Consider the following 70075-nt stretch of genomic DNA (forward strand, 5'->3'; position numbering starts at 1 on the left):
TTTATATTTCAATAAGAGCTGCTGACTCAGCCTTAGCTCTTTTATGTAATATGTAATAGATTATCTATTTAAAAGAGTTATGATATAAATAAAAATATGAAAAGAATTAATCCCAAACCTTGTGTTTGAAAGGTCTAGGTTCTTTAAAATCTAAGGTTTAGGTTCCCTTAAAACTTAATTTATCCCGTTACGAACTTAAATTCGTAACATTCTGTTCAATTGGTTTCAGATTTCTTAGTTTACTTTTTCTTTTTGGGTTCTTTTTCCAATATATATAGACAGTGCAGACAGATGTTATCAGTGGGGTGTGGGGGAGGCTGAGGCTGAGGCCTTTGTGCTTCTGTTGCCATGGTACACATTAGTCATACTTTGAATCTGATCTTCTCTTTATTCTTCCTCTTTGATAGGTACAAGGTAGTTGAGAAGGGAGGAAAAAGAAGAAAATCCCATATTCTTGGATTATTGGATAGGTATAAGGTATAAATCTGATCTTCTCTTTATTCTTCCACTTTTTCACTGGGCTAAGAATGTCTGCTTAACAAATATTTGCCAATGACCAATAACCTGGCCTGGAGACAGGCCCATCATCCACTATTTGCATTAATCTGGGCCCAACATCATCTGAAATTCATCAAGGCAGTCTACCATTCTTTGATAACAGTAACTTTTGGTTTCTATACAGACCAAGGCAGATCAACCAAGTACTAGGCAAGAAATGACAAGCAGAAGACTGTATCTGGGTCATTCATAGCTAGTAGCAACGAATGCCAGAAATATTCTTAGCAAGTAGGCAAGAACTAATCCCAAGAATCAGAATAAAGGCTATTCCTCATAATCAATAACGGCTGGGAAGAGTTGGTTTTTGCATAAAGGGGCATGAGATTTGACATATGAGGAGTGTTACACATTCTTCTAAGTGTGGAGCACTTGATATAGCAGAAAAAAATCACCATTGGATGCTATCTAATTGTAATTTTTACTGTCACATTAAGGAGTAAGCACTTAAGAGTACGTGCATTATTTCTCTTAACATGTAATAATGAAAAAATGCTACGCATACTCTTAAATGCACACACCCTGACAGGATGAATCACTATTAAATTTTAAGTTCAATGGTGATTTTTACTGTCAGGAAATGTGTACTTGAGAGTGTGAAAGAAGCGGCGTTGGAATTCCTAACTTCGTATAGACATACTTTAGCAGAGATTACTGCAACACGGATGGAGAATTAAATAAAACTTAATCATTGATGGGAGTTATTGATACACATCACCACAGAGACTCAATCTTGGTCCTGGAAACAGTTTACATGTTTTGAGATTCATATTAATCGAACTAAACTTTCACAGAAATTCTATCACTTGAATTTCATGTTGAGAACCTTACCCAAAGGTTGATATGTTGTAGGTTGCTTGTTGTCAAATCGAGAAGAGTTAAATTCCTTAGGAGCAGATTCCTCCCGGAGTGCAGCTATAGCAGCCTTTCTCCTTTGCTGCTTCTGTCTTGACCTCCTTAGATGATCCTCAACTGCAGCTTTAGCTTTCTCAGCTAGTTCAGCTCTGCTCACAGCCTGCTCTGCACGATTCCTGAACTCCCCAACTTTCACCATTGCAAGTTCTAACTGTTCCTTCAAATTCTCCAATTCATAGTTATTTTCAACCTTGGTTAACTCACCAGCATCTTCCCCTGATGCTACATGAATGTGATCTGCTTTCTCAGCCTTTCTAATTAGGGACTCATATTCTTTCAATGAAATTTTTATATGCCCATCAGCCTCATCTCTCTTCTCTTCATCTTCTGTTTTCTCTAACTCATCCTTAAGAGTTTCAACAACACACGTCAATCGGCCTACCTCTTCCTTTGAACTATTAAGCTCTACTTTTAACTGATTCAGTTCCATTTCTAATGCCTCAAAGTAAACTGATTGATCCAAGTTCTTTCTCTCATTTACGTCGAAATCTATTCGAAGCTGATTCAAACTGTTTACGGCATCTGAAGCCGATTTCTCAGATGAACCAAGTAGTTCATTTGCTTGCTTGAGTTCCAACTGAACCATTTCATTCTGCTTTCTCATATCTTCCAACTGCATTTGTGCTTGAACTGCCGCTGCTGTAGCTAACTCTATCTCAGCATCTTTCTCAGACAATACTGCAACCTTCTCTTTCTCTGCTTCAACAGCAGCAAGTCTTGACTTAACAAAAGCTTCACTCAGCTCTGAGACGCGTCCTAGAAGCTCTTCCGCCCTTTCCTTTTCCATGTCGGCAGCTGTTTCCATCAATTTTGCTTGTGCCATGGCCTTGAGGTTAGAATCTCTGGCAATAGCAACCTCTGATTCCATGCTAAGCAGTTCTTTTTGTGCAGCCTTTAACTCACTCAGAACATGTGCAAGTTGCTCTCGTATATTATTAGTTTCCAGTAGGCAGTAGTTGATCAGCCATCTCCTTCATCTTGGAATCAAGTTCTCGTATTTGAGTTTTGGCCTCTCTACATTCATCAATAAACATATCTCTCTCAATCTCTGTGTTCCTCAGCAGGTTGAAATGTTCATCAGCTCTTTTCTGGTAGTGCTCAAGCTTAAGAAGGGCTTGCTTGCAAGCACCATCCATGGCTTCCAGTTGCACCTTGTAGTTTGCCAAATCCTTAAAAGGTGAAAGAACAAACCAAACAAGAGAAGTCATGACAATTGCACAGGAATAGAATTAATTAGTTCAGGACTCAGTTCTACCAGAAAAAACATGTTCCAATATCTACTAGGGCAATAAGAACATGAGTTTTATGCAGTTCAATTGTATTTCAGAATTATCACTTGTCGCAAAAGTCTAAACTGATGTAACTATTAATTTGACTCGTTGAACTTATGATCAAGTCAGCACCCAATACAATCAAGTATTTATAATTCTGAACATTTAGTTCTTACATTGCTGCTAGTAGGGCTGGATTTCCTCTGATCACCTTTCTCACCAAACAAGGAGAGAGCAACTTGGACTGGTTCAATTGGTTTGGTATCAATCTCACCCATCATATTTAGCAAACCAGTTGTACCCTCGTAAACTCCAAAAAGAGCAATCTGCAATTGATGTAAATCACAATTAGTTAAATCATCATTTATCCCCAAAAAAAATTAAGATAAAAGTATTAATTTAATCATTTAATTTATATTCTAATACTCATTCTCACGTGTAAGCTCAAATTTGCCCAATATATAGACCATTTAATTTAAATCAATACTTATCCTAAAAACTAAAGTATTAAATATATTAAAGAAAGAGAGAGAAAGAGAGCGGAAGCACATAAGAACTATATTGTATTAAGTATGATTGTGATGTATAATTAACATTACAAATACCTCTATTTATAGAGAGGCCATGAGTGATAAGCAAGAAACCTTAACTAATCAAGGTAGGGAATAAACCCTAATAGGAAAAATACTAACATAGAAACATAATAATATAAAATATTCTAACATTATCTAACCAAAGAAGCCATTGCTGCCTTCTAAACAGGAAATAGTAAGATTCATCAAAGGGGCTTCAGGGGCTTCTATTAAAGCAGAAATGAAAAGGGTGTCTTGCTCAGAAAAAAATAAAGATAATTAAAAGGGGTGTCTAGCAATATATAGCTTCTCTACATGAACAAACAGATCAGAAAAATGGTTTCAAATCTTATAAAAGACATAAAATTTAAATAGTAACCCAGTTTTAAAAACTATCAAGATAATTAATACAAAAAATGGCAGTAAAGTAACATAAACTACATAAAATTAATTAAACCTCAGAACCATACCAATTTCTCTTATTTTCCCAGTTTTGGGAAAACGAAGAGAGGAGGAAGCAGAAGAAATTTGATATGCAAAGACGAGGGGCGAAAATGAAGCTAGCTTCTTCACTGTTCTCTGAAACTCTTTCATAATTTATGTTATGGTTTGTTTGTTTTTTGGAGAAATCGAGGTGGTGGGTTTTGTCAGAATCGAAGATTCCAGGGCTTGAAGGTGAAGATCGATGGGGCTATAACTTGAAGTGATCGACAACATTGTAATGCTACTATTTCTGGTTCTTTTGGCTTTCACGGAAACGTTTTGTTTTGTTTGTTCTTTTGTTTCTGTTTTTTTTTTCCCAGCAACGGTTTGTTTTTTGGCGGGCTTTCTGTGAAGATTCTTGTTCCAAAGCGAGTTAGGGTCGTCTTAATAGAAGCAAACGGTCGTCTTAAGCCGCCTCAACAAGTTTTTTTGGTAGTTTAATTAAGAGGGAAATTGTCCTTTGAGGAAAATATATTAACTTTTTTCAATTTTATTTTGCGTAATTGGGGATGTGTGCTCCTTTTAATTAGAGAGGCTATGTGGGAATGGCTCAATATGGTAACATTGGTGTTATGGGTGTGTTGTTTTTGTTTTTTGTTTGTTGCATTGCTAGCCGTTGGTGATTAATGGGTTTTTATGAGTTGTAGATTAATTGCTCATTACTTTGTGTTAAAATGAATGGAAAAATTTATGGGATTGATTTGAATTGAAGATTCGGTGTTTTCATTTCCATTGTATTTGATGTTTTTGCCTTATGTGTCAAATTTCTATTGAAGGCTGTAAAAGAGAGTTTTACACCACATTCTGATATAATGAGCTCTGTAAGACTGTAACTGCCTAATTTTTTTTTTTTTAAAAAAAAAAAGACAATTTCTTACAAACTGGATTGTAAGAAATACCATTTTTATTTTTTTTTTAAATACCAAATAAAGAAGGGCAAAAAATGGATTGGGTTGCTTAAGACATTTTATCCATTTTTTATTTATTAATAAAAAAATAAAATAAAAAAAGCAAAAGTTAGACTTATATTGGGCAAAAAAGTTGGGCCTTTAACATTTTCCAGTAAAAAAAGTGAAATGAGAGAGAAATATTTTGTATTAAAATAATAGATAGGAAAGTTAAAGTGCTAACCAATGCACTACATACTTAATGTTTAGGGAATATATAAAGTATGAGTATATGTTGCATATAAACATGCTTACGAAAAACTGCTGAGAGTGCTCTAACAACAATAAGGGTAGTAAAAAGAAAAAGAAAAAAAACAGATGGTAAGAATACCTTAAAAATTTATGCTGCCAATCATTCTTACTCAACCGACTCAACCTTTGGACTAGATTCAGAAAATTAATAGAGAAAAACTTAATAGTCTAAAGAGTAAAAGAGAGTATTTACTCTCTAACGTGACACTGAAAATCATTATTAATTAAAATAACAAATAAAAATATATATAACATTCAATAGTAATTTTTATTGCCACGTCAAAGAGTAATCTTTGACTACTCGTGGGTATAGTATTTCTCTAAAAACCTTATACAGGAAAACAGTTTCCCATGATTTGGTTGTTATAACTTATAAGAGATGGAGTGTCATTATTGAAGTTTGTTCTTGAGCTGTCCTTGTCTGCCTTGTCTTACAAAATAATTAAACCTCTTCACTGGCTGAATTGTCTTTTAAGCATCAAACAACTCAACATAAATTATTTGGAAGAGTAAAGCTACATTTAATTTTTATCTATATTTACTTCATCATTAAGCCTCTCAACTAATTTTTATTTTTCTTTTAAAAAAATTAATTAAGAGTTAATTAAATGAATTATATTAATATTGTAAGATAATTATAAAATAAAAATATAATTATTAATATTATTCTTATAAAAAATTATTTATTTTTAGTCTTTCTAAACTCTTACATAAAAGCAATCTCACATTGCTTGCCTTTTTTGTGACGAAATAAAAACCATGTTTACTACTTTTTCTATACTACAGTCTACAGCTCTCGCGACTCAGCAAGAAAATACTACAACAACTACGTCGTTTCGTCTGTTCTATTCAAATTTACCTCCTCTTTGTTGCGGATATCTTTTTTTTTGTGTGTGAGAGTGAGATATTGAGAGGGAGAGAGAGAGAGAGAGATTTGTTGAAGAAGCTCGTTGTTGTTGTTGTTCTTCTTCTTCTTTTCTCAGTGTGAGACTGAGAGGAGGGGAGTGAGAAGCGAGGACTGAGGGAGGGAGAGTGTGGGTGACTTGGGAGAGGCAAATGGAGAAAGCTCTGACAAAAGTTGGGAGCTTTTGGATTTCCAAGAAAGCCAAGGAGGAGATCTCCAACATCACTGAAGACCTCTCAGTGCGTTTTCCCTTATCCAGCTCTGTCTTTTAATTCTTCTTTCTTCTGCTGTTTCAACATTCACTCTTGCATTCTTGATTCTTGATTCTTCTCAATTTTTCTCTTCCTTTCTGGTTTGTGACCTTTATTTGCATAATGCTGCTTGATACAACGTACCCACTTGATAATTTTCAAGATCTCGCATACTATTGTCAAGAAATTGAAGAAAAAGAAAGCAAAATTGGACAAGATTTTTCTTAAGGCATGATAAGGATTGAAGAGGGTCGTGGACTCTGTGCCTTTCCTTTAATATTTTTTGGTATTAAGTTGGACTTTGGCTTTCTACTGGTGCTTGTACTTGTAATGGGGGACTACCCATGTGAAGAAAAAAAAATCTTAGTTAATTCTCTTGAATGTATTATTTGATATTGGAAATGTAATAATTTTTGGAAATTGAAAAGCAGTCCAAAACACGGATCTTGAGGTAAAGGGAAAATGGCTTGCCTCATTTTCTTGAATTTCATTCATATCCTCATGCTTCTTTTTTCCATTTTCTTGAGGCTGTCTATTTCTATTTGGTTTTAGCTTATTATTGCTAAAGTTGAAATTTTTATTCCTAAGTGATGCTATTTTTTTATTTTTTTTCTAAAATTTGTCCAAATTGTCTATCAATAACTCGGCTGAAATTAAAGCAAGAGATTACTTTCCACAGTAATTGGATTGATAAATGCGTATCAACTTTGTTTGTGCAGCATGCCTCATGATCTCTGTAATACTTCAGTCCCATATTAGGAATATGAAAAAAATCTCACATAGGATGGGTGATTTATAAAGATAGTCATGGGTGCTAAGTCCCACATTGCCTAGTTACTAGGTGAGACTGCGTTTTATAATGAATTTTAGGGAAGCTCCAAATTGATTAGTCCTTTAAGGACAATAGCGCAGATATGGCTAGCACTTTTTCCTGAGTCGTTACAATCTCAATGTCATGCTTAATTCATCTTCTTGGTTTTGCCACTCTCTCTCTTTTTAGTTGTACATATGATTTTTGGTTGTGAATTCTATCAATGTGGTAACCCGATTAGCTTTGACCCATCTGACCATCCTTTTAAGATTAGTGTAATTGAACATCATAGAGGTGGGGTTGGGCGGAGGGGAGAGCTGGGGATTTTGTTGTAGGAGATGATGCTAAAGTGTAGTCCACATTAATAGTCCTATATATTCTTGGATATGTCTTCTTAATAAAATTAGAGGTTCGAAGGTATAATGGAGTTCTACCATCTTGTGCATGTAATTACATCACAGAACTATATAATAACTTAAAATGTTTATAAAACCATCCAGTCGCAAAACAAAACTCTATATAAAACACATTCCATACTAGGAGGTCTTCATTAATTGATATCTATGATTATATTTTTGGGAGAGAAACGTCTACTTATCATTATCTGGGCTTTTTTTTTTTTTTGAAAAAAAAAAAAAAAAACTTGTAATAATATTAGAATGACATTGTTAAAACTACCGTGAAGTGTATAAACTAGGAGACTAACTTCTGGCCTCTAGAATTCAGTTTTTTTCTTTTATTAATTGAAAAACTTGCTATAGACAGTAAAGAAGGCATTAATTCTTTTGGCATTTTATATATGGAAAAGTAAATCAATACAAACATTGGAGGCTTCTTTCCCCTCTTCCTTGTAATTTGCAGCCAAATCAACATATATGGTGCCATGTGAGAGGTTCAAAATGATTTTATCATCACCATGTGCATTAGAGTTGCTTCCTTGCAGCAATCATATTAACATGTCTTGTGCTTCTTTTAATACATATCTACCAAAGTTTTCAAGTATTTAATCTTGGTATTATGAAATCATTATGCATAAATATTTTCTGCATCATGGTTTGCTTGTATATAAAGTTTTTATAGCCAGTTTCTATAATCATTTTGGTCCATTTTCTGCATCATGATTGAGTTGTACGTAAAGTTTTTATAGCCAATAGTCATCTCTATGCATGTTGGCAAAGTATTGTGTTTGTTTAACAGGACAGTCCTTTTATGAGGCAGATAAACCAGAATATTCTAAAATAATAGGTGAGCTTAAACTGCAGAAATCATTTGGTGGTAGCATCTTCATTGGAGGAATAAAACCTACCATCAGATTCAGCATCTAATTTTAAACATGATCATAATGAAAATGAAAGCAGATGACATTTTTTAGGCTATATGTTTGATAATGTGGTATATACTTGTAGATAACTCGTACTTCAACTTTTTAACTATATGTTTCTTTTTCTTTTTTCTTTTTGGCTTTCATGATTCCAGTCTCTTTCAAATACGGTTGAAGAGAAGGCAAAATGGATATTCAACAAACTAAAAGGTAGGGAGCCTTTTTGGTTTTTTTCTTTTTTTTAACATGAATCAGTTTAAGTAATCGCAATTTGCTAGGCCATAACCATGGTTGCTATTCCTTCTTGATTTTCTTGGGATTCCTTTCATATACAGATTACTATGTATCTTTCAAATAAGTTCTTTGAGTATTAGTTCCTCATAGAATTCATACATTTTTATATTTGGTAAAGATTTAGGATCCGTCTATCTTTAGAAAATGATTTTTTTTTTTTTTTGACATGTCCACACAAGAGGTGGGGAGGAGGGATTCAAATTAGTGACCTCAACTTCATGAGACATGGCCCCCATCTGATTAAGCTACCCCTTGGGGACATCTTTAGAAAATGATTAGGATGTGTATATCTTTATTAAAGGCTGGACTGATATATTTTTTTGTCCTCAAGGGTAGCTCAATCGGCTGGAAACCACGCTTCATAAAGCAGAGGCCGCTAGTTCGAATTCCCCCTCCCTCCTCTTGTGTGGACATGTCAAAAAAAAAAAAAAAAAATGCCCCTTTTTGACAATAGTGGATTTCGAAGGCCCTAAACTTTCTGATTATTTTGCTTTCCTCATCAAGCAAAGTTTGTCTCTCAGCTTTCCCTCTAATCCTCAATTCCTCATGTTCTTTTTGTGCGTATGCTCCTAAAACTCATAAGTTGAGTGCACTTACATCAGAGCAGCTTTGGAGCAACTTATTTGTAGGTGGCTCACACACACACACACAACAACATATTGACTCGTGCAGGGCAGAGTTCCATCATTAAATGAAGTCTCCTTAGGGTCTCTCAAATGAACATCATTCAATGTGTAAATAGTATTACTGAATTCCTCTAGACATAAAAACAGTAATTTGGAGATCTCCACTTTTATGAGGGAATTTGATTTTTTGCATTTTTCCCACTAGTTATCATTCTTCTTCTTTGCAAACCCTTTAGAACGCTTGTCCCTCAACCTCTTTCACTAAATTCAGTAAAATACTGTCACAAAAACTAGGATTTTAGTGGTAGTTGGAATGCTCTCTCTTAGCTTTGAGCAGGTGCTTGTTTCTAGTCTGGATAATGTTTTTGAACTCTTCTGCCTTACAGCTGGATTGGTTGCTGTTTGGCTCATTATGTGTCATTTGACTCCCGATTCATAAGTATTAGTGTGATAACCATAATGAAATGATGCATAGATACTTGGTGTTTACTGTCTGCTCCACAACTATTTCATGTATCTTGGTTGGTCTTTCTCACAAAGCACATATTTGTGGCTATCAAGGCTCAGCAAATTTGGCAACAATTCCCGTAATCGACTATATCTTTTTGATGCCATATTTTATTAAAGATATCTACATCACAAGCATGTGTTCTCAGAAATTCATGAAGCTTAACCACTTACAGGTAAGCCATTGAAAGAGTTGCCAGATCTCCTCCGAGAGTACAACCTTCCTCCGGGGCTCTTCCCCCGGAACATAACATGTTATGAATTTGATCAATCAAAGTCCAAGCTCATAGTGTATTTGCCCTCTCCCTGTGAGGTGGGCTTCAAGGATTCATCTGTTGTAAGGTACGCTACTCGCGTTAAAGGGACATTATCAAGGGGAAAGCTCACTGGAATTGAAGGAATGAAAACAAAGGTTCTGATGTGGGTGAAGGTCACCAGTGTGGCTGTCGAAAGCTACAAATCTGACAAAGTGTGGTTCACTGCCGGCGTAAAGAAATCAAGGTCCAAAGATGCCTATGAAATGCCTAGCAATGCCATTAAAGTAGAAGAATTTTGAGGTTGTTACTGTAAACTTTTGTACCAGAATTATGCTGTGCATGAACTCATTCATTATCATTGTTACTCGTATAAAAATGTTGCATATGTTGATAGCTTGAGAAAAATGAAGCTTAATAAGTGGCCAGTTCTTTGGAGTTCTTTTGGTAGTTGGTTTTGGGACATCATCATTTCTTATGTATGTTGTCTGCTGCACATTTGTACCAAAGGAATCGATTGAGTTGAACTTGTTCATGGTCAGCTTACATTTGTATTGTTGTATACGCTCTTAAAACATGCAACCTTCCCCAAACCATTTCATGATTAAAATTAAATTTTTCAAATCTAATTGTGTATATGTTACCTTATGATAAATATGATATAACAATCATTTAAAAGTTCTAGATGCCGTGACATTATATCTTCTCAGGGACGTTGGGTTGGCTTAAAACATTGGCAGTTAAGTCTAATATTTTTCACGTAAAAAAGAGTAATTCTATACATCATTCTACATTCTCCCCATCTTACGTGGCGTGGTCCCGGATTACCCAAAAATCATTCTTCATGCACCACCAAATGTTGTTGGACACACCACAAAAGATTGATGGATTAAAAATCCAATATTCAGAGCATAATAAATTACTCAAATAAAAACATCTATAATTTTCCCTATGGACCAACCCAACATCTCAGTGAGCCGCCTATCTCCTCCGCGGGTGACACAATCACAGCCCAAGCCCGTGAAAATATCATAGCGTCCAGCAAACGCTAAGCTCGCTTTATCATCCAAAAAAACCCGACCGCCCACCACATCATCAGAAATCTAACGGTTCCAAGCCAATCCGGGCCCACCATGACGAAACCCTAGAACACCCATATTCACACTCTATATATATAAATTACCTTTGTTCGTCGTCTCCTCCCCGCCTCCGGTGCTCGTCGGTCCGAACCCAAATCGAATCAGTGAGTTGAGAGAGAAAGCGAGAGCGAGTCAGTAGCGAAGCCAGCTATGTCGGACAGTGAGGAGCACCACTTCGAGTCCAAGGCCGACGCCGGAGCCTCCAAGACCTACCCCCAGCAGGCTGGTACCATCCGTAAGAACGGCTACATCGTCATCAAGAACCGCCCTTGCAAGGTCTGTTTGCTTCCTCGGAAAACTCAATTTTCGCCGGAAAAATTTTCAGGCTTCGGAATTAGATTCAAAGATTACCCTTTTGCTTTCAAACAAAATTGTGTTCTCTTAGGTTGATTTGTGGGTAATAGCTGACTCCGCGCAATTTCTTATTTTGGTTCCTATTTTGATTTCGTAGCTTCATATTGATTTTAATCTGGATCTAATTGTCTGATTTGTCCTCTTCTTTTTTCTAGTTGTTCCACTGTTTACTTGTCTATTTGTCTTTTTATGTTTTGACAGTGTTATGTTTGGTTTCTAGTTAGATTTTATGTGGTTTCTGAATCTCCTTTTTGTCATTGTCACTTTATCCATGTTTTAGTGGAGTTCTGCTGTGTTAGAGCTTGTGAGCTGGTGAATGCTCTGGTACACAAGTTTGAGAGTAAAATCGGATGGACTGGTTTCAAATCATGATCTTATTTATTATATATGATTCTTCTGTTACCGAAATCCATTATTTTTTTCTTGAGCTTAGAATATCTGTGGTGTTCAGTACTCGCTCTGTATATGAAAATTTGGCTGTATGATCTTCTTGGTATACTTTTATTGGATCCCTTTTCCAGGAATTGAGGCTTGATATCCTAAGTGTTTTTTTGTGACAGGTGGTTGAAGTTTCCACCTCCAAGACCGGCAAGCACGGTCATGCTAAGTGCCACTTTGTTGGAATTGATATTTTTACTGGCAAGAAACTCGAAGATATTGTGCCCTCTTCTCACAATTGTGATGTATGTAGTAATTTTATTTGTAGTATTATCTCAATTTGATGACCTTTTTTTTCCTAACAAGTTAAGTTCTCTGTATTAAAAGATGTTTGTGTCTGTGTTTGTTTGTTATACAGGTTCCTCATGTCAATCGTACTGACTATCAGCTGATTGATATATCTGAGGATGGATTTGTATGTACAAGTTCTCATTTTTCTTTCATTATTCCTTTGGTTAACTCTATTTTTCACCTGAAATTTGGTTTCTTACTACTTTAAATTCCTTTCAGGTGAGTTTGCTGACTGAAAATGGGAACACCAAGGATGATCTGAGGCTCCCAACCGATGATAGTTTGCTGACCCAGGTTGGTTGAACCTGCATTTCCTTTCCTGAGATGGGTTCTCTTTTTGTTAAATTGCCTTTCTGGAAACATGGTAAATGTAGGGGCATCTATCTTTACTATCATGTATTAAATTGCCCCTGGAAGATGAACATTTGATTATGATTCTACTTTTTCTTATGTTCTGTATGATTGATTATAACTTAGTACATTATTGATGGGTGTGTGTGCACAGATCAAGGATGGGTTTGGCGATGGCAAGGACCTGGTTGTGACTGTGATGTCCGCAATGGGAGAGGAGCAGATTTGCGCTCTCAAGGACATTGGCCCCAAGTAGTTTATTTATATAAATTATTGAAGGACTGTTGTTGCAAATTTTAGCTGGAGATTTTTGTGGGCCTTTATAGCTTGCTTTTCTTAAGACTTGTGGGTATACTGGGTTGGTTGATGTGGATCTGGAACAAAGTTCTATTACCTTTTACTCTTCTGTTATGTTTGATTTAAGGACTTGTGTTCATTATCTACTTTTCCTTGCTTTATTTCTTGATCCATGGGGAATATGAAAGAAAAATTGTAATGGGAAGTGCTTGCCTGCAGAAAAGAGTATAAGAGGCCCCTTGAAATGTGTTGTTGATGTGCTCTTTTCTTAAATTTCCCCGATTTGTGGGATTTGAGAAAATGGGCTTAGAGAAAAAAATTGATATCCTCCCAGGTCTCTTTACCTTTCAGTGTTATAAATTCTTGTTCTGTTCTCCTTCACCTCACCCCCAGCAAAGTCTCAACTATTCTCTCTCTCTTTGGGTTGGGATTTGCCAACTCAATTTATGTGATTAAAACAAGTAAACATAATAATTTCAATTTAGTTTTGGACAAATTATATTTTAATCAAACTAATTGTTACTTAAGTGGCTTAAGCCTAAATAAGTGAATCAATTTTGTTGTTTATAGTCCAACAGCATTAAGCTCTTTTCAATGAATGAATCTTGTGGTTTACAGCCCAAAACTAAAAGCATTAAGCTCTTTCCAATTTCACAGTTCAATGGCAAAAGTCCTCTCATCCATCCTGCAAATAACATGACATAGAAGCAGCTCTATTACTCTTTATCTTAAAATATATTTTTATAAAACATTTTCAATAAAGAGAATCCTATTGGTGTCGTTCCACTGAAAATTTATATGTCAATAATTTTACATCTTTTAAGCGAATCAAAAAATAAATAAATAATTCAAAGGAAAATCAATAATTTTTTCAAGTTAAAATAATATTTTATAAATAGACGCGTAACATTTTTATAAGTTGAATTAAAGGAATACGGATGAAAACTTTCCAGAGAAAAGAACATAAACACCCATGCTTGCCACTGCGACTTCGTAAAGGGCAGTTGATTGTAAAGAACAGAGTTGTCGAGTCGGACGGTTAGGAAGTTGGTGACCTTTTGCTATCTCACTCCCTTACTGTCTCTCTGTCGCTCTCTCTGCAACCAAATCGGAGAGAGTGTGAGAGAGGGTGAGAGCTGAGATGAGTTCTTCTTCTTCTTCTTCGCCTCATCGTTCTCGCGGTGGCAATAGCAGTAGTGCTGAGGAGAGACCGAGGTTCTTTGACTCAAAGGCGAAGGGCAAGTGCTGGGCAAACGCAGAGACGGTACCGGGAAGACACCCAGAGAGGTGGCGCAAGGACGCCGCCGGCAACATTGTCTGCAAGCGCTTCTGCAACTGCCAGGGCTGCCTCTGCTTCGAGTACGACCACATCGTCCCCTTCTCCAAAGGTCCGCATCCCTCTTTGTGCCCCTTGCATTTGTTTCTGGATTGTTCTTTTACTTCCTAGTTCTATTAGTCCTTTTGAATTTTGCTGGGAAACTTGGCTTTTGGCTTCCCCTTGCCAAATTGAGCTGCTTGAGTCAAGTTTCAAATTGGGTTTGCATTTGTGGGTTTTTCTTTTTGAAGTGGAGTAACATCAACTCGGTTGATTGGGTTTTATCATTTATGGGGTTTTTCTTTGTTGTAATGTTGAGAATTGAGGTTGGGTTCTATTCTGGGATTTTAGTTGTCCTCTCATTCGTCTCAATGCACTTCTTGGTTGCCGATGAATGGTGGGAAATAAAAATGTGCCTTACTGGCGTGTTAATTTTTGGAAAAAGATAGCACCATAACATTCATAGAGTTGTTTTCTATTTCGTTTTGTCAATTTTTCTGGGCCATTAAGCAGAAGGCAGATTTTTTATGTTATCTCTATTTAAAACTGAGTGGTTTGTGAACTGGGGTTGTGTTGCAGGTGGTGAATCCACGGCTGAGAATTGTCAGATACTTCAAACAAGGGTGAACAGATATAAATCTGACAAAGACAATGTGGATCAAACTCAATTGAAAGGTTACTCTTGTGATGTCAAGTTTACTGGTACGTTTGCACATTGCAGCACTCTCTTTTCTTCTTCTTCACTTACTTATAACTAATCAGTAGGTATGCGGTTATTGGATTCTAAACAACTTCTAACAAATGATTGTGTTGTCTTGGCCATATGGTCTTATTTGTAGCTCTCCATGGTGAGGCAAATGTTGTTTTATTTTTGAATTAATAGAAAAGCTACAGTTTATGTTCAAAGAGTCATCATCATAGTAGGTTTTGGTTGCTGTTTGTTGAGGTTAAAGATTGCATTATTTGGACCGTGCTGGGGAGATGATGAATATTCTTGTGGTCATCATTTTACTAGAAGGGTTTTTTTTTTTTTGTCTATTTCAATTATTTGTAAATTTTTTGGCAGCAATTAAAGGTATGAAGAATCTAATTCAAGTACAGAATTTTCTAGTTCATGGCTAATAACTTTGAGTTTCAGCCTTAAGTTTATCATTACCTTTTTCAAATGGCCTGTTGAGTGATTTATCCCTTTGGTGTTCCTGAAGATGGTTGTAGTGAGACAGTATCTGATTATTATCTATTCCATCAGTGTTATTGGGCGTCTTTGGATTTTAGATTGCATTCTGGTTAAATACTGAAATCTCTGTCTTGTTATATATTAGGTAAATGTGTTCATAAGAAGTTGAATTATTTTTATTTGTTTCAGTTTCTCTGTAATTAACATGCTTCAGATGTGTATATATTTAAGAACTAGTTTTAAAAGTACCCCGTGTGATTGATCTAAGCATTAGTTTTATGGCCAAGATTGCGTTGATGCCTTATACATTTACTCAGATATTTGTTTCTGAACTGAAAGACTTCCAATTATTTGCTGTTGGTTTTAGATTGGAAAATGGGGGTTGCAATTTACCATTATCGTTGCTGAAAGCTGCAATTCTAATGTCTCACCATTGGAATCATAGGTTATGGAACATTATGAGATATGTGATTGCGCACTGTGTTTGTTGTCTCTAAGACTAAGAGTTTTAACAAGATATGGATGTTAGTTGCAGGGTGTGGGGAAATATCTTTGTGTTGCAGCCATGCATTAGGTGTTTTTTGGACTTAAAAACTGTTTACGGGATTTTCTTTTGATTGATAAAAGTAGTATAGTTTATAGGGTGTAATGTTGACAAGTTTAATTTTGATCTCCTTATCCCATTCTGAAAGGCATTGTGATTGTTTGTGCGAGCTTGAGTAAACTTGTCCATAAGCTAGGATTGGCATTGAGACCATGAAACATTGGATTCAGGGATGGCAATAAAATAGACATGAGACACTGGGATGTTAATACGAAACTCTTTTTGGGTAACATTTAACAACAATAATCGTTGATTAAAAAAAAAAAAAAGAAAGGTTATTGAAAAATCCACTTGTTCTCAGTAAGAACCCTCCATTTAGCTACCAATCTACTGTTTACTGATTGACTCCTTGTGGAAAAGTAGTGTGTTTCCCCTCCTCAAGTAGAGCAGACTTTCGGTGCACTGCATGATATTTAGTGCCCAAGGCAAGCCTGCGCAATCTCCCCACCCTTTTCTGCTGGAAAAGGCTGGCTTCAACTTATATCTGCACTTAGAATGATCACTTTATTACATAGTGGGTATATATCATTTCCCTTTGTAGCTTATGCATCAGTTGGTGTTTTCATCTAAATGCCACAGATTTCTCCAACTTACAGATAAGGAGCTTGATATAGTTGAAATGGCTGTTTACGGCGATGTGATCCGACCAGGAAACCAATGCCGTTGCAGAACTGTTGCTGAAATGCTTGGCCAATACAAATCAAAGAACCACATGGCTGCCTGCAAGTTGCCCTATAACGATGAATCTTTATAGCAAACATCAACAAAATCAGGTGATGGGACTCTAAAAAATAATGTACAAGGGGTTTATCTGCTGGATATTGCTTTCACAACCCCTACACAGATCACATGACATAGACATATTGTTGATTAAAACTGGACCTTTTGTGCCATATGGCCCATTGACTGAGCATTCACAATTAGATTCCTGCAGAAGGGAGTGTGTCTGCTGTCCTTTGATTCCCTGCATTACCTTTTTCTTTTTTATGCTACATTACCCCTATTCAAGAATATTAGGAAAGACGTTTACAAAAAAAAAAAAGAATATTAGGAAAGATAGAACAAAAAGTTCTCATTCAATTCAAAGGAGTTGGGGTCTCCTTTGTTACTATTCATCACCATTTCTCAAAAAAATCAATATCAAAACATTCTAACTTTTTCACTTTTTATATCATATCATACACTTTTTATTATTATTCAAATAAAAAAATCATGAGAAAACAAAACTTTTTCACTTTTTCATACCACTTTTTCATTTTTTTTATACCAAACATTCTTACTTTTTTTTTTTTTTTTTTTCACATCAACTACAGTGTCTAAGCCAACTCATTTACCAAACACCCTCTTAACATAGACCAATTAATGTATTGGTGAAAAACAGTGATTTGATTCAAATTGATAGAATGAAAAGATGTAGAAGAAATAAGAATGCCTAAAATAACATTTGTGAAGTAGTGAAGAAAGATTTATTAAAGGTGGAGGTATTTTGGGTAGGTTAGGATGGCAGAAAAATAATGTATTTGGTTCTTGATTAGTTGGTGAGAATTCTTAAAATCAACCCACATTCAATTGGGGTTAAGGTTGGTTTATATGAATTTTTAATTGACAAATTTAAGCAATATGTTAATTTTGATCAAAAACCAGTAGATTCTGTTGACCACTCCACAATTGGTGTTGTTAATGATTAACAAAGCATCTTCTTTAGATTGAACAACCTCACCATGGAAGACATTCTGTAGAACTCACACAGCGTCAAAAAAAAGAAGGTGAAATAGGCTAAATAAATGACTCAGTCCAATAGCGTTGGTTGTTGGATGCAATAAGGGGTCTTTGTTGCCGCAATGGAAAGAATTGCATTGAAAGGAGTGTGTGAAACCACCATAGGCGGCGGTCCGGCGGATACACACACACTAGGGAGAAAACAAGAAATGGGTGGTTGATTAATGGGGTCAGCCGCCTGTACTCCAAAGGCCACCCAAGTCCAAAGAATCCACCACTAGAATACAAGTTTAAAAGAGTAATTAAGAAAGTAGGTTTAGAATTTAGATAATAAAAAAATTAAAAAGGTAGGTTGATGAATCATTATAAAATTGCCCATTTTTTATTAATATATTTGGTAGCACATTTTAATATATATATATATTTTAATCATATCCTTTATTTATAACTTATATTTTAATATTTATTTATAGTAATTATATCCCAAGCTGGCAAACACAATCGTAGTGAGAAGTCAGAATCATATTCCATCAAGTACATTGACTAAAGCCACAATGATATGTTTAAAGCCTCCTTTTTTGGTGGAGTGGGTGGCTCGTGGCTCATCATTTTTATAAGCACTATGAATAGACAAAAGATTTTATTTATTTATTTTATTATTTATTTATTTATTTATTTTGTAAGTAATAGACAAAAGATTTTAGTCGTGTTGGATATTGAAGAATCTCTATGCAATGTGCACTTTAATCAATCTATTTGTTTCTTCATATTCCAATCATATTTTTGCATCACCCATGTTGATAACTATCAAAATTTATGTGTGCAACCAACTATCACAATACATATGAATTATATGCATAGGCTTTGTTTGTGATGCAAGACAAAAGAATTTGGGAGAAGAAGAAAAGAAGAAACGATGGAAAAGAAAACGGGTCAAGTTACATAATTCAAAGAGATATTAAATTTGGTAGAGTCTCGCCGTCACTGATAGGAAAGAAGAGGAGGAGGAGTCACATATCAAAGAAAAAAAATAATTGTTTATTCATCAATTTTAATTTGTCTTCATAGGAGTATAATAGTTCACTTTAAATAAACTTGATGACTAAACCATAATCATAATATGACCTAATTAATGACTAAATTATAACCCTAATTTGATTGACTTTGGGCCAAACCTCTTATTGAATTACAAAATAACAAACAAAATAGGACTAAAACAAAATTACATGACCCAATAAACTTGTCTTGTCCCGCATTGGTTTGTTTGAATTTTTATTTTTACTTTTTCTTTTTTAGTTCTCAAAGACAAATACGCTCGGTTTGCCATTCGTTTTAAAAAATGAAGTGGTTTGAAACTGTAGTAGATTTGATTGATGTAAAAAATAAAGTAAGAATGTTTTATTTTGTATGAAAAAAAAAAAATTGTTTTATAGTGATTTTTTTATTTAAATAGTAATAAAAAATGATTGATGTGATGTAAAAAGTAAAAATGTTAATAATTGATTTTAAGAGGAATATTATAAAACCTTTTTTTTTTTTTGCCATTGGCAAATAGAGCCATACATTAATACACAACTCAAAACACAAAATTCTTAGACCACATTTCTGCCACGTTGGAACATTTTTTCAAAACAAAAAACAAGAAGTACCCCAAAACACATTAACCAACATGTATACGTAATGTCCATTAAGAATTTTGATTTTTTTTTATAAAAAAAAAAAAAAAAAAAAAAAAAAAAAACCTCAAAATGCAATAACAAATATATAATGTCAATAAAAAGACATTTAATTCATAGAATAATATTATAAATCAGTTATCTTATAACATTGATATAATTGTAAGATAAAAATGTAAGTATGCAGTGTTTTTCTTTCTTACTTTGTACCTGGGCATGGGCCATCCAAGATTGATGAGGATGGGAGAGATTTATAAATGGGACAGGTTTTCCCAACAGTAGTGTTGATGAAAGGAACATGAATGGTTTCACCAACTAAACAAAAACATATTAAACAAATCTAGTAAATACTTATAATTAATTGTTCTCGTTGGACAAATGATTGGATGGTGACACCACTTCACCAACCTTTGACCTGCCCCACCCTCTCCTCACAAATGAACATCAAACATGATGCATGATGCTCTGTTACTAGTGTTACTGTTACTGTTACTGATTTTATTTTTTTCAGCTTTGGTACATATATAAATATCTTCTGCTACTATTTTCGTAAACAAAAAGATTTCTTCCCGACAGCAACAGGAGGAAAACTCGCGTCTGCAGTTACTTTGACCCCCAAGTACGGCCACCGCATAAATTAATATCTGCAAGTACTGCAGACAACCGTATTTAATTATCATTATCGTCTTCTACTTTAATATTGTATTTTTAAAAATATATAAGACCCATTATTGGAGCAATTATAGAACATATTGTAAAATGATCAATTATCTGAAAATTTTAAGTGATAAAAAAAATTATGAATTTAATTATTTAAATTGATATATCGACACTCATCACTTGTGAGGCCAAACACCTAACCTAAAATATTATTTTAATTAATTAAATAAGTGATAACTTATCATATAGCTTTAAAAGCTAATAAAAATTAATAAATAAATAAACATTTTAACACATATATCACGACAAAAATTTATCCAAAATAAAGCAAGAGAATTTTGTTGTTTTATTTTTATTTTTGTTGGTGCATGAGTGCGGCAATTGAGTGGTATTGTTAAGATCATGGGAGGCAGCAATCATGGCTGAAGATTAGTAGCACTGGTGCTGCCACGCTTCACATGCAATATTATTCATTAAAGCACCTTTACGTTATAGTTATATATATATATATATATATATATGTCTACGGAGTAGTTCAATTGGTTGTAAACCACGCTTAATGAAGAGGAGGTTATTAGTTTGAATTTCCCTTCTCTTTTCCTTGTGTGGACATGTAAAAAAACAACTTATGTTATATACCAAATTAATCTACCCAAAAGTTTATGTTATATACCAAATCCACCCAAAAGCTCAACAACTATAAATAAATATTGCATATTTGCAAGCATAATGTTGGTGGTGTTATTTCCTCTTGACATTTGTAAGCGGTGTTTTACACGTTTTCTTCTCATTCTTTTTTCATCATTTTACTTTTTAAAACTACTATTAGATCTGTGAGATCATGTGAAATTCTACCGATCTAATAGTAATTTTAATAAGTGACAAAATAAAATAAGAATCGGGAGGAAAAAAAAAAACAAAGTAATAATATTTATGCCTTTTCAGATCATTTTGACTCGGAAGACTGCAGCCGGGATACCTTAAAACCGCAATTTTCGTAGCAGCCGCCCCATTTTATAGGAACCAACCCTAAAATCTGCTTCTTTTCCCTTTTCCTTTTCCTTTCTTCCCTTCTTTAGAGGTTTTCCTTTACATTTTCTTCATCTTTTTTAGGGGGGAGGGGGGAGGTGTCTTTGAACTAACAGGAATCTCTTGTTGTCGGATCTCAACTTCTTCTTTTTTTGGTAGGGGGGGGGGGGAGTACGTTAGAGGGGCTTCTCTGCCCCTGCAGTCCTGCCCCATTCTCGATCCCTTAAATTGTGTTAATTTTGGTTCAAAATATAAAATTAATAAAAACTAAAACGATAATTTTTTTTTTATTTTTTTTTTTTAAATGATGGGATGGTTCAGCCACAAAAAATGAAAAAGGAGAAGGGTGGCCAAACCACCTTCAACAAACTGTGTGGGTGTTTCGGCTGCCATCTAAAAATTAAAATGGGTGCTTCGACCACCTCTATGTTCTCAGTTCAATTTTTGTTTTATGTTTTTAATAACTATAACAAAAAGGGAATTACGTTATTTTAAGGGTCAAAGTGGAGGTATTTTGAAATGAATTTAGTCAAATTGGTAACATGCAATGCACATGACCTTTTTTTTCCATCCATTTTAACATCTAACGCTAAAGGAATGACTTTTTTGTCACAAATTTGTAATTTGGTTATCTTAGCGTCATACTTGACAATTGGGGCCAACTTAAAACACACACAATAACCACGAAAAAGACTCGCTTATCAAATATTGAATAGAAAATTGTACATAAAAAATACTCACAAGCCTCGATACACCTTAATCTCATTATCATACAAAAGAAATTATTTCCCTATAAAAAATAAAAAAAAAAGACCCACTTTTCTTGTGCTGAAAATAAATGACAGCTAATAATCTGTCTCTTTCTTTTCTTTTTTCTTTTTTTTTTTCTTAATCACTATTATTATAAAAAGACTAAAAGCAAGATTGTATTTTCCGATTGTATAAAAGTCCAAGCCGTGCTTTATTATTCCTAATACTATTCTTCGATTGGAGGAAAAGTCTCCAAAACCCCCACTAACAATTAATGGGCCCACCGACTTCATGATCATTCATGTCTGACTTCAACCGCATCCACGATTCAGACCGAACTTGTGCAACCTCTTTTCATATTTATGAATGTGCATGCATGCATGTATGCACCATGATGGAAGTCATGGATCATGGATGATGGACCACGTACACATTTGGAGAAAGGTAATGAATTTAAATAAATAAATCAAGTGACCATGATTTCATCGTTTATTGAGAGAAATAAAAGGTATTAAAAAAAAAAGAGAGGATAAAAGTAGCCATAATTACACGATTTATGAATATTTACTCATAATTACACGATTTATGAGTAAATATTAAAGTCTCAATTTTTGCTTTATATAGCATTCCTTCCATTAATAGTTGTTGAGTAAGAGTGCACTGTAATTTCGTACACCAAAAGTATAATTTTAAATTAAATTATCAAAAACTCATTATTTGGAAGTAGATTTTTAAATAGAGAGCCTCTACTATGCAGATAGTGCATAAACAAGCCATTTTGCATCCTTCAATAAGTATGAGACATATCATCATTTCAAGAAAAATGCAACAAATTAAAATGAGAACAAAAACAACCAATCTAAAAAGGAACCAAACAAATCCGGCAAGACCAGCCATTTTCGGTGAGACTAGCCGGCCAGACCCACGCCTTGGGTCTCGCTGGCCGTGACCCGATTCTCGTCGGGGTCACCATCTCCGACACCATTTCATGTGAAACCCAGCCTCAAAATTAGATTATAATGCCTCAAAACTCGTTTTTTTTATTTAAAACTAAAACCTAGAGATAAATATTAACCCTTTAGAGATTTTATCACCCTAAAGGAATCCGCCGAAGAGAACTGTCGCCTGGAGAAAGGAGACTCGTGGGCCTAGCCGGCGTGACCTAGAGAAGAAGAGGATAAGAGAAATAATGAAGAAGAGGCTACTGCAAATTTTCGGTGAAGAACCAGAGAAGAAGAGAAATAAGAGAAAATCAAGTGTATTAGCATGTAGAGTTTTTTTTGTGCATTTTTTTTTTTTTACTTTATATGATGTGTCTTTATGCTATTGGGTACTGCAAAACCCTCTTTTTATGCATGAAAGGTTTATCCTTTTAAATATTTTGATTTGAATACATAGAAAAATTGTAGTTTTCAAATCGCAAATAAGTGGGTACGTTTTTAAAAATACACGATTTTAAAAACCAAACTATTAACCGCGTTTTTAAAAATCACACGTTTTGAAATCCCTATTTTTAGATTGTACATTTAGAGATCTTAGACCCAAACAAACTCCAAGTACAACTTGATTTTGTGTTATGGTCGCTTAATTAAGCTTCTACAACATTTTAGAGTCAAAACTCAGACAAAAGCAAGCCAACATGGCAATATCAGTTATTAGCTTAACTTGTGTTTTTTTTTTTTTTCCTCACGTATAGGTATTTTGATATGATTGCAATCCGGATTGTAACCATTATAGAGTTATTACAAGAGTTTAAATAATCTAATAATAATAAATACTATACCTTATCTTACTCCTATTTTATTGGGCTGCCACAACTGCTCATTATAGCCTCAACAAATTTATTAATTAAAATGGCTAAAAAATTATATTTTTTATTTTATTTTAACTATCCACTTTACAATAAATCTAAGCAGTGGGTGGAGTAGACTGGATATGAAAATATTATCGTCAAAATAAGTATAATGAAAGGAAGGTCAAGGCTTAGTCTAATACAAGACGAAGACGAGGATAAAAGAGAAAGATGAGGTCGGTAGCTCAAATAAAGCAATACTTGAGAGCATCACTTTCTTATTCAGAATTCGTCCGAAAAAAAATAAATAAATAATGTAGGATGACAAAAAACCAAATCACATTTTATGGATAAACTCCGAAAAAAGTGACGTTCTCAAGCATTACTCGGCTCAAATAATCATCTTTAGCTGTAATTGATGCTGAGTTGAAGACATATCGATATGCTAAGTTGAAGACATATTGATAGAAGAGGTGGTCGTTTGGTGAAGCTGTTGGGAGGGTTTATTTTATTTTTTGTCTTTCAAAAGTTTGTGATGGTCTCCGTCCTCGTTTAAAAAATAATGTCACATCAATATAGTAAAATAAAGATAAAATAAAAATGTAACATTTAACATTATTGGTGATAATAAGTTGTTTAGTATTGCTGGATTTTATGTTGGCCAAGACTGACAAAAGTCTGAAGTGAGTGCGGAAGCACGACTTGTCTATGAACGGGGAGCGTATTTTGCTGGCTTTTCTTTTACTTCCTGAATGTTGTCGAGCCGAGCTTGGAGTTGGGTTATTATTGACCATCTCTTTCTCAATATTCAATTTCTGTTGATGCTTTTCATACACATTCGTAATTGCCATTCAATATGGCCAACGAGCGACAGCTGTCCTTTTCTTTTGTTTTTCTGAAAGTCGGCAACTGCTTTCTTATTTGGTCTTCATATATATATATATATATATATATATATATATAGCATAAAATCTATTACATTTTTAGACCTATTTTTTTTTTTTTAGTAAAGATTACAAGTAATTCTAGGTGGTTTATTTGCATTTTACTAAAAATGATGTGACTATTAAAATCACCCTTTAATCAAAATTCAATTTTAATCAAAAGATGATTTTAATAGTCATATCATTCTTAATAGGATACAAGTAAACAACTTAAAATTACTCAAAGATTATTGCTCTTGCTTATCCCTAAGCGGAGAAAGTTGTATTAACTCCCCCATCATCAACATTTAAGCTCTGCCAAGCATAATAATAAATTCCCTTTCCAAAAAATAAATTAATAAATTCCCTAAACCCAGAAGTATGAAAATGTGGCCGATCTCAAGGTCTACAAAGAGGATTAGGATCTCCGGCAATAGCACGCAACGTGGAGGAGACGAGTGGAAGTCATGGTCTCTATAAAGTTTTTTTTTTTTAATATTTTTTTATTTCAGTTTTTTTAAGAACTCTAGAAGGAATGAGCTGATCGTCCTTCTCAACGTTTTTTCTCAATCATTTTTGTTTTGTTGTTTTTTCTTCCAAGTACTTTATTGTTAGATGGAGTTAGTCTTCAAACTTTATTTATTTTTAATGACAATTAGAAACGCTATGTTTACCAAATTTTTTTCTTTAAAAGTTGGTTCTCAAATCATATATCATCATTGCATTAAATTATGATACATTTTTTAAAATAATAAATCTTGTGGGATAATGACAGATCACTTAATAATTAACTTTTAAAGATAAAATTTGATAAATATAACATTTTTCTCAATCTTTGAAGTTTTGAATCCTTTCAAGTATTTGACTTTTGTATACATAGAGTGATTGTGTAGGATTAAGGTCCACAATGATTAGCTGTCCAAATTATTAAAACACTTAATGTAAGGGCTTAGATAGGTAATTGAGCTTGGATAGGTAATTGAACGGTCTAAAATAAAAAAAAATTTATACATACTCTCTCACATCGGTAACTAATTGTCGTGGGTTTGAATCCGACTATATAAAAAGTTTGTAGGATAATATAAGTGAGGTGACATATGCTTTATTTCAAGCATTACTTTGTCATGCAAAAGAGTACAATGTCAGAATGACACATGTTAGCCTGTTTATTTATTTATATATATATATATATTGTTTGTTTTTTAGCAAACTATTATATAAAGAAAAAAAAAATTATTACATAATTACATTTTAATCCCACCATCTAAAAACAACTTTGGGCATAGAGATGCTTGTACCCATTATTTCACGTGGACCCTACTGAACTCAATATGTGTGGGGCCATAAAAGTAAAGACCAAATGTCATAACTCTTCAGAAATGGGAATTAACAACAAAGCTAGAGAGGGGAGGAGGAAGAACGGTGGTGTTTGGAAAGGGAAAAGTGAGTCACGACTTTTCCTTTTCTTTTCTTTAATCAATCAATTGCCTCTCCTATCTGCTTCCCTCTCTCTCTCTCTCTCTCAAACTTTGGCCTTGTCTTTTCCCTTTCCACAAATCCCTATTCCCACGTCAATCCAAAACTGAATTTTGAAATCCCAATTTAATTCTTTATTATTTGCCAAACACCCCTTTGTCAACAACCACCCAACCAAAACACAATCCTCCTCCTCCTCCTCTTCTTTTTCTTCTTCTGGCCCACTAAAATTTCAAACACAAATATATATTTATTAAATAAAATAAAATATTACAGAATTCGTAGAAAACCTGTGTCCGTTTTGACGTACGTCCCCTGCGGACGTTCAAAGTACGACAGAACCTCCTCACGGCAACGGATACAAACAAAAGCACTGAGAAGTCGCAAGCCAAGATGTTTTTTTTTTTTTTTAATGGAAAAAAAAAAAACAGACACCCAAATCAAATGGCTCGTCAAACAAAACTCCGTTGATTCCGCCAAATCTGTTGTGTGAAAAAGCCGCATAGAAACCCACTGTCTGCCATCTCCCGCAATTGTCGCGCAACTGAAGAAAGCAGAGCTACAACATTCGAAGACTAAGAAAATGTGAAAAGACAAGAACCAAAAGCACTAAGATTTTGTTAGTGAGTTTGGTGTGTGTGGTATAAAAACTAAACCCCATTTTGCTTCAATCTTCTATTACTCTCCTGCAACTTTTTTTTTTTTTTTCTCTATCCTAACTAACTAACTCGTTCCAGGAAGTTCGACCGGATTTTACGGGTCGACCCGTTCCAGGTGCCAATTTTGGTTACTATGTGGTGGCGGCGGTGGTGGTGGTGGTAGTGGGCAGGGATGGGTTGCGTGAGCTCCAAGCAGGCGGTGTCGGTGACGCCTGCACTGGACCACTCTGGGGCGTTCAGGGACAGCGGAGTCGGCTCGGGTCGGAGTCGGCTCGGGTCGAGCGAGAAGGAGAAGGGCGGCAAGAAGAAGAATGCTGCTGAGCTGGTTGCGATGGCAGGGGCGCTGAGTGGGGGGAGCGAGTTGGGCGAGTCGGGGAGGGCGAGTTCGAACGGGAACGAATCGTCTTACAGCTTCAGATTGGGGAATTTGAACAAGTACGTGGAGGGCGAGCAGGTGGCCGCCGGCTGGCCGGCTTGGCTCAGCGCCGTCGCCGGCGAAGCCATTCAGGGCTGGGTTCCTCTCCGACCCGATGCCTTCGAAAAACTAGAAAAGGTTGCTATTTATTGTTAATTTAATATTATTGACCATATTTATCAAAGTTTATTTATTATTTAAATATCTTTTGGTTACAATGCAAGTGATATTGGATTTGTGAGTGTGATTACTTTGTAATGCAAAGGCTTTTGAAGGAAACTGTTAATTTTTTTTATTTTTAGCATGTTTCTCTTATTTAATAGTCTTTGTTTGTGTTTCTTCTTTCTTTATTTAATCTTAGTTTTTACTTGCTCATTTTATTTTTCTCTCCTATAAAAATTTTCAGTTTTTACAATATGGGGAATGATCCTTTCCTTTCTGTTCAGTAACAAGCTTAGCCCGATTCGCATATTTGTCATCTATGGATATTTAGGGGAAAATTTTGAATCTTCCACTTGTTTGAAAGTTGAAGTGAATGCCATGCATGGGAAGCAATTCATAATAACCCACAAATTTCCAACTTCTTTGGAGCTCATGGGATGATTTATGTTCTGTTTCTGATCAAAATTACAATGGTTTTAATGCTAATATTGTGCTGCTTTGACTGCTGCAAAGCTTTCTGGAATAATGGTTTTAGCTGTACTTCTGTGTGGCTTTTACAGTTTTAAGTAAAATCTTGTTTGACGTAGTACCATTCTGTGAAAAGTATCTCATCTTTTAGAACAAGGCACCTTAGGTTCTTGCTCTTTTATCTGTTAGGGATAAAGTTTTTTCAAGTCATGGAATTGCTTTCCAAAAGTGAAGAATTGTTTCTGTTTCCTGTTTCTGAGTACTATCTAATAGTAGATTGTCTAAATCTGTGTCAAGAGTCTACTGCTTGCTATGTTGTGTCTTTGTGATTGACAATATTCAATTTCAACTGTTTGATTAGATTGGACAGGGTACGTATAGCAGCGTGTTCCGAGCACGTGACATGGAAACCGGGAGGTTAGTTGCTCTGAAGAAGGTGCGGTTTGATAATTTTGAGCCTGAGAGTGTTAGGTTTATGGCTCGAGAGATTATGATTCTACGCCGGCTTGACCATCCTAACATCATAAAACTGGAGGGCTTAATTACTTCCCGATTATCATGTAGCATATACCTTGTATTCGAGTACATGGAACATGATATTACTGGACTCTTATCTTGCCCAGACATCAAGTTCAGTGAGTCACAGGTTTGCCTCGACTCCCAACTGTCACTGAATTTTGATTCTGACATATAAATTGAGTCAAGTGGTCAGTAGAATGAAGTAATAAGCTTTAGTATTTTAGTTAATCTTATTTGCTAAAATGATGGAATGAATTTGACATATATGCCTAGAACAAAAAGAAGTGAATTCATTTTAATGCTTTGCGAAATCAGAGCAAGAAAAATGGTGTAAGAACAAATAAATGGAATAATTTAATATCTGTATACTTGCATGTTGAAAGAAATGAGGTTGATTTTGTTTTGTAGATTAAGTGCTACATGAAGCAGTTGTTATCTGGACTTGAACACTGTCACTCAAGGGGTGTAATGCATCGGGACATTAAAGGATCAAATCTTTTGGTAAATAACGAAGGAATTTTGAAGGTGGCTGATTTTGGATTGGCAAATTTCTATAGTTCTGGGAATAGGCAACCTCTAACCAGTCGAGTTGTCACTTTGTGGTACCGTCCTCCGGAGCTTCTGCTGGGATCGACTGATTATGGAGCATCTGTGGATCTGTGGAGTGTTGGCTGTGTATTTGCAGAACTAATCCTTGGAAAACCTATCCTTCAAGGGAGAACGGAGGTAATCAGCTTACTACTTAAGTACATTGTTTTCCATTTTTAAAAATGCTAGTTTTTTAACCTTTGACCAATGAAGTAGTTTAATGAAAGCCGTAAAGATACGATCAAGAAAATAATAGTTTCAGTAGAAATTACTTGTATTAATGGAACCATAAATGGGATTATTGATTTCTCCAAGATATGGCGATCACAAACAGGGCAAAGATTAAAGAAGAGAGAGGAAAACAAATCCAAGGGTGTGGATGGGACTGGAGACAACTTCCAAGGGTAAAGTCTTCCAATGGTTAGAAATATTATTGGAACTGGTGCTTTTAAGCATCTCTTTAAAATAAATAAAAAATAAATAAAATAAAAAAATAAAAAAGAAGAAGAAGAAGAAGAAGACAAGTAACTTGAATAAGGCAGTTTGTTTAACCTTTGGAGTAAATCTTTTAAAACTCATCCCTCTAGTCTTGTAGTTCTTGCTTCTTTGAGGAAATTCTTTAGGGGTTAATATACGAAATTACAAAAGTTAGATGTACTTTAAGGCTAATGAAGGCACCTCTTATTATATAAACTTAACTAGAAGATTCTTTTTGAGAATGCTACTAGATACATCCGCTGTTGTGGTGCTTATTTGCTAGTTTCCTGCTTTTCTGTTGGCATTGGAGTTGTTCAATTGGTCTGCTCCTAGCAATGTATATGGTCTATTCTCCTAGGTGAGAGAATGTCTGTATAAACCTGTCTATGCTATTCCCACTGCATTATCACCCTGGAACGATGTTAATTTTCATGCAAAATAAACCTTTCTCTTTTGATTTACCATGATATAAAAATAATTTTTCTTCCTACTTTGCAAATATAAGAAGCCTTTTAACACTCCATAAACTAACCAAAATAGGCAGAGATATCCAGAATGACATCTAATCCTTTTTTTCCCAGAAGTGGACCTCAATAATGACTATGTATATCGGTATATACGTACATGTGAATGAGGATGATTAGGTCATTAAAGAAGGTTAATTTTAGGGAATTACTCAATCTTTCAAAAAGGCCTTTGTTTTGGTGACATTTTTATCCAATTACCATTACAAGTATCACCCATTAGGCAGCTATCTGCAATTATTAATCGTGTATCATAAATACATATAAAAAGGTAACTACAGAAACTTCCCTTTTAAGTTTTAGTTGTCTACTGAATTATGGTTGAGGTATAAACATGGACATTTGGGATGATTACACTGCTTTTTCCATGTGATGTGTCCATATTATGTCAGAATAAAGGCTACTTTTTTTTTTTTGAAGTGAAAAAAAAAAAGAAAAAAAGTAGCCTTTATTCTGACATAATATGGACACATCACATGGAAAAAGCTGTGTAATCATCCCAAATGAAGGCTACTTAGATGGTATCGAAGTGTTTTTCTCTTTTCCTTTTTTGCAGATTTGACTGATGTACCTTGCTGCACCATACAACCCTTTCACCAAGCCGAGGGGCAATATGAAAATGCATATGTAGACTGATAAAATTATGTTATATGTATAAATGAAGCTGTACAACTATGATTGTTCACAAATTTACTTTTGAAGTTTCCTATTTAAGTTCATATAGGTATGCTTTACTTCTGCAGGTTGAACAATTACACAAAATTTTCAAACTTTGTGGATCCCCACCTGATGAATACTGGAAAAGAAGCAAACTTCCTCATGCAACTCTATTCAAGCCACAGCAACCTTATGATGGCTGTCTTCGGGAGACTTTTAAAAATTTACCAAAAACCACCATAAGCCTGCTAGAAACGCTTCTTTCCGTAGATCCCTACAAGCGAGGGACAGCCTCTTCTGCTCTTGCATCTGAGGTAGTTAGACAAAATAATGTGATTATTTTGTCTCATTTGAATTATTGATGTGCTAGTTGGAAAGAATGTATAGATTTACTTGGCATGCATGGCAATTAAGTTACCCTATACATTATATAGTCATCAAGTCAAGACTGACTAGCAATTCTAGTTCATCAACAAGTTTTGAGTATTCTGTATTTTCTTTTTCTCTAACAAAGTATTTTATCATTCCTGTATGTATTGGCCCCACTTTCATTGTGCAAAGCCAAAGAAATGCAGCATGCATACCAAACTAATCTTAAGCATTTGTTTACATCATTTAGGATCCTTCTAATGATATATTGTTTCCATACTATATTCAGTATTTCACAACAAAGCCCTATGCATGTGATCCATCAAGCTTGCCGACGTACCCACCTAGCAAAGAGATTGATGCAAAAATTCGCGAGGAGGCAAAGAGGTGAGGATTCTCATTTATATTATATTGTTGAAACTTTTACATGCTTGTATTGAAAAATAAAGAACAGAAAAATAACTGGTCTGGAAGTCCTTTCATGAAAAAGGAGCTGTTTGAGCTCAGTTGTCAATTATGGCCAGTGTAAGAAGGGAAGGTGGTAAACTAAAGTAAGCATGTTAAATTCGATCTGGAATGACTTGATTAATGTATGGAGTCTAATAGCTTATGGTATATGAACGTCCAATGAAGATTGACTGAGTGCTCTTTACCTATCCAAAAGACCGAGAAGACGGAGTTAGTCCTTTGTTTCTTTAGATATAATTTGAATGCACATTTGGTTAGTATGATGTAATCACCAGGAAATAAAAATAAGTTCAATTATTGAAATCCTAAAAGGTGTTTGTAGGAAGAAATGAAATCATTTAGTTACTTCAAATTAATAATCAGATTCTACTGTATAACATAAAGGACCTGTTCCATTCCCTAGGACATTTAATTGCCGCACGGATTTGCCTTCTTTGATTGGGGTTTGGAAAATTTGTAGTTATGTAAAGAAATTTCAGTTTTGTCAGTAAAATGTTTTTTCTCTGCAATTTTCAGCATCATATGTGGTACTTATGTTATGTCGTCTCTCCAAACTACAATAACATTCACTAAATTTTTCAGGAAAAAGATTGGTGGAAGAGCTCGTGGATCTGAAATAACAAGAAAGGCTGCAAGAAAACCCCATGGATTCTGTAAACTGGCACCAGCAGAGGTCTCTCTCTCTCTCTCTCTCTAAGTTTGCATTCACATGTAGAATGTAGATATAGATCTCTGGTCTAGTTATGAAGTGGAGTTGCTTCTCACTGATATACTTGTCCTTATGGTGCAGGAAATGGCAAACCAAAGACAAGATTCTCATAGGATTAATGGTAACCATGGAGATATTCTTAAAGAAGTAAATTCTGCCGTAGATGTGGTGGCACGAAAGCCATCAACTGATAAACTTGAAGAAGCTTCCCATGTAAAGAATGCATCTCAAGGCGACATTCCTTTTCCTGGCCCCTTACAAGTTTCTACATCAAGTGGTTTTGCATGGGCAAAAAGGAGGAAAGACGAGGCATCCACAAGATCGCACACTAGGTCTATTTCAAGAGGACACATTTTCAGTGTTGTAGAACCTACTACGGCATTGCATTCAAGGAACAATGTTGACTCCAAAAGGCATGAAAACAGGGATGTTATATATGGAGTCCGCACCAATTCAAGAGGCCATGATTCATATGAGGTTGCGAAGCTTGCAATGCAGAATAATTGGTGCAAGTTTGAGCGTCCAGACTCATTTGATGCTTCTGATGAGTACCACTCTCAGGAACTATCGATGGCACAGTATCAACGAGACGAAATGGCTGCTAAAAGAAGAAATCTGGTAAGTTTGTAATTTGTAGAACAAGATGTGGTATGAACTTATTTAAGTTTCAACACATATTTTCCTTTTACTTTTCTGGTAAGTTTCAAAACAATTTTCCATTTTAACTTTTGTTTACAAAAACAAAAAGAAGTATCATTTGTAATGTAAAAGAAACAATCTGGTAAAAGAGGGTAAATGGCAGCTGAAATAGAAGCAATTTGCCATGTTTGTAACTTTCAGAACCATATTCTCCATTTTAACTTCTGTTAATAAAAAAAGAAGAAAAGAAGCATCAGTTATATTGTAAAACCAGATGTAACTTTTACATCAGTTGTATTGTTAAATGGTATTGTTTTCTTTGTCTTAGCTGGAGGTCGTATTCAAGAAGATAGATTTATACCTTCAACTTTTACTTAAATCTTAATGGATACATTGATTTCCCAATACATCTCTGCATGCCCTTAATTGTGAGAATTATTCATTCTTTATCTCTTTTGTTGATTAACATCAATCTTGTGCGGGCTACCAGGATCAAGGGGATGCGGTTGAATTTTCCGGACCCTTATTGTCTCAATCACACAAAGTTGATGAACTTTTAGAGAAGCATGAGCGCCAAATCCGCCGGATAGTGCGAAAATCATGGTTTCAAAGAGGTATACTCTCTATTTCTTTTCTTGTTCCTTTTTGTTTTGTGTGCGCGCGGACGCAGTGGAGTATTTCTGGCTAAAGTGTGATTTTTGAACTGCAGGGAGAAAGCATGGGAAGTAAATTAACAGATATGCTTTGTTTTGGGTGATTTGAGAAGGGAATCAACCTCCAAATATGAAATGTGATTATAACCAAACTCCGATCATGGATGAATCTCTCCGAACCACACTGCTGTATCCGATGAACACGCCATTCAATCGTCGAGAAAATAAAATCTTCAACACAACTCGTTGCCATTGAAGCCAGGAGCTACAGCCAGTAACAGCCTGATGAAACTATGTTATAAACACCAAGATATCGGAAGATTAAAAGCAACGAAGGGTTGGAATGAGTGGATTGTTCTCTTCATTCACTCAATAATAGTTTAGCTTCTCTTTGTTCTTTTATTTCTTTCATAAATTTTAGTCTCTTTGTTTTCAGATATGATGAAAACCATCCGGCTATGTATAGACAAGTGGTGATAGATTTGAGAAAGAGTCTTGTACATGTCAACTGTTCGTTAGGTTCAAGCTAGCAGGCTTACCTTTATTTCTCATGCTTTGCCATTACTTATCTTCTAATTGTTTGAAGCCTTTCTGCAGCAATGGCAAAGCATGAGCTGCAAAACTATAAAACTTTTGCTATCTTTTCACACAATGTTTGAGACTAATTTGTGGTATCCACTCCATCTAAATTAGTATTAAGATTAACAAGCTAATGGTTCGGTTGAGTGCACTAATTTGTAATCCCATCTCACATTTGTTAATTTTTGGGGAAACTTTATAAAGGACCCTTAAATTACCATGCGGTTTGAAAATACTCTTTTTAAATTTCAAAACCTCTCAATTTCACCTTCTGAACTTTCAATTTGATGCAATGCATTCCTTCCGTCAGTTTTTTGACATTAAAAGTGATGAAATGGCCTTTATACCTCTGAAATTTTTATAAAATTTTAAATTAAAAATTAAAAAAATAAAGGTATTAAAAAAAAAAACTTTATGAAAGAAAATTCAATGGTAGCTTGGTCTTTTTAATCGTTTCCGTTAGGGGTTAACGTAAAAAATTGACGGAGGGGGTAGATTGCATCAAATTGAAAGTTCGAGAGGGTGAAATTGATAGGTTTTGAAATTTGAAGAGTCTTCTTAAAATGTGTGATAGTTCAGAGTCTTTTATGAAATTTCTTCTTATTTTTATATCAATTTAAATGGTGACATACAAATGAGAAAAAAATAATAATAAATATAAAAAATCTTGAACCAAACATGTAGACTGTAGTGCCCACCAAAAATTGAGGTGGGCTTTAGTATCCACCAACTCAATCGCCCATAACACCCAAAATCGAAAATTCAAAGAAAAAAAACAAACATCCAGGGTTGTTGGATCCAAACGAGCCCAAAAGTCACAGTCATTCATCTTAAATATTATGTTAAATTACCACTTATCTTAAAAATTTAAGCTTATAAAAAGAAAAATTAATCATTGAATCAATGATTTAACGTTGAAGGAGAGGCGAGTTGGGTTTGTCGGCCCAAGAGGCATTTTCACATCCCTTTGGGATAGGCTGTTTGTCTTAATTCTCATGGTTGTAAGGAAACTTACTCTAGGAGCACATCAAAATCTCTTGACTAATTTTTTGCTTGGAATCTCTCAAGTGTCGTGTCTAGAGAGATTTGTAGGTTCTTTATGTGCTCTAGGAGAGAGGTCGTTCCCTTTGTTTAGTGGTCCATCTAAGGTAAAGTTGGTGCTATATGCGATGCACCTAGTTTTAGTCTAATTTTATTTTTGGAGTCAAAATAATATTTCTGTAATTTAATATTCTAGGACATGAGTTTAATTTTGGGGTTTATTATGTTATTGGGTATTTTTCTAATTTCTTAGTTAGGGTTACTAATCAAAACCAAAAGAGCCCAAGTACTATGAGGTTAATTTAGAGATTATATGCATTTACAAATAAATATTATGGTTTCTTTATTTAATGAATTATGTGTTTATTTGAATTTGATTGTGTAATACAATTCTTTACAAGTTGTGATATTAAGGGACTTTACTTGTAATACTTTGGTTTATTCAAACTTTTCCAAATATTAATAAATAATTATGATATATGCCATGGTAGATTGCAGCATTTGTCGTGGTCTATTTGTATTTCTGAACAAGTTTCTAGACAACAAGTTAAGGTTTTTTTTATTGATATTGATGATAGTAACGATATTGACCATGACCTTATTATAAGACTTTAGCTTTTGATTATGACGAAATGATGGTAGAAATAGATTGATTTTATATCACCCTTCGATTCAAATGAGCAAAAGCAATGTTTACTTGCATAATATGGATCGATTTCAAACGTTCATGATCTAGATGCTCATTATATAGAAAGAGTTAAACACCAAGTATTATGGGAATCAAAGAAAACAAAACATAATCAATCGACATCAATGGTTAGCAAGCAAGCATCAATGAATGAGAACAGGCACAAGAGTACTATCAGGGATGATGATACATTGGATTAATTCAGAAAAAAGGCATATTAATTTGTGGAATGGGATGATGGGCAATTATGCAAGGGTGATTTTGTAAATTGAATCATTGGAAGGCTGGCTCCATGAATGTGATGATACAGTGGAAAAGGAGACAATATTGGGCCATTATGTCACTACCAGAGAAAAAAAATTATGTCCATTTTGGTTCCTAATGCTCTCATTTCCTTCATCTTTTTATTTTATTTTTTTGATTTTTCTTATTGTCTTCTCTTCATTATTGGAAATCAATTGGTATTTGGTAAACAGCCTATTCAAGGGCTAATTTTCAGTCAAAATTGATCCCACTAATTGAGATTTTATGAACCCAATTGTCAAAGACATCAGGATAACCTTCCATAGGGGAGGGTGGGAAGAAAGGTCTTTTTGTTTTTGGTTTTTGGTTTTTGCTCCAAATGCCGAATTTAATCTAAAAGAATGAATCCTACCTCCCCATTTCACTCGATCTTGAAAGGATAGGCCTTTGAATTTTTAGTACGTTATAAATGTTATTTTACGTCTTGGGTGTGTTTGACATTGTAATTTTATGAACAAAAAGTGCAATTTTAAAGAGAAAATAAATTGTTTGAAATTGCGTTTAAAAAAAAATAAAAAAAAATTGCGATTTGAAAATGTAAAATCACAGGTAAAGAGGTGCTTTTTTGAAAATGCACAATTTTAAATGCTAAACTACGATTTTAAATGTCAAACACTTAATTACGTTTTTAAAAATCACGTTTTCAAATCGCACATTTTAAAATTCATATTTTTAAATCGTACCTTATAAAATTGCAATCCCAAATAGACTTTTTACGCGTTTGTCATTACAATTTCGTAAAAAAAAAAAAAGGAAAGATTTCAAATCAAATTACATAAAATATATTGTTTGGAATTGTGATTTGAAAAATGTAAAAAATCTGTGATTTTTGAAATGCATAATTTTAAACCCTAAAAAAAAAACTTCAATTTTAAATGTCAAGCTATAATTTTGCCCAACACTTAATTGCATTTTAAAAATTACGCTTTCAAATTATGCATTTTAAACTCTCTATTTTTAAATTGCATATATATATATATATATGTTCGAATAAGAGGAGAGAGAAAAATTTAAACTAAAGATTTATGTTTCATGAAACGTAGTCTCTGGCCAATTAAACTACCACTTAAAAGGTAAATGCTAAAGACCCAACTTTTTTGCTCAACTTTTTTGCCCAACATAAGTCCAAATTTTGCCTTTTTTTTTTTTGAAAAAAAAAAACAAAATGAAAAATAAAAAGAAATGTCTGAAGCAACCCTATCTATTTTTGGCCTTTCTTTTATTTGGTATTTTTTTTTTCAAATGAAAAATGGTATTTTTTTTCTTCATAATAATGACATTTTCTTAAAAAAAAAATGACATTATTATGAAGAAAAAAAATACCATTTTTCATTTTTTTTTAAAATACCAAATAAAATAAAGACAAAAAATAGATAGGGTTGCTTCAGATATTTTTTTATTTTTTATTTTAAAATAAGGTAAAAGTTGGCCCAAAATTGAACAAAATAATTGAGTCTCTATCATCCTTCCACTTAAAAAACATTAAATTATACATTTTAAAATCAAGATATGAATCCTCTCCTGTCCATAAGGAATATGGAGGAATGAAACCCTTATTATTGTTATCATTTATTGTAAATTTGAATGGAAGCCTTATTATTGTTATAATTTATTGTGAATTTGAATGCCATAATAATTACTCCAACAAACGCATAATGCTATGCTTACAGCGGCGGAAATATATCACATTGGAATCACAAAGATCTCCTCATCATCTGCCCCTACGGTTTTAGCAGTACTGCACATGGCACGCAAGGAATGGCTTCAATCATCTCGTGGACCCCGCACTACATGATGATCATCTGACCGTCTATCTCTCTGACTTTCTCCTTACGTGTTAATCAAATCTCATGCCGTGGTGGTCTATCACCCCCAATGCATGTGGCTCTGATTTCTTCATCTGTAATTTATTATGGGGTTCCTTAATCGTACGGTCACAGTCAGAGAGTCAGAGGGGTTTTTACTTCTTTTGGTGGCGTTCTTGTCCCCTAGTACAAGATACGTGTGATACACGTGATATCAAATATTATTTAATTTTCTCTTTACATTTCGGGTAATGCGGCATCATTTTTAAAAAAAAATTAATTTAATAAATAATTAAATTGCGATTTTAAATGACAATTATTATTTTTTTTATTTTTAATGAATGATTATAATGTTATTCACCATATTAATTTAAGTAATAATTTAGATTATTTTACTTCAAGAACCTTTTCAACCATATTAATTCGTAATTTTTCGTCGAATTATCCGTGAGTACCGAGCATCTGGATTGCAAACTTGCAGGGAAAGGGGTGATAATACGAGTACGACGTCAACAGAGACAAAAACAAAGTTGGTTTTTTTTTTTTTTTTTTTTAATGAAAAGATTGTTGTTAATGACACTAAAATAAAAATGAGAAATCATTCGAGTTAATATTATTTTTTTCATCTCATCTTATAAATTAAATAGATTAACTATTAGATTTGTAAGGTTTACATAAGTCGACAAATCTAATATATTTTTTTGATATGTCCATGCAAGGGAAAGAGGATGGGAGATTCGAACTAATGACCTCCGCTTTATGAGGATTGATGCGTGGTTCACAGTCGATTGAGCTACCATTTGGAGACCACAAATCTAATAATTAATTTGTAAAATGAGATAGAAAAAATATGAAAAAAATATTGACATAAATCATTTTTCAATAAAAATAGTTAATCGTGATGTGAATTATTTTTGTTTTCTTTATATATATATTTGTTAATTACAAAAAACAAAATTGTAAAACAAGTATATTTTTAGATGTTATCTTTAGCAAAATCTTTGAGTTCTATGGAATGTACGCTTTGTGCCGTCAGTGCAATTAGGCCGGATGAGCTTGTAAGTCGGGAGGACACACAGTAGGATACACAAATAGTTATTCAAGAACACTTAAAGACCCGTTAAAGAGAAGCATTTGGAAATAGAAAGTCTTCAATTTTGTTGTCTTGTTCTTAACAAATATTTTGAATGATGTCTAGACTGTTTAGATCCACTTTTTCTATGAGCTCTAAATCTAGTTTACCTTCTTTACCTGATATAGTTTGAAGAAGAACCTAAAACTTCTTTTAACATATTGATGTCTTTAGCATGGGGTTTTTTTAAAGAATATATATATATATATATATATATATATGTATATATATATTGATTTTCTGATAATTTTTATTTGTAAGTAAAACTTGTCACATTACTATTAGTGATGATGTAGCATATTAATAGATTTTGTCTAGATATGGTAGGGGTTCAACTAAGCTCTATCTAGGACTTAACTTTTGTAGACATATATGTGACTTTGTATTACGTAAGTAAAAGTTGAGCCTTAGATGTAGCTCACTGAGCCTCTATCATATCTCCTTTTTTTAATAGTAGAGACCATTTTTTGGGGTAACTCTAAAGAGTGATTAATTATTTTTTAAAACCTATAGAACTATTTGTCAAAACCTAACAATACAAGGACCAAAAGTACATTTATTGGTTGCCATTTCTTAGTTTGTTTGGTTTATTTGGAAGTCAGACTAGATTTAAGTTTATGGGGTTTTTTTTACTCTCGATGGTTTTATCTATCATAGCAGGCCACGGCTTTAAAAGACTGCATTCTCAAGTGATTTCCTTCTAGGCTTTGAGATGCTTGTAATCTATTTTGATTGGGTTATTTAGTTGTACTTTTATTTTTGTTTTGCTTTTCCCAGTATTACACAAGAAAAAAAAAAAAAAAAAAAGTGCGTAAAATCTAGTGAAAATCAAAAGGGTATTGCAATGATAATCTATTTATAATTAAGTGGACGGGTAAGAATTTTGAGTGGTGCCCTAAAATGATCCAAAATATAAAAGCAAAAGGGACACCTCCTAGGCTCCTACAGGCTACACGGATACAATTGACTTGAGTTGAGGGCCCGGCATGTTTGAGGAAATTCCCGTGCACCGTGGACCACCGAACAGAGGTGCTCTCAACCACCGGATAAGAGAAGATCGAGCCAAACCTTCCCTTACAACACTAGCCACAACCTGATTGGATAGCGCCAACACTAGTCCATGGTCCTCTGGAGTCTGGACAGCAGATAACTAGGCAGATGTTTGACCAACTGAGGAGGCCACGTGGGCCACAACTTAAAAGGCTAAAAGCATCCGATAGCAAACGACAAAAAAGAAAAACATCATGTCATCATCTGATGAAATGTGGTGGTACCTACGCAGCAAATTACCGAGAGAGACGGAGACAAATCAATGAATCATATCCCCATGCTACGCTGCGTTTTGGCGTGTTCCTCCTCCCTAGGCCTGAATTATTGGACATTGGGGTAAGAAAACAAGTAATATTAAGGAATGCCACGTGTATATATATAATTTTTTTTTTTCATATTTATAAGTGATTTTTAAAATTACCATTCAATTAAAATCCAATAAAAATTTATCTTACATCCAATGGTAGTTTTAAAAGTCATCTATGGTTATGAGTGTGAAAAAATTGTGTAGATAAATGGGAGTAAGTGTAGCATTATTTATAAATATTAATTAAATAATAAATAAATATTTTGTACAAGAAAAATATTTGAGAAAACTTCACAAAACCTCCTTAACTTTTTACACATTTTGAGATTATCCTTGTAATGTTCAAAAAAAACTTTTAATTTTTTTGTAATGTTCTTATTTCTATTATGATTTTTTTGATAAATCTTGTCAAAATATTCATTCATCGGTCAAGATTTAACAGAATTTGCAAAAATACATATGCTTGAATCTTTGTAATTTTTTTTAATATAAAAAAAATTGGGTATTTTAGAATTTTGACAAGGATAATTTTTAAATATTAGAGAATAATTTCAAAAATATGAAATTATTTTAGAATTGAAAAATCCTAACAGATAGAGACATTGCAAAAAATTAAAAAATTTTAAATATTATAGAATAATTTCAAAACTCGTGAAAATTTATGATAATTTTGTAACGTTTCCCCAAAATATTTTGTTATCATTATTAAAATTAACGGGGTTTTGAATGGAATTATGGGATTGTATTTGATTGTCATTTTTGTTTAACAATTCGAGAAAAAGGGGTTGACAATAAATGTAATTCTCTCTCTCTCTCTCTCTCTCTATATATATATATATATATTTTAAAAAAACATTTAAATCATTACCATCTTCTAGCACTTGTGAATTCTGATTCATAAATCAACCACTTACTTCTTATTTTTTATTTTTTGGTAGAGTGGGGAATAAGTCTAGCAAAGTACAATACTATTAATGATCGAACCTGTAATAGATTTTAGCATGAAAGCTAGACACATCAGTACCTTTCAGCTCAATCAATAAGGAAAATATATATATATATATATATATATATATATATATATATATATATATATATATAAAATTCATCTTGAATACTAAGCATGAGAATGCATACACGATAAATTTCAATAAAAGTTGGAAACATAAATTAAACTTTGAAAGGGCACCAGTAAGCAGCGGCTTAAGTTATCATTTATCCCAAAAGTTTTAATTGATAGGAATAAAGTAAACTTAATCTCTTAATCATTATTTTAACGTATGCCATTAAAACATTATTTCTTTATAAAATACAAGTTTCATACTTATTCTCACATTTTTTGTTACAAAAACAAGCTATAGGAAAGCAACATAAAAGGTGTTGCATGTGAATTTTGTTTTTAAATTTTTCCTAAATTTAAGGAAATGAAGAGGTAATGGCCTATAGGGATGGTGCCCATGAAACTATGAATTTTTGTTTGAGCCTTGAGAGACGGTTGAAGAGCTAGTGATTTCATGGACTCCTTAGGCCTCAACCAACTACTTCTTTTTCAATATGTTCTTCGGGCCTGTTTGAGATTGTGTTTGAGGGGCTTAAAAGTGCTTTTAATACTCAAAAAGTCTGTTTAAAGAAAAAAGTATTTGTTTGGTAGAAAAATTAAAAGCGCTTTTAATGGTAAAAAATGTCTAAAAATGGCTAAAACGCATTTTTGACAAAAGCTTAAAAATAAAGCTTTTGTCCAAAAGTCATTTTTAACTTAAAAATTATATTTTTAAAACGTAATCTCAAACAAACTCTTAGAGATCTAAACATGTTCTTAGAGAACAACAATTCGGAACGGTTGGCTTTTTGCTTCAACGGAAATGGGTTTTTCACTCGGTTGCATGATTGTTGTTAGAGTCATTTTGGTTTCATAGACATAAGTTAGAACGTGTGAGTGAGAGGAGCACATTTGCTTTGAGAAAACTAAAAAAAAAAAAACAAACCAAAACCATATAGGGTTTTTAACCTCCCCTAAGTGCTAGTGCTAATTGGGAAAGACAATAGAAACAAATCATTTTCAGTCCTTTTAAACTATAAAGAATTCAATTAGTTATATTTGAGAAGTATTTTTTTCTTTTCACTTTTTAAAATGACAAAAAATACAGCTTATTTGAACTGGAGATGATCCTAATTCAAGAGAATAAGAGCATTAACACTTGGCTCAATAAATATGCTTTAAGAGATGAAAAGAAAAACAATTATGCTCTTCATTTTAATTTTTTTTTTTTTTTTAATCACATTTTTTTTAATTTAGCTACCTATTTTTTCAAAACGCTTGCATCCGACTCTTTATTTTAGTTATCGACCTCCACTATTCTATTTATATATTATTTCTCAACAATTTATTTATTATTTATTGAGAATAAATAGAATATTAAAGGTTAAAAAATGCCTTCTCTTTACGTTTGGTGAGTAAATAGTGCTCACAACTCACCAAATGTTTTTATAAATTATTGAGTTGGATGCAGCTGTTTTCATTCCCATTTTAGCGTTCTAGCTAGGAGCATAACTGTCCCACCCTTGGAGATCAATAATTCTCCCAAAATTTAAAATTTGTCTTTAAATCTTATACTTTATTTAAAAATAATAATAGTAATAATAATATAAACCCTTTAAAATATTTCGTTAACCCCCTAAAAAGTTTTTTTTTTTTTTTTTCAATTTTGCCCCCGCCTTAATTTGTGGTTCCCCTCCAATTCCAGTTAGCAACAATAACATTTGTCTAGCCAGATGAGAATACTCTAAAAGGTTGCATCATGTGGACATAAGATTTAAAGTGACCTTATTATGGATTTTACGCATTCGGTTGATAATTTTTAATACAACTTGCAAACTTGATACGAACTCAACACGAAATTAGTGAGTTATGGTTGATGAGTTTGATCCGTTTATGATATGCAAACTTGATACGAATTTATCACAAAATTAGCGGGTTGGGTTGATGGGTTTGTGGCGTCCAACATCATTGGGGTATGGGGAGGGATGTATTTATATGTATATTCATACCCTTTTTAACATAACACGTTTTAAAGTCGTGAGGACCATAAACCTATCAGAACTCCGCAGTTAAACATGCTTATATGAGAATAATACCATAATGGGTGACTTCCGAGAAAATTTGATTCGAATGCGTCAAAATCGAACAATATTGTGTCATTAGGATGGAGCATTACAGGTCTACCCCTTTTAATTAAACAAGTCGAGTTATGATTCACTTAACCCCCTAAACTTGCATAACTTTTTGCAATTACCCAAAAGTTCAAAACTCTCAATTTAATGTATTGAACTTCTAATTTTTTACAATGTCACTTATTCGTTAAGTTTTTTTCTGTTAAATCCTATCAAAATTTTCAAAATACCAATAATTTTTTATTAAATAAAATAAAAAAATTACAAAAATTATTGTGTGGGTGTTTTTGCAAATTTCGGTTTTTTGATAATTTTTACATCCCTTGTTAGGATTTAATAGAAAAACAAGAATGTGATGACATTGCAAAAAAATTAAAGTTCAATATACTTAATTAAGAATTTTTAAACCTTAAAATTAATTACAAAAATAATAAAAATTCAAGAGAGTGGAATGAAGTTTCTGGTTCCTAAAAAGTAAGATTATTTGGCAGTCTCATTCCTGTCCTTTTATCTTCACAAAAGAAAAGAAACGCCCATTAATGTTACTATTAAACTCACTAGTCACTAGCGTTCTCCTCTTTCCCTCGTGTGTGTGTATATATATATATATATATTTTTTAAATTTTTTTTTTTTTTGTTTTACCATATATATATATATATATATACATTGGAAATAAGTTATATTTTGGACCATATCAATCACACAGAAACAGTGTCGAAGGTAATTTAATCAGCTAAAAACTACGTTTTATGAAGGGTTAATGATTGCTTTGAATCATCCTTCCATTTTACTTCCACATGCGAATATGTCAAAAACAAATAAAAATACAAGCCTGAAGCCAAATTCTCGAATGCTCATACCTTTTACTTTTCAATTGATGCATTTTCTAATCAGATTGGTAGATGCATTGAATATATATATATATATATATATATATATATAGCTCAAATAATTTGAGCTGATTTACACGTTAAAGCAAATTAAAGAAATCCCTTCAGGTAGGATTAAGATCATTTACCCCATCAATCGATGTCAATAAACACAAATGGCGAATGAATGGAAAATTCATAAACAAAAAGACAAACCGATTAGTCTACTAATTTCTTGACCAAAATCCAAAATCAAAGCTTACGTGGAAAAGAGAGGAACAACAAAATAAAAAAAAAAGGAAAAAGACACATACGAAACCCCAACGAGGCACAAATGATGAAATTCACAGCGACACATCTTCTTCTTTGCCTCGTGTTTTTAACTTTATTATTATTTTTTTGTTTTTAAAATACGGGAGAAGCTGCCACGGCCCACGACCCCTGCAAATCGATCGGAAGCCAAAAGCTTACTAATTTCGTTGTTGTTTGCAGGAGAATGAGGGTCTGGTAGAGTCTTCCCCTTCTCAGTCCACTACGCTTCTTTCTCTCTCTTTCTTCCATGTGACAAAATGCTGAATTCCACGGGATTTTCACATTTCCCTAATCATCCATAACCTCCCACCTGCATTTCCCACGTACTGTTACTTCCCACTCTCTTTCCAAAGCCCTGGAATTCAATTCCCAATTCTCGCTTACTATTGGATTCTGCTAGGACTTCATTTTTTATTTTTTATTTTTTATTTTTTTCTATCTGGATTTGACCCTTTGTGGCTGTTTTGGATTTGGGGTTAATTGGAGGGTTGAATTCCGTGCAGTTTGGGCTTGATTGAATTGGGAAATTCCGAGATCTGGTGGGTTTTGTGTTGGGATCGAATTTTTATCTGGTTGGTTCGGTGGTGATTCGAATTATCGGTTTGGATCCGATCGGGGGAGAAACAGCGCCATCCGATGGCGCTGTTCAGAAGGTTCTTTTACCGGAAGCCGCCGGATCGGCTTCTCGAGATCTCCGAGAGGGTCTATGGTACCGTTTTACCCCCTCAATTCTTCTCCATTCCGCAATTTTCTTTTCCTTGTTTTCAGCTTCTGAATGCCCTAGCAATTGCGTAATTCCCGAGCTTTCAGCTTCGCGAAGCTGTGGAATTGCTCATTTGTTTTTGGTGATTCTTTGTGGCAACTTAGGTTTTGCGAGTTCCATTGTGGGAGTTGCATGGCATTTTGAGACGGTGCATTGTGAAAAATTTGTGGAATTGTGGTTTTTTTTGGGCTCTCTTTTGAAATTTGTTTTGGGGTGTTTTTTTTTTTCCCCTTTAGTTTTCTCTACGTGGTTAAGCAAATGTTGGGCAAGTAGCTTCCTGCTTGTTGAAATTTGTTCTAATTTTCTTTGATACATGGTGTTCATGTTGCCTGTGCATCTACTGGTGCCTAGAGGAGGAACCTGACAGCAATTCATACTTACGAGGAATGAAAATGTATATAGCGAAGAAGTAAACCTGAAAAAGGTGAATAGACGAATGAGCCTAGGAGAGCAAAGCACCCTTTAGTAAGGAGCTGAAAATTATCAATTGGTTTGTTGTATAGCGGCACTGTGGACTCTTAGGTCTGAGAAATGTGGATACTTCTGCTATATGTGATACTGCCTTTTGAGAAACTGACATGCCGTTGCTTTCGTTTTTCTTTTATCAATTTCAAACAGTGGATCTCGTTTTAGTTCGGTAAGAGCAGGAATTTGCTGGGCAAATTTGAATGCTTATTTTCTGGCATGATTTGAATCTTCTGGAGATTTTCTTTGAGAAATGATTTTTTTTTTTTGGCTATTTGTAGCTGCTTGTACTTCTTAAAAGAGAAGCTTTCTGAACACAAATGTTTGAGCAGTCTTTATCCCATTATATTCTATCTTTACTAGATGATTTTATCCCTTTTGAACTTTGATGGTTCCTGTCAGTTTAGTTTAAAATTCTGAAGTCTCTTCTCTGGTACTTATTTTACGTTTGATGACCATATACAATTATGGGTGTTGATTGTCCCCTTTCCGTTTTCTTCTTTTCTAGTGTTTGATTGTTGCTTCTCCACGGACGTTTTGGAAGAAGATGAGTATAAAGTTTACATGGGTGGCATTGTAGCCCAGCTACAAGATCACTTTCCTGAAGCTTCTTTCATGGTATTTAACTTTAGAGAAGGTGAGAGGCGAAGCCAAATTTCAGATATATTGACTCAGTATGACATGACAGTCATGGATTACCCTCGGCAATTTGAGGGGTGTCCTCTGCTGTCGCTGGAGATGATCCACCACTTCCTTCGATCGAGTGAAAGCTGGTTGTCACTGGAAGGGCAACAAAATGTGCTGTTGATGCACTGTGAAAGAGGAGGATGGCCTGTGCTTGCATTCATGCTAGCAGGTCTTCTGTTATACCGGAAACAGTACACTGGGGAGCAGAAGACTCTTGATATGGTCTACAAGCAAGCTCCTAAGGAACTTCTTCATCTTCTGTCTCCTTTAAACCCACAGCCTTCTCAGCTGAGATATCTTCAGTATATCTCTAGAAGAAATTTGGGCTCTGATTGGCCTCCATCAGATACACCTTTATTTATGGATTGTCTGATACTTAGAGTTCTTCCACTTTTTGATGGGGGAAAAGGTTGCAGGCCCGTTATACGTGTTTATGGTCAGGACCCTAAAACGCCAGCTAATAGAAGTTCTAAGCTTCTGTTTTCGACGTCAAAGGTGAAAAAACATGTGCGCAACTACCTACAGGTAATTTCTAAGTCACAATATTGAAACTGAAAGTTCATTTTACCAAATATAGAAATGTTCTTATGAACTTCGACAGCAGGCAGAGTGTTTGCTGGTGAAAATTGATATTCATTGCCGTGTTCAAGGGGATGTTGTTCTTGAGTGCATCCATTTGAATGAAGATCTTGTGCGTGAGGAGATGATGTTTAGAGTTATGTTCCACACAGCATTTGTGCGGTCAAGTATTCTGCTGTTTAGCCGTGATGAAATTGATGTTCTATGGGATGCCAAGGATCAATTCCCCAAGGACTTTAGAGCAGAGGTAAGTTATTGTTATTTCTCTGTGAATGTCCTTTTCTGAAGCTGTAGGAGTTGAATGCATTCTTATATGTGTATCAGGTACTTTTTTCGGATGCTGATGCTGTTGTGCCTACTCTTACTACAGTCGTAGCGAGTGAAGATGGAAATGAGACAGAAAGTGCTTCACCTGAGGAGTTTTTTGAGGTGGAAGAGATCTTTAGCAATGTAATCGACGCGCAAGAAGCAAAAGGGGATTATGATAATCATGTGGGTCAGGACAATACACGGGATGATATTGTTCAGAAAGAAGTCTGGAAAGAGGAGTTGGATCCTCACACATTTCAAGACTGTGCATCAGATGAAGGAACACCCAAACAGGATGTAAAGGTGGATTCTAATATTGATGCAGTTAAGGACATTGCTGTTGATGATGTGAAGTATAAGCTGGATGAGAGGGTCCATTCTGATCTCCATTTGGTGAAAGACATTGCTGTTGATGACGGTGTCAATTTACATTCCACGGTAGCTGCTGCTGATATGCAGATAAATCTTGAAACCAAGGAAGTGGTTGAAGATGTATCTGGAAAATTGGAAGAGATGGAAGACAACAATGTTACACAGAAGAACTTGGATTCCAAGGTCCTTAGACAAAAATCTGATAAATTACTGCCTTCTGTCCCTAGGAAGCTGGCTGCAGTGAATACAAAACCAACTGCAGATACAGTTGTTGTCAAACAAAAGATTAAGCAGCAAGAACTTCAAGGAGCTCATGTAAAACTAGCGAAGCCAAATGCAGTATCTAGGTGGATCCCTTCTAACAAGGGCTCTTATACTAATTCAATGCATGTATCATATCCACCATCAAGAATTAACATTGCACCAGCTGCTCCTGGCAGTAATGCTTCGAAGGATTCTAATGGAGGTTCCAAATCAAAGACCTCTTCTATTACTGCTACCCCTGCCTCTGTGGTTTCGACTGATGTGATCAATGATTTGACAAGTTGTAAGGTGGATCCTGTGAAGCCTTCAGACTCTGGACAAGAGACACTTGCTTCCTGCCCACCATCATTAGTTCCACCAATTGAAGAGGCAGATTCTTCCTCACCGACTCAAACACCACATCTTAGCCCACGGCAAGTAGTGCCCCATCCACCACCGCCTCCGCCTCCGCCTCCGCCTCCGCCTCCATTTCCACTGCAGTCAAATAACTATTCATTGTCTACTTTGCTGCCCAGGTCTTCTTTATCACCTTCCCAACCTTTGCAGGTAGGTGCAACACCTCCCCCCCCTCCACCTCCGCCACAACTTTCTTCACTACTAGGTAATGTTGTGTCCAAAACTTCTCCCGCATCTCCACCTCCTCCACCCCCTCCTCCTCCCCCTCTTCCCCCATCGAGTAGACAAAACAGTGCTACCATGTTGCCTCCTCCACCTCCTCCATCCCCTTGGAAGTCTGGGTATGCATCAGTCGTCTCTCCAGCGGTCACAAGTTCACCACCTCCACCTCCTCCCCCTCCCCCTCCCCCTCCCCCTCCCCCTCCTTTTGTGAGTGCATCAACTGCATTGAAACTTGGAGTACTTGCCACCCCTCCCCCTCCTCCTCCTCCTCCTCCCATGCGTGGAGTTCCATCTCCTCCTCCACCTCCACCACCTCCACCTACTTTACATGGAGGTCTGCCACCACCACTGTCTCCATTATATGGAGCCTCATCTCCCAATCTGCCACCAATGCATGGAGCCCTGCCTCCCCCGCCTCCCCCACCTCCTCCAACACGTGGAGCTCCACCACCTCCGCCACCACCTCCAATGCGTGAAGCAGTGCCTCCACCTCCTTCAATGTCTAGAGTGCCGCCTCCACCGCCTCCTCCAATGCGTGGAGCACCACCGCCACCGCCGCCGCCGCCTCCTCCAATGCATGGAGCACCACTGCCGCCGCCTCCTCCAATGCGTGGAGCACCAGCACCACCGCCACCTCCTCCAATGCCTGGAGCACCACCACCACCGCCCCCTCCTCCTATGCGTGGAGCACCACCTCCTCCACCACCTCCTACAGGTCGAGGCCCACCTCCCCCACCTCCCCCATTGCGTGGAGCACCACCGCCTCCACCTCCTCTAGGAGCTCGTGCGCCTGGCCCTCCAGCTCCACCTAGACCCCCAGGTGGTGCACCTCCTCCTCCTCCACCATTAGGTGCCAAAGGACCAAATGCTGCAGCTGATGCGAGAGGGATAGGGAGAGGGCGTGGGATTCCACGTCCTACAGGAATGGGGGCGAGTGCTACAGCTCCTCGAAGATCCTCCTTGAAGCCTTTGCATTGGAGCAAGGTAACCAGGGCTTTGCAAGGAAGTTTGTGGGAAGAATTGCAAAGATATGGAGAGACTCAAATGTAATCTAACTTCTTTTACTGATCTTTATTACCAATTACATAACTGATGTGTTCTTTTTTCGTAAATATTATATCTTCAATTTCAAAGATCATATTTTTGCCTTTTTGTATATGTTTCAGTATTCTTCCTTTCACGATCAGTGATATTTGCGCCCTTTTATCTTAGTGCGCCAGGGTTTGACGTGTCAGAGTTAGAGAGCCTTTTCTCTGCAACTGTTCCAAAACCTGCTGATGCAGGAGGTAAATCTGGGGGACGACGCAAGTCTGTTGGATCCAAGACTGACAAAGTCCACCTGGTAATCTAATATAACTTCAATGATGTCATAGAAATATAGTTGCTGGAAATAAAAAAAGTTTGTGAGTTGATTCTACTGAATACCTTTATATGATCTTCAAATCGACTTAAAAAGTTCTAGTCCAATGTGATTTCTGACTGATTCTTGATCCAAGCTAATTTTCGGCTATCAGATAATTGCATCATTAAATAGCTTGTAATCCAAGAAGAGGAAAAACTAATATCAATTATGGTTTTTGGCGTAAGGAAATTAACGAATAGCCGCTTCTTTTTTGCTTTCAAATTGTGAGAAAAGAGCTACAGTTTTAAACTTAATTTTTTGCTGAAGTACACCATTCTTCGTAGCAAGAACTTTTGATCTTTTTGTTGTTGTTAGGGAAATACCCATCACACTTCCCATTTGGGATTTAAACTATGACTTTGCCCATGACCCCTTGTTTATTAGGAGCTGGGGCTGAGGGAGATGCCATCTGGTCCAAGGACCATTGGTTTGATCTTTCATCAAATTTTTATCAGATACTAAATGTAAATTGCTCCCTGATAAAGAGTTTGTGTCTGTTGGTATGCATGCACATATGACCCAAAGGAAGAGAGTGTGTATTGTAAGCCACAACCCCTTTATAGAAAAATAATGTTTGTGTCTTACTTTTCTTATGCTTGAGAAATAGAATTAAATGGTGGAATTTCAATTTCAACTCTTATAATTTTTTTTTTTTAAAATGAAAACGAAAAAAAGGCCTACACTGGATGGTGGCAATGGCTATACTCGTTGGATAGAAAGATATGCCTGAAGTCCTTCCACTTGGTGGTAGAATTTTTACTAGTAAAAACTTATTGGGTTTATCTGGGCAATGCTTGCTGGCTGTTGATGGTTAAAGATGACTTTAATCTGAGACACGTTTGCAAATGATGGTCTGATATCATATCTCTTGTGTCTTAATAAATTTGTGTATTATGCATTGTAGATTGACCTGAGGAGAGCCAACAATACTGAAATCATGCTCACAAAAGTTAAGATGCCGCTTCCTGATATGATGGTATGCTATATAGCCCATGTTCTTGTAGAAGTTTGATTCCTTTCTTGATTTGTGGAAGAAGGCATGATTTTCTCTATTAGATGGATACAAGGCGTTTGATGTGAAACGATTTTTTGCTTACAAAACATGCATGGGGAACAAATTTGTAAGAGTTAATGCAGTTTATTCTTGCTTGTCTGTTATACATGCTTTGTGGGCAGTAGGGTTTAGTATCCAGGTAAGTGAATACCTTTGTTTTAATTTCTTAATACCAGAGCATATTTTGTAAGTTCTTATGCTTGTACTGAAGGCAGAAGACTAAGTTTGTGATGGTATAAGAGCCCATATTGGATAGAATATAGCTATAAATTTTTGTAATGGTTTTAATGCAAGATGTGGACTTGGCCACCAAAGGACACAATAAAATTTGGGTTGGTAGTTGTACACCAAGGCCTTTGGGAAAACATATAGGTGGCTGTTATGTGATCCTTGCATATCCTAGTAGTCTCAATTTGATCCTGATGGTTCCATCTCTATGAGGTGGGTTAGAGGATGGACCAGGGGCATGGCATAGTTAGCTCAGGCTGACGTACATCATTATGGTGGATGATAAGTGAAACTTGGAGCTGGTAATAGATCTTCTGTACTGTTATCCCTTCAGTGTCATTGCGGTACAAGTAATGTGGTTGGAACTGTGACTTTTTTGTTGTTTTTCTTTTATTCTTTTTATGGTTGAATAGGGGCTGGTAATATGCTTAATGAACACCATTCCAATAGGTATGAGTTACAAATCTATTTATATATATATTGTCAGGCTGCCGTTCTTGCAATGGATGCGTCAGTATTAGATGTTGATCAGGTGGAGAATCTTATAAAGTTTTGTCCTACAAAAGAGGAGATGGAACTTCTCAAGGTGATGCTTTCACATAAATTGTGATTCCCTTTTATGTTTCGAGCAATTGTTGAATCCTTTTCACATTGAAGAGATTTTGTGCTATGTTTATGTGCTTAGAGTAAATAATTTCGCACCATTTTTTTAAAATCATGCTTCTGTTTGTTTGATTTTGATCTTTTCTGTTTTGTTCATTTAGGGCTACACTGGTGACATGGAGAACCTGGGAAAGTGTGAACAGGTCTGGAATAGTTTCTGTGTTGACCAGATTATGTTATTTGTTATTGGTTACTGAATCACAATCTTGAGCATTTTGCAATTAGTTGTGCTTTTATAAGTGCTATCCTTTTGTTGATCTTTGAATTATTGTGTACCTATGGCATTCTACTAGTCGTGTAACTAGTCTGAAAGTTGATCTGGCCTTGTCTTACTTGATAGTAAAATTAATTGAATACTCTCTATTGCTCTCTCTCCCCTTTGGACGATAATTTAGTAGTTAACACTCATCTCTTCACTAAATCAGCGAGAAAATGCTCAGCGAGGGTTGCGGTCTCACAATGGAAGTTCTAGTTGGTCTTCTCTCTCTCTATGTGGGAATTTGTAGTAATTAAATAGAATGACTAGTGGCCTATGTCAATTATGCTGTGTATTCTAATTTCTTTAAATCAGAAGTTTATGTATAAAACCTCGATTTTTTATGGTAAGAAAAAAAATCAGTGTAGCCTCCATATACTATTATTCTTATCCTTCCTTCCCAAAATAGATGGGGTGCTTTCCTTTTTGGGCTGTCACAAAATACATGGGATTAGTACTTGTCCAGTTGTCCATTTCACTTCCCATATTATCCTTAAATTTGAACCTAACCTCAAGGGGTAGATCAATTGGCTGGTGACAAGCGAAGACCACTAGTTTGAATCTCCCATTCGTCCTCCCATTGGGACGAATTAGTAATATATGTAAAAAAAAAAATCCTTAAATTGAACCCATCTAAGGAAATTTTAGGAAAATTGTTATGTTTATTTTGTTTCATTAAAATGTGTGCCATTTGTGATCATCTCATCTATTTTAGAACAGAGGTAGCGTAACTTTTTTAAAACGTTTTCCAAGTTTGTTTGTTTTTCTTATATGGCGATCATTTAATTGTACAAGACATCACTTTCTCTTATATGATTTGCTTTTCTGTTGGATGCATGGTTGGGACATATTGTAAAAGCTTATATATTATATGTTTTTTTTATTTATTTATTTTTTTCTTATAATGTTGTAGTACTTTTTGGAGCTCATGAAAGTGCCTCGTGTGGAGTCAAAATTAAGAGTATTCTCTTTCAAGATTCAGTTCAGTTCTCAGGTTTGGTCGTATCTGCAATGTTTGATTTCAATAAATTTTTTAACATCAAAAAGTTGTCTTTTTTGCCTTATTTGTCTTATTGTTGAACTCTTATGTAGATTTCAGAATTTAAAAAGAGTTTGAACACTGTGAACTCTGCATGCGAAGAGGTATGCCACTAATGATTGCAAATCCTTCTGTTGCAGTTTCTATACTAATAGTTGAGCTTAGGTACTCTGTTGTTGGTTTATTAGGTCCGGAAATCTGTCAAACTGAAGGAAGTTATGAAGCTTATTCTTTTGATAGGGAATACATTGAACCAAGGAACTGCTAGGGGTAAGGATCTTCATTGTTATATAGTTCTTGTTATCATTTGTTTGTTCCTGGTATATTCGATGGTTCATTCTATTTTGCTTAAGGATGTTTATACATAACTCCATTATGAATAATTAGCAAATGTGTTTACCAACAACTGCAGTTTCTTATAAACAATTATGAAGAGAGAAGTTGTTTATAAATGCTCATAGATTATTATTTATCTAATGCTCTCTGCTGTTGGCACGGCTGAGTCTAATTTATAAATAGGTTATTAGTATTAGCCATGGTTTGTTATTTGGAGAGTGCAAATAATTTTATGTGGGTTTAAAGCATCATGAAGACAGTATATTTACAAATATTATATCTGTTGTATGCTATTATTTTTTGTGTACCATTTGATGACTTATAGACTGGACTTTTGTAAACTTGTGTTCTGATTTAAGATTCAAATAACCATCGACTTTAGAAAGAAGAGTGGAGATTTTTTTTGAAAAGTTAGTGATAATTTATTTGTTTCTAGTCTTATATTTTACACATGGCTAGTTAGCATGAAGTTTGAAAGCTTCTTGGAATTTAGTGATACCTAGTTAAGTGTTAAATGAACTTTTCTATGGTAGTCTTTGTGCAACTTCCATTGCAAGAGGCACATGCTTCATGCACCGAATGTGTGACACTTTTGAAATTGAAGTTGAAAAAAAAATTGACTTGTTTATGAATATGTAGTTAGGGGGTGTTTTGTTATAGTTTCTGTGATTCTACATGATTTGTACCATATTCTTTAGGTCCTCTGCAGACTTTGCATCGGTGGCATGTCTTATTAACCCTCAATGTGTATGGGAGATTTTAGAGCTGATTTGATGTTAACTTTTTTCTGTTGTTACCTTTATGTCTAATTTTAATTATCAAATGATCCCAAATCATACAGGTTCTGCAATTGGATTCAAGTTAGACAGTCTTCTAAAGCTCACTGATACACGTGCTTCTAACAGTAAGATGACACTCATGCATTATCTTTGTAAGGTATGGTTTCTAAAGTTTTGTTGTTTGCTATGCGTATCAATATCATTTTTTGTGGCTTACCCAAAGAGTGCTTATTCTGAATTTAGGGTTGCAACCTGGTTCAGGTTGGGTTGGTTTAAGCAAGCTGACCTAATCTAATTGATTTTGTCAGACATCAATCTAGAACCGTACCAAGAACTAAAATGAATTGAGTTATTTCAGTTTGAGTTGGGTCAGTCTTAAATGTATATTCATTGAGCTTTCAGGCTGATAATAATAAATGATAAAACAAAAAGCATGAGAAAGTTTTAGGTAGCTTATACTATTGTTCTACTGGTATTTGCGTAAGGATGATTGCTAGCCAGATTTGTGTTTTGCTCACCAAATTTTCCTGCACTTAAGTTCTTTACTGCTGGATACCTTTTTCTGTTTTATTTATTAATGGCAACTATGCTTTTATACTAAATCTTAAATTTGGTTTTCTTGCTGCTCAGATTTTGGCTGATAATTCACCCACACTTCTTGATTTTCACCTGGAGTTTGTTAGCCTGGAAGCTGCAACTAAGGTGAACATCTCTTTCTTGATGCTGATCTTAAGTATCATTATTGGATGATGTTTATATATATTTTCTTTCTTTCTTCTTGCAGATACAATTAAAGTCTTTAGCAGAAGAAATGCAAGCTATAATCAAGGGACTAGAGAAGGTCAGGCAGGAGCTGGCTGCATCTGAAAATGATGGCCCTGTATCTGAAGTTTTCCGTAAGGTGTATAGTCTTTTTTGTCAACTATTTTATTCTTCATAGTTACTGTTTCTTGATACACTTTATTTTGCCACATTCTAAATTTAGATTAACAATTTGGTTATCTATTCGTTTTAGTTATATTTTTGACTGTTTGCATTTGTCGGCTTGACATAATTTTTCACATCAGCTACCTGGTCTCAATTATGACTTTGACTTACCTTATTTACTTGTCAAAAGAAAAAAAATGTTGGCTTAATTTTTTTTGGTAAAAAGAACCTTTTTTTCTTCTTCTTTGCTTTTGATTTCTAAAGAAGTTCTTGAATTTTAATTCCTCATACTACACTTTAAAAGTGCGGAATACATATGAAGGAAATTTATTCATGGCATAAAGTTGGGTAATTAAGAGACAAATTGAGGAATGTTGAATTTTAGTTGTATTGCAGGCTATTAGAAATATCAAGTCACTATTAGATTTATGGGACTGTTCTTAATATGGTAAAATTTGACTCTTATGTGGTTCCCTTTTTGGTTAAGCTCTTTTAGGAAGGTTACTTGCAGTGCCAATTGACTGCAGTCTCTATGTCCCTGGATATTCATGTTTGTGTACTAAGAATTTAGGAAATTACAAAAGTTTCAGAGAAACTTATATAGCGAGAATTGTTGTTAAATTAATTACAATATCATTTATTACTCTTTGATTCTATAAGTGCTATTTTACATATGATTTAATCAACACAGACACAATTCATACATGCTTGCAGCCACTTTGAACATACGTAGCCTCTTCATTTCAGTGTTCCTTATCACGGGCCAAAAGGCCATCCATCTATATGAACTACACCCTTCTCCAAGAATGTCACTTTGCTTCTTTTTTCTTTTTTCTTTTTTTTGCTAGGTATGGTGTCTGCATTTGGGCTGATTTTTCAGAGTGGCCGTGTCTCAATTATATTATTGTGTTTGCAGTGAATAGATATGCTTATTTTCCTGTGTATTCTCTGCCTACTGAATTTATTTACAGATCAAAAATAGATTAGGTTATCAAAGACACTCTTGTGATTGAATACATTTATTTTGTCTGGCATTTAATGCACATAGTTTTAGATATAGATGTGTTATAATATTTGGGGGATATTGGTCTTTATTATGAAACATTTAACGATGCGGTATTTTATTGCCCCTTAGAAAGTCCTTCCAATGACATCATGACCTGCAAAGAGATTAATTGTTGATTTTCCATTTTCCACGGAATATGCACCAACTTTTTTCGCTGAATTTCTCATGTTTCTGTATACTTCCCTAACAATTTCTGTATTTTATTCTAGACATTGAAAGAATTCATTGGCGTTGCTGAGACAGAGGTGGCATCTGTAACAAATCTATACTCTGTGGTGGTATGTTAATATGATATCAACTATTTTTTTTATGATGATATCAACAACTTTGACACATTTTCTAATGAAGTGAAGTCGTGTCTTCTATTATCGTTCTTTGGTGAACAGGGTAGAAATGCAGATGCACTTGCACTGTATTTCGGTGAGGATCCTGCCCGTTGCCCATTTGAGCAGGGTAAGTTATGGATATAACATCTACATATTTATTGATTATAAAAAGTATGGGCAAGTCTTACCTTTTGTTAAGAAGTTTCGAATAAGTCTAATCGATGTGCATGTGATCAATTAGTCCTATTGGTACTTATTGGTCTTTTTCTAATAGAAAAAGTTGAATGATCCATACTTATCTCCTACTGACTTGATGTCTAATTTTTGGCTAGATAGGGTTTGGATGCTGCCTTCAATGGAATTAAATGATTGTATGGCTTGGATGTCCCTTGGAAATTTACATCTTTCTTGAATTTTTTTCTGTTGTACTACATGCACTCATGTTCGGGGCCATTAGGCAGTATCTGAAAGTTGAGGCCATAATGCATCCTCTAGAAATGCCATTTTTGTAAAGAAGATTTCTCATGGAAACGAGGGAAAGATATAGAAAAAGTGTTTAAAGACTAGAAAAAGATGTAAGAACAACGATTTAATTGAAATTGCTCAAAGAAACTTTAGTAGTCACAGTGAAAAAGTAAGGAAGAAGACATAGGAGAGGACAATGAGATGGAATCAAGTTTCATCATCCTCCAATTATTGTAGTCTAGTTTGTGTTTTTACATACAGAGATCTTTTTATTTTATTTTTTATTCTTTCTATTTTTCTTGTATTCCTACTGTTCTTTCTCTTCTAAGAAAAGAAGGGGGGAATGGGTGTTTCTAAGAGAAAGGGGGAGCTTTCCATAAATACATACATATGACATACATCGGTAATATATACACATATAAAAATGAAGTTCAAATTATACATGGTGGAAAAATATCAACGTAATGGAAACATCAACGTAATGGAAACTCAATTTGTTATGTGTCATATTTTGGTACAAGTTAATCTTGACCCATCATTCAGAGAATTAAAATAAATGTGGTGCCTCATTATTTGTTAGTTTTATGTGGTAATGCTTAAACTGATGCTGCATTAATATATGCAGTCACGGCGACTCTCCTAAACTTTGTAAGGTTGTTTCGGAAAGCACATGAAGAGAACTGCAAACAGACCGAATTGGAGAAGAAGAAAGCCGAGAAGGAGGCCGATATGGAGAAGGCGAAGGGCATTAATCTTACACGGAAGGCGGCAAGATAAGAGAAGATTGAGCATCCCTGCGTAGGAAATTGAGCTTCTGCCACACAGCTGAGCTCTGCCCCAATGTTGCTGACTAGATGATGGCCAAGGACACAGCTTTTTTGGACTGTCAGAGGCCTAGCTTCAGTATTGATGCAACAGTAAGCCTTCCATTGTGCTTTAAATGAGGAGGCTCAAGTGTTCCTCGAGGCCTGCAGACCTTCAACTCTGCAAAAGTCTTAGCTGAACATATGCATTGATTGGATGATTTTCAACCAGATGGTCATGGTTCACTAATCAATCACATTAGATATCTCGCTGACAGACCAAATTTTGACAAACATTGGGCGGCTGCTATCAGCGACAGAGAAGCAGAGGTACGGTACTCCATATAGGGCAACTGCTATGGAGGTGGTTGGATTTGGCCCCTCCAGCACCATTTTGAGAAGGATTTCTGTAATCTTGGGTCAGTTTTTCGTTACTGAATTGGTTTCCACTTTCACACCATTCATTTGGCATAATTTTTTTTGGCGCCAGAGCAGATGCCTTGGGGATTGTAAAGCACATAGTCCAACTGTACCATGAAACCTTGTACAAAGCTCTAACCTTTCCTTTAGAAGTCATTCTTTCTCATGTAACATAAAAGTTAGTCATTTTTATGTTCCTTGTAGTAGAGATTTTGATAGGAACCCGTCACGAAAGGTGTTGTATAGGTGTCAGGTTGAGAAAGAGATACTAGAAGACGGGGGGCTTTCTCTTTAGTGTAATTGTAACATAAACAAAATATAGGCTGTTGAGTAGAAATTTGGTTGTTTCTTCATTTGATTATTTACCAAATTATACACATTCAAGAAATGTCAAAAAGGGTTTCGGTTCTTCTCTCTTACTCTGCTTGCTTGCTTGCTTGTGTTGGTACCAGATTGAAGTTGCAAATTGAATGTCAATCTGTTTGTACTAATGTACTGTCTTCTGTAAATTCAATCTGGTAAAAAGTACCTTGTGACTTGTGAGGTGAAAGTGCAGGAGGCAACTGGTTATGTAAAAAGTACGATCTTTTTCTCGGTGATGAACAAAAAATGATGAGAGAGAACTCTGTGCCCCCTTTCATTCTCGCACTCTGTTTCTTTAATGTTGGGTTTTAGTTACTCAGCAAATTAGACAACTTTGAGTTAAAGTCGATGACGTTTGGGTTAAAAGGAATTTGGAACAATCTGGACCCTTCATGAAATTTACAGAAGATGTGTCATAGTTTAAAACTACAGCACTGAAGCCGGATTTGTTGCAGCCTTGGGGCTTATTTGGGTGTGCGTTTGAGGGGCTTAAAAGTGCGTTTAACACTCAAAAAGTTTGTTTGAAGAAAAAAGTACCCGTTTGATAAAATAATTGAAAGTGTTTTTTAAGAGTACAAGCAGCTTAAAAATAATTAAAATACACTTTTAACAAAAACCTAAAAATAAAGCTATTGTTAAAAAACACTTTTTGACTTAAAAATTTTATTTATCAAGCGTAACCACAAAAACATGCTCTTAATGAAGGGAGGCTTGCTTCTGAGTTGCTACATTGCTTCTAGTGGCTTTTCTGCTTGGCTCTTGCACACGCACCCACACACCAAAAGGGATAGTTTGCTTATAGATGGCTCATGAAATTATCTTTACTTGATCTACAAAAAAGTCGTACAGAATATATAGTTCTCGCTCACTTTTTGGTGCATTTTACTTTATTTCCCCAATTCCCTATTTTACCCTATTTTTAGGAGTGGCAATTCATGTTTATGAGTTGGGTTCGAGTTTGGGTGGTATTGTGCCATGAGCATAAGATTATATAAATAAATTCTAATCTAACCCATTTAATATATATATATATATATATATATATATATATATATATAGGAGAGTTTTAAGCAGGAGAGGCTAATATCATGACATGTGGCACTCCATTTATTTGACACGTGATTATTTTAAATGAAATTGTGTGCAAGTGTGTAAATCAAAACACACGTGACCCGTTTTCACATCACTTCAAACTGCTCTCTCTCTCTTTCTCTATTCTGCTGTTCTTTACAATTGTTTCGTAGCTTGCTAATTTTGTATTGGGTTCATAGGTCGTGTAAAAAATTGCTAGCTCTAAATGTCATGTGTGGCTTCCGAGTTGTGTTGAGACATGTCTATAGAACTATATAGGTCAATCCTAACCTGATCAATTTAATTAACAGATAGACTTCTCAACCTTCACTTACTAATTTCATGTTGGGTGCACGGATCATGTAAAAAATTGTTAGTCCTGCCCAGTATTTCATCACATAACCCACATATAGCAGATTAAGAATGCCTTTTGTATCATTCACACTGTAAAGGCTGCCAATGTACATGGTAAAATGGGACGAAAGAAACCATAACAGAAAACTGAAATTTGAGAATATGAGAAAAAAGAAAATTCCATCTTTCTATTTGCATCTTGTTGAGGTCACCCCTGCACCCGCAATGTGGGTCTTTATGTCCTATACTTTTGCCTGATTTCTCCTCAAGCAACAGAAAAATCGATTCTGTGAAATTTATCAAACGAGCCAACTATCCCATTTGTTTTCTCAATGTAATCTATGCATGTTCTTGAGCAGTCCTTAATCGGACATAGACATCACTGTCTTCTTCCCCTGCAAATTCAATCCTGTAAGAGTACCTTCCTTCCTGCTCTATCCAATATCCTGTCTTGCAGCTTTTGAAGAATATGCAAATCACAACCGTATCAAGAACAATGAAAATCGAATACAAGTAAGCAATGAAGATCCCCTCCAAAGCCATGGATGCTCCTAGCTTTCCAGCAAAATGATAAGCTCTCACAACCCGGAATTGGAACAAGGCTTCAATGGAGGCCAGAGCCATATTGACCGGCAATGCCAGCAACAGCGCGGTCGACGTTCTTCCTCGTATAAGAGCGCAAGCCTTGAGGATCGCCATGTATCCACCGCAGCGTTCCATGCCAGACAAAACCATTGCCAGGCTGCATACTATGAGGGCATTGGCCAGAATTATGGAGTAGAGCACAGCCCCTGCAGCCGACAGGAAGAGGAGGCAGTTGGGAGAAGAGAAGCCAAATCCTTCCAGACAATTGAAGGCAAAGAAGAGAAGAGAGAAGACGGTGGCATTCGCGGAGAGGATCAAGAAAGAGTTGCATAAGTAGGTGAGAAAGAGTGGCTTGTAAAGGGTTAGTAAAGAAGAAAACAAGGAAGGTGGCAATGGCAAAGTTGGTTTGTTTTGTTTGAGGGCTTGAATTATAGCTGCTTTTGTGATGAGGAGGAAGGAGAGGGTGAAAGGAAGTGTAAGGATGGAGGAAAAGATTGTCTGGGAAAGCTTCTGGCTAAGAATGGTGAAGAACTCTGAAGAGGGTGGGAAGCCTGCGGCGTCAAAGAGATTTCGTAGGCGGCTGTAAATGGTTAACAGAAGAGATGAAGAGGAGGGGACACAGGCTTGTGAGAACAGAACTGAAACAGAGAAGGGGAAGGCCAGGAGTGCAGCCGTTGAGGTGAAGTAGTTGTACCTTTGAAGGAATGTGTAGATTGAAGTTCTGATAATCTTGCCTGTTTTTGCCATTGGAAGCTTTTGGGTTTCTTCCATTGAGAGAGGGAGAGGGAAAGGGAGAGGAAATGGGTGTTTCAGCAATGGTGGGTGTTGATGTATATTAGAGTAGAGTTCAAGGCATTGGTTTTTCCTCCTCTTTTTCAAAGTTTTATTAATGCCTTTTTTCTCTCTCTCACAAGGGTAGGTTAGAGGTTTTTAGGGGGTTGATGCTTTGAATGAATGGATTGGCCAACAACTAAAAGCTAACAAAAACAGCATGAAAAGAGTTGTTTGGGCATTGTTTTTACCAAGGCCCTGTTTGGACTTATTGTGGTGGGGGGGTGTAGGTTTAGTCTTTGTGATCATCAAATCCCTACTTAATTAGGTAGCTTAAAAAGGACATGGAAAGAGAGCAACTTTTTTGTTGATGAAAATATATTATTTACTGCAGAAGACCTTTGCTTGTGGTGGCTTGCCTTTAACTCCTATCTTGCTGATGCAAACTGTTCTTCTACACATTATTTTTCTTGCCATTGCTTGCATTGTCCTCTTCCAAGTGGGTATATTTTATATTCTCAATCATGAAAAATAATACATCTTTCATGTGCTTTCTATGTCCCTTAAGATAGAAGCATGATATTAAAATAATTCACCAAAAGAATTTGAGTTATCAATTTAATTAGTTAGCGGTTGACTTATCAATCATACACTTTTAAATTATTTTATCAATGATATACTGTTACGTCAATTTATAAAGAAATTATAGAAAGAAAAAAAAATACCCTAAATATTTTTTTTCTCATCAATTTGTTTGGCATTTGCTGTCTTGTAATGTTTCACGTGGCAAGGGACCCTAAGTCTTGGCTTGCAAGGGAATTTATAATAATAACTATGAAAGAAAATGAACAAAGAAAGGATCTTAAATAGGAATTGGGTAGACCCAAGCTGATTGACTTCTCCCTATATCAATAGTTATGATCAGCAAGAACCCTAATTGGAGGCCATAAATCCGAAAACCCTGGCCCCACCTCTTAAATTTAGCACATCACCCGTTTGATCATGATTGATGCTCGTATATCCTACAAGAGTAATGGTATTTAGTAAAAAGTAAATTGTTACGTCATCTAATTGTATGACAGTTATATAAAATTACTCATCTTACAATCCTCGAGTAATTCTAAATACTCATCTCTTATCATACTTCCGTTCAATACTATGGGTACGGGATAAAAAATGAGTACGTAGCGTTACTTGTAATCCTCTGACTAGGTCGAGCCAACTGCCAAGCCAAGTCAAATTAGAAGGGAGTAGGGTTGGTTAGGGTGAGACTTGGGTTGAGTCCCTGGGCCAAGGAGGTAGAAAGATGATGAGATTATCAAGCAGTTGGTGCGCAGACTCTTGACTTGGTCGGTTAGTTAGGGGGGTTGCGCATATTCGTATGTAATTGCTTGGGTTGGAAGGAATAAATTATAAATCATACCTCTATCTGCTTCCAATGGAATTGGTAAAGTGTCAATATATTTAGGTGACCTTCTAACTGAAAATTATTTAAATAAGACAAATACAATAGAAGCAAGAAACCTAATTAGATTAACCAAATGAGGAAAATAATGGGGGAATGTACCAATACAACTACATAATGGGCAGGTATAGAACCAAAAACTTTGGTGGTCATAGCATGTTGTGTCATCTGTTAATATTTACACACAGATACACGTCATTAGAGATGAAAAGGCGGGTAGTTAATAATCGTCCGCTAACCGCACTAATCGTTAATTGCATATATATAGTATAATGTTATCGTATTATCATAGAAACGATATTGTTTTCTTTTTTGTTAAAAAAAAAAAAAAAATTCTTTTAAAAAGCAGTTAGCGATTATTAGAGTTACTAACCGCTAACTATTACCGCCTAGGCAATTACGGTTAACAGTTTTAGCCAATAACCGCTAACCGTAACCGCTTTTTCACGCCTATACGTTATTTCATCTAGCGTTAAAAATCATATGAAATATGTAAAAGCCTTGGGGTGGTATGACCACCCCTAGAATGGTTCAAAGAGGCGGCCAACCACTTCCATCCCAAATCAACATTTTTTTTTTTAATCTTTTTTCCTTTCATTTTTTTATTAAAAAAAAAATTAGTTTCTATGAAAATACTATACTTACCTCTCAAACTTGCACTAAAATTGTAATTTCTTCCAAACTTTAATGAACAATTTATCTATTTTCGGTCAGTTTTAACAAAAAAATTCTAATACAAAGGGAATTAAGTGAAAAGGTTACGTAATTTGGGAGCCCAATTGAACTTTTTAAAGTTTAAAAAAGCTATCCCAATTTAGGTATAAATTTGAGGAGAGTAAATGTAATTTCCTCCCCCTTTTTTTTTTAATTTTTTTTATTTAAATGTAAATCTATAATTTAAAAGGATATTATTAGAAAAAGGGTTGGAATTTGTATGAAATGATGATTTTATTATAGAGGCATACTACTAGGATTGATCAATTTATTTTAAAACTAAAGGAATTTATTTGTTACAAAGTCAAACTATTATTATATAAGCATGAACCACAGGGCACGCTAGCTAGAGAGTAGTAGAGTAATTGGACCCTAAGACCAGTTATTTGCATGAATAGTGAAAAATTGCCTTTTCCAATTTGGACCAGCTAACCTAACCCACGAATTTAATTTGATTTTATTATATTATAGTGGCCATAAATTGAAAGGGCAATTTCTCACTATTCATGCAAATAAGTGGTCTTAAGCTCCAATTACTCTACTAGACACTAGACTACTACTCTCTAGCGTGCCCTGTGGTTCATGCCTATATAATAATAGTTTTGACTTTCTAACAAATAAATTCTTTTAATTTTAAAATAAATTGATCAATCCTTGTAGTATGCCTCTATAATAAAATCATCATTTCATACAAATTTCAAAAACTACGGCTTTTATTACAATTTTATTCAAATTGATATGGTAGTTTGTAACCGGTGAAATAATTAGAAGTGAATGGTTGATAAATCCGCCACTAATTAATTAAATTGACATGTCAAATTTTTTATAATTATTTCATCCATTAATAAAAGAGAGCCATTTCTATCCAGATGTGCTGTAAAACTCAATTTTACCGCATTCAATAAAATTTAACCTATCAAATAAAAACACTAAATACAATGTGGATGAAAACACTGTATCTTTAATCCAAATTAATCTTATGGACTTTTTCATTTATTCTAACCCAACGCCCACTATCAAACCCTCTACCTACATCCGAGCTCCCAACATCGGAGTCTCAAAAACCAACAAAAGACGATAGTTCTGGTGGTTTTGTTGATGAGTATTTTGTTAATAGAAGTGAAATTATTTAGTACGAATGATAATATTATTTTTTGATCTTTCAAGTTGACGTGTATACTTCCTATTGAAGGGTGCAAAACACCCAATTTCATATAACATTGACTGGAATTATATGAATTATTGACCGAGGAAAATATTTCAAGTAAAATTCTCAAATCACAACCAATTCCATACAAATAATGTATAGTAGTTTTTCAGCCCGTGCAATGATTTAGATTAAAAAAAAAGAAAGAAGGGGGAATTATTAAGTATTAAGTATTAAGCTCCATTAATTAAAAAAAAGACCTATTGCAATTTAAAATGTTTTAGAATCTGTCCAACTAAATGATTTTTGATTGGGAGGGTGTCCCATTGGATTACATTAATTAATTGGATTAGATTGGTTGGAACTTAATTTTTTTTTTTAAAAAAAAAATGAAAATGATTGGTTGGAAGTTGGAACGTGAAGATCAATGGATTAAGTCGACCCACCCAAATATCCCATTTGACAGACAGCCTCGAAAGATACACCTTGTCCGTCTACTTTTTTTATAAAATATGGACCATAAGTGTTCCCATCCCCAAACTTAGAATTATTAAAAACAAAAATAATAATTGTCCGCTGCCAAATTTATTTTACGTCTTTGAAGATGATGGATTAGGATATGTTAGTGTCGGGCCAAGATCCAAATCATATAGCAATTCAATCCAATTAAGATCGGAGAAAACATCTATTCAAGAAAAATTAGAAAATGGTAGAACTAACTCTAATAATTGTTAATCGCTTTTTAAAAGAAAAAATTAAAAAAAAACAAAAAACAAAAAACCAAAACGATATTGTTTCCATAGTAATACGATAATATCATACTACATACGACATCGTTTATATATATATATATATATGGGGTTACTGGTTTTGAAAAAAACCTATAACTTCTAACTGTTTAAGTGATTAGCGATTTTTTCTAACCGCTTTTAAAAGCATTTTCACCCCTAGTAATTTCCATCTTCTTTCAAAATATTAAGGCAATAAATGCATAAAGTTAGTATTTAGATTGTGGCATTCACCGGTTCGGAACAGGATTATCTTGGAATGGAGAGCAGCCGATTAGGCAAAAAAGTGTTAAAATTGGACAAATATTTTTGCCTAACTAGCTCCTCTCCATTTGTTAAAAAAATAAAAATAAAATAAAATCAATATGCTTTTTAAAACTAAAAATTGTTAATCAAAGGAAATATATTTTTCTTATAGTCGATGAAAATTTATACCTAAAGAGGTTGTGAGCCATTTTACAGAGTAAACCATATCACCTCCATTGCTTATATACTTTTTTGTAGGTAATTGTTGGTTTTGGCATGGAGAATTTTGGTTGGTACAACTAAAAACTAAAAAAATTAGTTTTAGAGTCTTAAACAAATAACAAAAAATAAATAATTTTTCTTAAAAAATTATATATTTCGAAAATAAATGGAGTATATATGTGTATTTTTATGTAAATTGTCACATAACCATGCTGTCGGTAGACAAAATAAAAATGTAAGACATATGTGAGTCATGTGACCTTAAACAATGTGACTTGTGGGCTTGATAAATAAAATATCAATCAAGATTAGTTGGGGAGAACAAATCAAATCCATCCTCATAATAAGAAAATTTCTATCATTTTCTAAATTTGTCCTATCCCATTGGCCACCACAAGCTTCAGCTTCTTTGGTGCCCAGTCAATTGAATGGATTTATGCTCAAAATGACACAAAAGAAAACCAAATACGTGAAGAGATTTTTTTGATTCGGTCTATTAAAACATGTGATTCTTAGGTGTGGTTTTAAAAATAAAATAAAAAAATCGTGTGAGAAATATGTAATCCAAAGACATATGTTAACTTAATATACCGAATTAGAAGAAAACTTTGTCAGAGTGCTTAAATGGATTTCTTTTACAATTCTTTTTCAATTTTGCAATAATGGTTACCACAAAAAATAATTAATTCAGTTACCTCAAACTAATTTGATCCTGCCATAATTCTCAAGATATTGAGAGCGTTAAACTTTGAGATATGTTACCCATCATTCTTTCAACAATTTTTTTTTGTAAATCCAATGAATTCACGTTTAGATTGGTAGACTCATATGGGTTCCACACAAATTCAATAGTAAATTTACCTATTCACTATACAAAGATGGGTGAAAGATAATTGAGAAAATTTTATCATTTCTCAAGAAGCTTTTCGTGTTTTCACGTGAAAATGTAAGATAGAAGAGGAAGTGGGAAGAAACAGAGAGAAAAGTACGAAAAGAGAGAAACTTATGGGCCTTTGGGCTACTATAGGGGATACTCCTACTGAGCTTAGTGGGCCGTCCAAGTGTATTATTTGTTCTCTCATTAGGAGTTAAAAGGGCTGGCACTTGGCTCAAAGCCCAATTAGGGTGCACTTACTTTTTGAGGTGTAAAGCCCATCCACATTCGAAGAGCATTGCTCTTGTTCAACTCTAGCAGTCCAAAAAAAAAAAACTCTAGCAGCCCATCAAGGTTCCTGCTCCCCATCTCTAACATAGATGCAAACTTTGACAAATTGATTCATAGGAAGCTCACACAAACTAATCTCTAAAAGCTTCTTAAAAAAGCATCTAAGATGCATGTGTTATTAAAAAAACACGTGATTTTTACGTACTAAAGACACATGTTACTTTTATATACGGATTTGTAGAAAATTTATGGCAAGAACTCATCAAATGCCTAAGAAGAAATCTCTCCTTTCATTAGCTAAGAGCATGCAATGGCCAAGAGCAACCTTAATTTTACAAGTTTATGAGTTATCCAGGGTCTGACTAAACTTTTTCTTTTTTAAATTTATTAAATGGAATGCATATGGTTCAATATATATAATTGATGTATGTGAATCCAACATAAATCCTTGCAAGCTAGACAAGATAGTTGAAGACTGAAGTATCATAACAAAAATCATCAATGAAATGTAAAACATCCAAAAAGAGGCTTGGGGAAGACATGAGATTCTGCAAAACACGATGTAATCACAATTCACAACCAAATACACAACAGAAAATTAGACTAACCCTTTGCTCCACTCAGATAGATATCAAGAGTTTTATCTTCCCTGGAAATTTCCAATCTGAGAAAATAAAGGAGAAGCAGCTGTTACTTCAGAATCATCACTAACACTAACAGCAGGGTCTGCTGGAGCAGCGATGTTGCTGGGGTTATCCAAAGCAACGAGCCTTGTATTATCTTCTGGAGGATCAATCTGTGAGGCTGTCTCCTGAAGCTGCAGGGCATATTCTAAGTGCCATAGAACATCTCCCATGCCAGGCCTATCAACACCATATTCTTTAAGGCATTTCTCTGCACCTTCGACGTACTTCTTGAGGGATTCAGAGTTAATGCTGCTGGCAACATGAGGGTCAATTATCTTCTCAAGCATGCCCTTCCTATGACACTGCATTGCCCATTCAGCCAGGCTGACCTGCTCCCTTGGCAGCGACGGATTTATAACAGGCCTTGCGCATAATACCTCGAAAAGGACGACACCGAATGAGTAAACATCAGATTTCTCAGTGAGTTGTTGCCTCCTGAAGTACTCAGGATCAAGGTAACCGAAGCTACCCTTCACGGCTGTGCTTACATGGGTTTGATCCAATGTTGGTGCGGCTTTTGACAATCCGAAATCGGAAACTTTGGCGATGAAATTTTCATCAAGGAGAATGTTTGTGGTCTTTACATCACGGTGTATTATTCCTAGTGCTGCACCAGTGTGAAGATAATGCAGCCCACGAGCAGCACCAATGCAAATCTCAAGCCGTTGTTTCCATGACAGAGGAGGGAGGTTCGAGCCGTAGAGGTGGTCACGAAGCGGTCCATTAGCCATGTACTCATACACGAGGATCATCTCCGATTGCTCGTCGCAAAATCCAATTAAAGAAACAAGGTGGCGATGCCGGAGCTTGGAGAGCATGTTGATTTCTGTCCGGAATTCATTAATCCCCTGCTCAGAACCTGGATTTCCTCGTTTTATAGCAACCTGGGTTCCATCTTCCAGTGTCCCAATATACACTTTTCCAAACCCTCCGACACCAATCACTGCCTTTTCATCAAAATTTTGTGTAGCATTCTGTAGTTCATAAATGGTGAAGAATCTGCCTAGACCCTGCGTTGCAAAGTGATTAGAGAAACCACTCTTGCTCTTCCGGGAACTAAATAGGCTAGACCTCCTAGAGCTGCTCTTGCTGGATAAGAAACTAGTGTGACTGGCATGGAGTGGGAGAAGCCACGAGGAGAAGCTTTTTTTCTTCTCCCATCCCTCCGGTCTCTTCTGCCACCGGACGAAAACCGTCGCCAGCAATAACATCGCTGTCACCGCCATTGCCAAGCCGACAGCTGACAAAATCTTCATTGCCCTTGAAGCTGAACTTGATCCCTTGTACGATCCATCAGCGTTAAACAAACCGTCGAAGCTGTCCGCCTCGTTGCTCATCTTCATGACCTCCAATCCATTAAGAATTGCATCCGTATTGCCTGCCTGCTGGCTTTCAGCTGTGCCAGCCTGAACCAAGATGGAACCGTTTGTGATTGCAGAAGCATTGAGCACAAAATCTTTGTAATAAGCAGTGGAAAGTGCATCGGTGAGGGCAGAGAGATCAAGAACTGACACCCCCATCATCTCATTGATATACACATTGAAGTACATACTGTTGAGGGCCTTGCTCACAATATCACAGAAATGCAATCTGATCAAATAGGAGTAACCAGGATCCACCTGTAAGAATTTAATCACCCACATGACATGTTTGTATTAATGACTGATAGAAACCGATTCTAGTGTCTACTAAATAATTGAAAATTATAGAACATTATGTAAGAGTTATTTTACACCACCTTGAGTCTCCAAGTGAGGTTGAGATTGGGCCGCAATGTCACCGGATCTTGTATATGCACTGCCGTTGCATAAACTGAATTCGGCGCAGTAAATGGAGTTGCCCCACCTTCCGGGTATTTTATGGTTTTGGGGGAGACGGATGCAATTCTAGACCCTTGCGGGAACATATTATACGGGCTGTCGGGCTCCCATGTCCTTGACAATGTATCATTTGCAGGAATTATGGTCGGGCCTCCAACATTTAACCGATAAGAAACTTGGAGAGCAGATTTAGACAACCCAATGAAATTTCCAACAGGGGAAACTGCTGTTGCTGTGTCAGGGATCAGAGAGTCAGGAGCAGAGACAACCTCAATAGCATTGATGAATGCAATAGATTTCTTCTTGGGTTTAAATTGGAGGGAGAATCTATTGGAAAC

General features: G+C 35.1%; 7 protein-coding genes and 1 pseudogene across 10 annotated transcripts in view; 5 read left to right on the plus strand and 3 right to left on the minus strand.

The window, feature by feature from the left end:
* Nucleotides 1-1257: 1257 nt before the first annotated feature.
* LOC132176492 (uncharacterized) lies at nucleotides 1258-3486 on the minus strand (annotated as a pseudogene).
* Nucleotides 3487-5880: 2394 nt separating this feature from the next.
* LOC132175751 (uncharacterized protein At5g01610) lies at nucleotides 5881-10504 on the plus strand. Its single transcript, XM_059587793.2, has 3 exons — nucleotides 5881-6138; nucleotides 8438-8492; nucleotides 9886-10504. The coding sequence occupies exons 1-3, from the start codon at nucleotides 6052-6054 to the stop codon at nucleotides 10263-10265; spliced, it is 522 nt and encodes a 173-aa protein (XP_059443776.1). The 5' UTR covers nucleotides 5881-6051; the 3' UTR covers nucleotides 10266-10504.
* A 644-nt stretch (nucleotides 10505-11148) lies between these two features.
* LOC132175292 (eukaryotic translation initiation factor 5A-2) lies at nucleotides 11149-12994 on the plus strand. Its single transcript, XM_059587179.2, has 5 exons — nucleotides 11149-11378; nucleotides 12017-12139; nucleotides 12253-12309; nucleotides 12405-12479; nucleotides 12691-12994. Exons 1-5 carry the CDS (start codon nucleotides 11253-11255, stop codon nucleotides 12790-12792), a joined length of 483 nt encoding a protein of 160 aa, XP_059443162.1. The 5' UTR covers nucleotides 11149-11252; the 3' UTR covers nucleotides 12793-12994.
* An 852-nt stretch (nucleotides 12995-13846) lies between these two features.
* LOC132175926 (HNH endonuclease domain-containing protein) lies at nucleotides 13847-16906 on the plus strand. Its single transcript, XM_059588022.2, has 3 exons — nucleotides 13847-14221; nucleotides 14728-14850; nucleotides 16526-16906. The coding sequence occupies exons 1-3, from the start codon at nucleotides 13975-13977 to the stop codon at nucleotides 16681-16683; spliced, it is 528 nt and encodes a 175-aa protein (XP_059444005.2). The 5' UTR covers nucleotides 13847-13974; the 3' UTR covers nucleotides 16684-16906.
* Nucleotides 16907-26127: 9221 nt separating this feature from the next.
* IBS1 (Protein kinase superfamily protein) lies at nucleotides 26128-33926 on the plus strand. 2 transcript variants are annotated; one of them, XM_059586337.2, is made up of 10 exons: nucleotides 26128-26595; nucleotides 26692-27166; nucleotides 28020-28304; nucleotides 28586-28903; nucleotides 30510-30737; nucleotides 31082-31179; nucleotides 31843-31933; nucleotides 32051-32587; nucleotides 33099-33222; nucleotides 33299-33926. In XM_059586337.2, the coding sequence occupies exons 2-10, from the start codon at nucleotides 26786-26788 to the stop codon at nucleotides 33301-33303; spliced, it is 2067 nt and encodes a 688-aa protein (XP_059442320.2). In that variant the 5' UTR covers nucleotides 26128-26595; nucleotides 26692-26785; the 3' UTR covers nucleotides 33304-33926. The 2 variants fall into 2 exon arrangements, with proteins under 2 accessions (XP_059442320.2, XP_059442319.2); XM_059586336.2 differs by having other exon boundaries at nucleotides 26131-26595; nucleotides 33318-33926.
* Nucleotides 33927-44583: 10657 nt separating this feature from the next.
* LOC132173996 (actin binding protein) lies at nucleotides 44584-58759 on the plus strand. Of its 3 annotated transcripts, XM_088514157.1 has the most exons (17): nucleotides 44591-45228; nucleotides 46256-46959; nucleotides 47039-47260; nucleotides 47338-49622; nucleotides 49789-49918; nucleotides 50883-50954; nucleotides 51748-51846; nucleotides 52025-52066; nucleotides 53093-53173; nucleotides 53272-53322; nucleotides 53407-53488; nucleotides 54396-54490; nucleotides 54964-55035; nucleotides 55118-55234; nucleotides 56536-56604; nucleotides 56713-56779; nucleotides 57743-58759. In XM_088514157.1, the coding sequence occupies exons 1-17, from the start codon at nucleotides 45156-45158 to the stop codon at nucleotides 57892-57894; spliced, it is 4413 nt and encodes a 1470-aa protein (XP_088370283.1). In that variant the 5' UTR covers nucleotides 44591-45155; the 3' UTR covers nucleotides 57895-58759. The 3 variants fall into 3 exon arrangements, 2 of the variants coding, with proteins under 2 accessions (XP_088370284.1, XP_088370283.1); XM_088514158.1 differs by lacking the exon at nucleotides 57743-58759 and having other exon boundaries at nucleotides 44586-45228; nucleotides 55118-55229; XR_015911670.1 differs by lacking the exons at nucleotides 56536-56604; nucleotides 56713-56779; nucleotides 57743-58759 and having other exon boundaries at nucleotides 44584-45228; nucleotides 54396-54458; nucleotides 55118-55145.
* A 1449-nt stretch (nucleotides 58760-60208) lies between these two features.
* On the minus strand, nucleotides 60209-61509 carry LOC132176122 (uncharacterized). The gene has a single exon (XM_059588249.2). It carries the CDS (start codon nucleotides 61482-61484, stop codon nucleotides 60468-60470), a length of 1017 nt encoding a protein of 338 aa, XP_059444232.1. The 5' UTR covers nucleotides 61485-61509; the 3' UTR covers nucleotides 60209-60467.
* Nucleotides 61510-67771: 6262 nt separating this feature from the next.
* LOC148587093 (Protein kinase superfamily protein) overlaps nucleotides 67772-70075 on the minus strand; it is a 3059-nt gene continuing 755 nt past the window's right edge. Inside the window, exons 1-2 of the mRNA XM_088514962.1 lie at nucleotides 69656-70075; nucleotides 67772-69536 (exon numbers count right to left, since the gene is read on the minus strand). The exon at nucleotides 69656-70075 is cut by the window's right edge and continues 755 nt beyond it. Of these exons, the coding sequence (XP_088371088.1) occupies nucleotides 67872-69536; nucleotides 69656-70075 (2085 nt within the window). The 3' untranslated portion in view covers nucleotides 67772-67871. The remainder of the gene's footprint in view (nucleotides 69537-69655) is intronic.

The sequence above is a fragment of the Corylus avellana genome, chromosome 3 (genome assembly GCF_965113065.1).
Source record: "Corylus avellana chromosome 3, dhCorAvel1.hap1.2, whole genome shotgun sequence".
Taxonomy (NCBI): Eukaryota; Viridiplantae; Streptophyta; class Magnoliopsida; order Fagales; family Betulaceae; genus Corylus; species Corylus avellana.

Excerpts from the sequence above, each read along its gene's own strand:
- LOC132175751 (XM_059587793.2), top strand. The coding sequence starts at position 6,052 with ATGGAGAAAGCTCTGACAAAAGTTGGGAGCTTTTGGATTTCCAAGAAA. Across the intron at positions 6,139-8,437 it reads ACATCACTGAAGACCTCTCA|TCTCTTTCAAATACGGTTGA; the intron begins GTGCGTTTTCCC and ends TCATGATTCCAG. Across the intron at positions 8,493-9,885 it reads GATATTCAACAAACTAAAAG|GTAAGCCATTGAAAGAGTTG; the intron begins GTAGGGAGCCTT and ends AACCACTTACAG.
- LOC132175292 (XM_059587179.2), top strand. The coding sequence starts at position 11,253 with ATGTCGGACAGTGAGGAGCACCACTTCGAGTCCAAGGCCGACGCCGGA. Across the intron at positions 12,310-12,404 it reads ATATATCTGAGGATGGATTT|GTGAGTTTGCTGACTGAAAA; the intron begins GTATGTACAAGT and ends AATTCCTTTCAG. Across the intron at positions 12,480-12,690 it reads ATGATAGTTTGCTGACCCAG|ATCAAGGATGGGTTTGGCGA; the intron begins GTTGGTTGAACC and ends GTGTGTGCACAG.
- LOC132175926 (XM_059588022.2), top strand. The coding sequence starts at position 13,975 with ATGAGTTCTTCTTCTTCTTCTTCGCCTCATCGTTCTCGCGGTGGCAAT. Across the intron at positions 14,222-14,727 it reads CATCGTCCCCTTCTCCAAAG|GTGGTGAATCCACGGCTGAG; the intron begins GTCCGCATCCCT and ends GTTGTGTTGCAG. Across the intron at positions 14,851-16,525 it reads TTGTGATGTCAAGTTTACTG|ATAAGGAGCTTGATATAGTT; the intron begins GTACGTTTGCAC and ends TCCAACTTACAG.
- IBS1 (XM_059586336.2), top strand. The coding sequence starts at position 26,786 with ATGGGTTGCGTGAGCTCCAAGCAGGCGGTGTCGGTGACGCCTGCACTG. Across the intron at positions 31,934-32,050 it reads GTAAACTGGCACCAGCAGAG|GAAATGGCAAACCAAAGACA; the intron begins GTCTCTCTCTCT and ends CTTATGGTGCAG. Across the intron at positions 33,223-33,317 it reads AAAATCATGGTTTCAAAGAG|GGAGAAAGCATGGGAAGTAA; the intron begins GTATACTCTCTA and ends TTTGAACTGCAG.
- LOC132173996 (XM_088514157.1), top strand. The coding sequence starts at position 45,156 with ATGGCGCTGTTCAGAAGGTTCTTTTACCGGAAGCCGCCGGATCGGCTT. Across the intron at positions 50,955-51,747 it reads TGCCGCTTCCTGATATGATG|GCTGCCGTTCTTGCAATGGA; the intron begins GTATGCTATATA and ends ATATATTGTCAG. Across the intron at positions 52,067-53,092 it reads ACCTGGGAAAGTGTGAACAG|TACTTTTTGGAGCTCATGAA; the intron begins GTCTGGAATAGT and ends ATAATGTTGTAG.
- LOC132176122 (XM_059588249.2), bottom strand. The coding sequence starts at position 61,484 with ATGGAAGAAACCCAAAAGCTTCCAATGGCAAAAACAGGCAAGATTATC.